The 72,089-nt window shown below is 39.6% G+C and overlaps 1 protein-coding gene across 5 annotated transcripts; it reads right to left on the bottom strand.

The window, feature by feature from the left end:
* Positions 1-28,804: 28,804 nt before the first annotated feature.
* si:ch211-168k14.2 (phospholipase D1) lies at positions 28,805-59,920 on the bottom strand. 5 transcript variants are annotated; one of them, XM_035407758.1, is made up of 29 exons: positions 59,847-59,920; positions 57,439-57,478; positions 56,607-56,654; positions 56,017-56,231; positions 55,619-55,752; positions 55,038-55,183; positions 54,472-54,589; positions 53,811-53,876; positions 53,416-53,474; positions 53,038-53,130; positions 51,849-52,001; positions 51,281-51,430; positions 50,408-50,491; positions 50,005-50,086; positions 48,518-48,628; positions 40,355-40,564; positions 38,893-39,121; positions 38,407-38,538; positions 37,752-37,877; positions 36,804-36,922; positions 33,618-33,731; positions 33,056-33,166; positions 32,832-32,917; positions 32,587-32,700; positions 32,271-32,320; positions 31,756-31,890; positions 30,812-30,965; positions 29,934-30,051; positions 28,805-29,545 (listed from the first exon to the last, which is right to left on the bottom strand). In XM_035407758.1, exons 4-29 carry the CDS (start codon positions 56,174-56,176, stop codon positions 29,321-29,323), a joined length of 3,279 nt encoding a protein of 1,092 aa, XP_035263649.1. In that variant the 5' UTR covers positions 56,177-56,231; positions 56,607-56,654; positions 57,439-57,478; positions 59,847-59,920; the 3' UTR covers positions 28,805-29,320. The 5 variants fall into 5 exon arrangements, with proteins under 5 accessions (XP_035263649.1, XP_035263647.1, XP_035263650.1 ...); XM_035407756.1 differs by lacking the exon at positions 56,607-56,654; XM_035407759.1 differs by lacking the exon at positions 57,439-57,478 and having other exon boundaries at positions 59,847-59,917.
* Between the last annotated feature and the right edge of the window lie 12,169 nt (positions 59,921-72,089).

The raw sequence follows: 72,089 nt of genomic DNA, 5'->3' as shown, positions 1-72,089 counted from the left end.
GAACTGCTCTTATATGAGCCCTTTCTACCTCAATTTTGGAGAAGGATTCCCTGCAATGACTTCCCTCTTTCAGAGTGTCTGCTTCACTAATAACCTACCTCCTCATTACTGAACATTATTAGTGTGCCACAGTCAGGATGACCACAGGGAAATTAGTTGCCCTTGTACTTAAATTACCAGCTCAGGATGCCCTACAGCCATTGATTATAAAGGTCTCATAACAAATAACAGATTTCCTGGGGGTATCGGAGGTGGGTGAGATTTATCAGTGCTCCAAATATAAACATTTGCTGTGGGATTGTACTGTATTTAATAATAACAACAATAATAATAATTTGTTGTTTATTTGGCATACATGAGTGACACAACGTGCTTTACAAAAATAAATCATCAACACAACACAATGGGGGTTAACACTCTAGATTGCATACCCCATGGTGCAAACTCAAGGTTTAAGAAAAAATGTTGCTATATGTATGTTGTGTGTGTGTGTCTGCGTGTGTGTCTGTGTTTGTTTAAATTACACATAGTATTTCCATCTTCCTAGAATCCTTTAATATGAAAATATTCCACTCAGGGATCATGAGTTTGCAGTTGCAACTGACCACATATTGGGACTTGGGTGTGGTTTAATGACTGAACTGCAGCTTTTAAAAATCACTTGGGCATAGTTACACGTCCAAATCTTACGATCGTTCTTTAGGATTCCAATAATTCAATGTATAATGTAATCAAATTCTTAAAAGGCTTTTGAGGTTTTTAGCACATTTAATGAAGAGGATAAAACTTACGTCTCAACCTCTATGATACATATTAACCTCATTTTAGATAACATGTTCAGTTCTAATGGACATTCCAAAGGGTTTGTGTGACAGTACTGGAAACAATTATTCTGCTCAATATCTCTCAACCAGTCCACCATCACCGTGTGTCACTCAGCCCTAAGGTTCTTCACTTCTTCATCCTTTTGCATTTCTGAATGCATCAAATTGGTTATTTCACAGGCACAGATGGCTGATTTGACACCCTCCCTGAAAAATTGTCAATTTTTATAGGTCGTTTAAACACAGCCTGGAGCCAGATAAAAATAGGCTCAAGTTATGATTTCTTTCCAGAAACAGATAGGTCTTCAGAGAAATCTGCCCACAAGCCAGATGACCTATACCATTACAAAATTTGTGTATGCCAGAATGACTACTTTTTAAAATTTTCATGTTCATTTCTGTAGCATGAAGCCAGGGGGTGCCATAATGCTAGTTTGGGACAGGGGAATAAAAAAAACAGCAGTAGTCAATTAACTTAGTGAACATGCACCAAGACTGAACAATCTTAATAAATGCACATTCATCTGAATTTCTAAGCAGCACGCTGTCATGCCAAGCAATGATCTTGACAGGTAGAACAAAAGCAAGCTAGCCACCCTGTCTGTACAATATAACATGATGTGAAAGCATGAACAAACACACATCCAATTTTTCTAAAATGACTTGTGACATGTTAATTTAGGCATTACATGTCTAAGCATTACTAATCAATTATTCCCCAAAAATATGACTTGATTCCCATTGATTCCCATACTACTACTTCTGCAGTGAATAATATTGTAGTTCACACAACAGGAAATCTGGCAATTTGGTTCTCTTGGCAACTATTCCCCCCTGACCGTTCCTCTCTGGTCTTTGCCGTCATAACAGCAATGATTAAGGTAGCTCAAAATATCTAGCCTTATTACCAACCCCCCCTCAGTTGTGCATGTCTGTATGAGACAGTTTGAACCACCTCCTTGTCTGTAGGAAATGGAAAACTGCGTTTGGTAAAGAAAGTACTTCTTAAGGCTATGAGTCATGATCATTTAAATTTGTATGTGGGCTATAAGAGTCTTATAATAAGCTTTTGCGAAGGCATTTTTTTTCTGTAGTGCCTATAAGCAATAGCAATGGATGAAAAAAGTCACTGAACAAGAATATCTGATAAACAACTAAATATAAATGCAATGTGCAGAAATCAATGCATATCCAAACTGACACAGATGTGTTTTCACTAAACTTTGGATGTATTCAAACATTTAAAAACACTTTACAGATGTTCAAACAGACCCTTACCTGGGACTAATAATTTTTTAAAAGGAATACTTTGGAAAGAGCTGAGAGTTGGAACACATACTGTATATGCATTAGTGGACTGCAAGCTTGAATGATGACCAGGCGCAGAAGGAAAGTTTGTCGTTTACTCGTAAGGCCTGTTCAACATATACATTACATTCGTATACATTCACAGCCTTTTATTCCTCTTATGTTTGAAACTGAAAATAGTACAATGGAAATGCATTCAATATCGGCATATAAACAAGTACAGATAAGTAACCAATGTAAATAAATGTACAGTTTGAACATAATGTAAGCGATTCCCATTAATCCTACAGATTACCGCTGTCATCATAATGACTGGGTCTGTATTAATTGCATTGTGACATTGTTGAGCTGATGATCAAAATAGCAACCAAGATACAAGGTGAAATTACTAAATTCAAACATAAATCTTTTTGAACAATATGTTTAAATCTTAATAATCAGTAATAATCATTTAAAATCAATAAAAATATGTTGCTAGACCTATAGGATTCCTTCAGCCTTGCAGAGCACCACACCTGACATAAAAAAGAACAGAAGCACTGTACTGTAGGTGGGGGAAAACAGCTAGACGTGAAAGGCACACAGCTGTTGACTTTGCTTTCCGGACTTTTACTTTGTCCTTTGTTTTATGATCCTATAGGGCAGCATCCCTGAGTAATGAGGTATAATTCTCTCATGTCAAAACTAGAGTGGTATTTGCATCTCAATCTCACTGCTTTACATCTGCTTTGGCTCAGTCATAAAGGCACTTACCCGGTTGCATTTTTAATTTATTTATTCACAACACAGTGCACCACGCTTCAACAATAATGCATCATTTGTGTGCTATTTTCAACCTTTGCAATATGTGTGCTATGCGTTGTGTTCTCAGATGATGCCAGAAGACTGTTCTCTAAGGACTTTGGCTCATTACTTTTCGAGGGCTGTAGTACCATAGTTGTTGTTGTAAATAATAAATAGTAGAATATTTTGGCTCATTTCCACCCACCATGCATGTTTGCCAATATTCTTTGCATATGGAGGATACATTCTGTGAAAAAATGAAGGCGTTTGGTTATAGATAATTTATGTAAATTCATATTGTATTTCCTATATTTTAAAAAATCAACCTCCCCAAAATTACCCTGCAGCCTATAAACTGGTATAATTCTGATTCCAAAACTATTAATTCCAGTGACTTGATAAGTATTTTTCAAATTAATTTTGGAATATAATATAAATATAACTTGTTAAAAATATTTTTCTATTAGTATTTGTATAAAATAATATGATTTTTGATGGTTATTGGAGTTCTACGGAGCCCCCCAAGTCAGCATTGGTCATAAAAATAATGTGGAAATCTGTTTTGTAATTCTTCATATGTTTGGTTTTGTAAACCGTACATACGGTTTTGTAATAGGAGCTAGCCAGAAATCAATTAAATAGCTAAGCTGCTAACATAGTTTGTACATGTATGTAGCCAGTTAAGTAATGTAAAGTCCAAACAAGAAATTATTGCTCAGTAACTTTTCAATTCAGCAGAAGGTCACAAAACACAATCTATTAAAACATTATTTTAAAACTTGTTATGTTGTCTTTTTTGGTGAATTATTATAAGATATACGTATATTAGACACCGTTTTATAAAAGCAAAATGGCACTCTAAACCTTTGGCATATCATGAATATTGACATAGGTAGGCAGTTTTCCTTGGTTCTCCTGCTTTGACTCATGCTTAACAATACCCTCTGGCCATGTCAATATTCATAATATACAGTTGAGGCCAAAGGTTTACATACACTTAGGCTAAAGAAATTCAAACTCAGTTTTTCACAACTCCACACATTTCATGTTACCATACATTTGAGGGTATCTACTTTATTTCCATAAGAGGTCATTTCAAAATAATAGCTAAGAGACAGATTTATTCCAGCTTTTATGTACTATATCAGACTTTCAGTGAGTCAAAAGTTTCCATACACTTTGTTAGTATTTGGTGGCATTGCCTTTTAATTGCTTAACTTGAATCAAATACTTGGGGTAGCCTTCCACAAGCTTCTCACAATACTTTGGCAGACATTTTGTCCATTCCTCTGACAGGACTGGTATAACTCAGTCAGGTTTGTGGGTCGGACACGCTTTTTCAGTTCAGTCCACAAATTTTCTGCGGGATTCAGGTCAGTGTTTTGTGATGGCCAGTCCAATACCTTCACTTTGTTGTCTTTAAGCCATTTTGTTTCAACTTTGGAGGTATGCCTAGGATCATTTTCCTGTTGGAAAACCCAGTTGCGAATAAGTTCTAACTTTCTAGCGGATGTCTTGAGGTGTTGCTTCAGTATTTCTAGATAATCCTCCTTCCTCATGATGCCATCTATTTTCTGAAGTGCACCGGCCCCTTTTCTAGCAAAACACCCCCACAACATGATGCTGGGTGTTGGGATGGTGTTCTTCGGATTAAAAGCCCCACTCTTTTTCCTCCATACCCTTTTTCTTCCGTTTTCCTTCATCCTGGTGATCACCTGCAAACATCATTTTGGCTTTTTTATGCTGGTCTTGGTGTAGGGGCTTCTTCCAACTCCTTCACCAGTTCCTTTGTTGTTGTCTTGGGGTTCAGTTTAACCTTTAACCTACAATTGTTTTTACAGATGCCCGCGGTACCTACAGATCTTTGTTAATTGCTCCTAAGTAGGAACCGGATTTGTGGAGGTCCACTTTTTTCTGATGTCTTGGCTGAGTTGCTTGGATTTTCCCATGGAATCAAGGGCAAAAAGGCAGTGGCTCTAAAGGTAGGCTCTTAAATAAAGCCACAGGTGTCAATTAACTGAGTGGAACCATAAAATGCCCCAGGATAGGGACGGCAGCTGAAAGCTGCATGGGACTGTCTTTTGCAATCTTCAAATGACTTATCCTCCTGGAAGAGTTGGAGGAATCAGGTGACAGGATATTACCGTCTTGGAGCTGTGGCCATACCAGGTGGAGGGTCATGAAGAACTTCAATTGGGGGCCATGAACGGCTGCTCTGAAATTCATGGACAATGGCCCAGGCTCTCCTGGGTCAGACAAAACTACTACCATGGACTGAAAGAATGCATCATATGTATTTGCATGCAGATAACTAAGGATGATATGATAAATGTGGGGGACTGTGAATAATATCATACATAGACAAGCACACTGAATGGGTATGGCATGGTATGTGGAGTTATGATCACAAGTATGTAAAGCATAGTATATTTATACATAGGTATGCCTACATAAGTGTCTGGGTCACAGATGGGTCACCACCATGGACTCCCATAGAGAATTATTTGGAGAATTGATAGGTAAAATAATAGGATCACGTGCCATCGTACAAAGTATCTTATTACTGTCACTGGATTTTGATACTTCTCCTATGTCTACAGAGTAGGGGGGAAGTGCAGTTTCTCTCTTTCTGGAGGAGTAGAAGGGTTTCTTGGTGGGGCAGATGTTACCGGCCTATTCGTGTCCAGACCTTATTTGGGCAAACCCAGGGAGCTGTGGGGTGTGGAAGGCTTTCTCAGGATTGGATTTAAGGGAAGTCCAAAGAAACATTCGGGGAGAATCTGCTTAACAGTTCTCCTGGTACCATAGTCTTTGCTGTACAGAATATTTGGGCCTTCATCAATACTCACTGTGTTCGTTTTCTTTGTCCTAATTTGTTAGTTTGTATGTCTTTTCTTTTCATAGTGGTCTTTTGTCTTGCTTTGTAAAATAAAGTGTTCACCTTTTCTATCATCGAAACTGCCTATCTTTGGTTATTGTCAACGGTCATATTGTGTCATCATGTATCATAATGAACAGTTATTTCTCTTAGGCTACCATGGATTCCTGTACCATATCACTTTAATATTTATCCCGTTACCTCAAGTGTGAATTGTAGTTATGACACTTCCATTTACAAATGGATTTAATGTTGCATACCCGAGTGATCTCAATAAAAAACCCTGCGCACAGATTGCATAACCGAGCATATGGATTGGAAAACCACGTGTACAGATTGCAAAATTTAGCATACGGATTGGAAAAAAAGAGCGCACAGTCTACAGATTACAAAACTGAGAGTACGGATTTCCAGATTGAGATTTTTATTTTGCCACCTGCTTTGGGGGACTCCGTCAGGTACAAAGCACAGAGGGGCAGATTTATCAATGTCCCTCCCCAAAGGAGCGGAAGACTGTGCCTTTATGACAAGCCAGATTAAGAGTTTAGCTTCAAGGGCTTGTGGGTAAAACTGCCACTGCCCATGGTGCTGAAGGCCTCCCAAGACAGCAGGCTAATAAAAGAAGGATTAAGATTGATTTTGGCAGCAATTTTCTGGAATTGCGTACAGCCACTATATATCGTCACTTTGTGACTTTTACACAGAATCATCCTAAGGTACGTATGTCAAATAATAGTATTACTACCCTATATTTTGAACTCTATGTTATGACAATGCAATTTGGAGTTTGAGACCACATTTTTTGTACTGAGGATTTGGAATGTGATGGAGGATAGTTTTGCTGTGCATATAGTGAATGTAAAACTAACAACCAGGCCAGCTACAATAAGGATGTCAAGCTAAATGTCTTGTTTGAACAGCAATGTCTCCATTGCTACATTAAGCTGCATTCAAGTGAGAAGTAGTGAGAATTCCAACTCAGTACTCTAAAACTGACAGTGAAGCAGAGAACTAAAAGAGGGAAAGTAAAAAGGAAAAACTAGCTATTCAAAATGAAATGTCCCTAACGGCTGCCTCTAATGTGTATGGAAATAACATGAATACAGTAACATCATATTTACACTGATATTACATCTACAGCAGACAAACACCTGGACAGGAAAAAAATTATAATTTCTGTAGATGTTCAATGATTTCCATGTTTCTTCAGTACTGTAGTGTTGCAGTCACTGGGCCTGCCGTACTGTACATTATATATATTTCAAAGTTAATATAGAGCTATAGCTCTATGCTCCAGTGGCATTAATCCAATTCCACAAAGCTCTGTAATGCACAAAGGGTGGCTCCATTCATTCAGAATAGGACATAATTTGGTAGTAAATCATGAGTATGAACTAAGAAATGCACATAGCAACATACAATTTACAAAATCAATGTGTGTTTATGACAGGATTCACAAACAACTGTACTGGTTGTTAATCATCTCTGCATGTTGCTGCTGTTTCTTATTTCCGTATTTGGTTGAAATCATCTCCTTGATTTTGAAAATCTCAGGAAACGCATCAGGCTGAATTATGCCTGTATTGTGTGTATTCAGGCTAGATAAATATATCAGCAATAGGCTTTTACATGGAATGTTTTGCTATGTGCTTTCTAAACTGGTGCAATGTGTGTAGCAGTAATGAATCGATTTTCTTTCACTGTTCAGAGAGCGAAGTGCTCTCACTTCCAGCAAATCACTGTTGCTGATATTTGCATATTTATGAATGAATGTAATTTTGTGGCCTTGTGAGAAATTGACCGACATAAGGCAATCAAAAAATCTCGATGAGCCGAACCGGAGAGGGAGGGCACTGCGAAACTTCTGGAAAATGTTTATCTTCAGCAGGCTGAAGTCAAATGGAGGAAGTTCCCTGGAGGTGGGAGGAGATTAAGGTGCCTGCTATCAGAAGCCTCTCAGGGCTAACTTGCTGTGTCATGCAAGGCAAGCTGGAGGCAGCTGCTAAGCAGGGCAAATGAAAATTAAAGAAGAAAGGATCCACACAGCAGTCAGAACTACTCTGTTTGCAGAATGTGTCACTGAACTTGGCATCTCTCTCTCTCTGTGACTAATAGGGCTCTGGTGTTGTGTTGTGTTCTGTTGTTATGTGTCATCTTCTCTTCCGGGCTTTGATTTTTTTCAGACTGCCGTTGTAAATAATGATGCGGCAGCCTGAACAGTGGGGATTAGAGGTTATTGTTAACATGGCTGGTCGAGCATAGACTCTGATAACCTGTCAGAGAAATAAAGGGCAACACAACATGCCGATCTACAAATGAATAAATAAACGAGCCACTCTTCCTCGAAATGAATGGGATTTTGCGATTTTGCACCATCGGCATTCAAGCACGCATGCACTCTTCTCCTCCTCTCTTTCATGTTTGTCATACTTTTAAAGATTGCCTATAAGGTCTTCTCTTTAATTAGTATTGTTCAGCTAATAGTGTAGCTTGGGAGTATAAAGCAGAGAATATTAGTATTTGAAAGGGGACCGAAGAACTGTTTTACCTTCAGGCAATTAAACACTGCACCATGAATACACATAAGCTTCCTGACCACTGCAGGCTTACTTAACTCCCACAAATTAATGAAGGGGTGCCTTTTTTTACTCGTAATTTAGTATCTAATGAGCCATTTTAGTGCTGTGCAGCCTATAAACACCTGTACTGCTTTGAGGCGCACCTCAGTCACCTGAAAGCCAGCCTGCCAGAACGCTGACCTTTATGTGGAAGAAGCGGAGTGCGCAGGTGCGGTGTTTTTATAGCATCTGTGGTTCAGTTGCAAGGTTTTTTGATATTTTAAAATTTTGGGGGATTTTAACACTAGCAAGTTACCTGTCTCATGCTTTTTGGATTAGCATTTTTACTTTCAAGCATTTTAGGAAGTGATGGGCGGGGCTATATCTTTGACACAGGCTGATGGCTGTTGCCAGGGGAAGTGGTTGGGGTGAGGGTGGGGCTGGGGATTGTGACGGGAGCGGGGGTGGTGTGCCAGTCACGGCTGAAGGAGACAGCTTCAGACAGGCACCCTGAAGCCACTGCCTTCAGGGCTCTGCACGCCCTGTCTGTGACCTGTCAGTCTCCTCTGGGTCTTTCAGACTAGACAGTGTGCTTTATGCATCTGAATAAACTTCAAATTTACAGTGCTAATAACGTTGCAAGTTTCAGTCTGAACAGCTCTGGCTAACAGAAAGGTACTAGCCGAATGATACTAATGGATGGCAGCTAGCACTGTAATACTAAAAATTGGGACATTAAAAGACAAAATATGGAATAACTAAGTCATTTTTTTTTAGCTCTGTACACACCTGAGCTTGTGTGCAAACGTATGCACACATAACTGCCAAAATAAAGGAAACAATGAGGGCTACAAAGTATATTGAAACTAGGTGCTTTCACAAAGTTGTGGTTCCTGAGTGAATTGCACAATTAACATCTCTAATGGCATGCTTGTGGATGTATGGAAAAATGCTAATCAGTTGGCCCAGTTGCCTATCATTTTGGCTATCATGATGGGTAGCTGTTGGGTAATGTTTGGCTGGAGCTTCAGTGACCAAATGTGAAGTCCGTGCATTGATTTGAGATGCAAGGCAAATCAGACAAGCAACTCTGAATCAGTTGGCTACAAATGTCAATCTAGGCTCTAGGGCATGAGCTAGCAGTTTCATCAAGAGCCGTCTGTTGAGAACTTTACAGAGAGGCATATGGTGTCCTCTGTTTTTGACACTTGTATGAACATGAACAGCACACCAATGGAATAATACATAAATGCTGCTCTTGTAAATTTGATAACCAAACCCTAAAACATCACCACAGGTGTACAAGCTAATTAGAGAGGAACTACTAATCAAACCACCTAGTTTCATATAGGCTATTAAGCTGGCAGCAAATTCAAAAAGTGATATTCAGTAAACAGAATTGGATTGTGCTGTTATTGCACCCCATTGGGTAAAATGCAGACATGCATTAAATTTAACAAATTTCAATTCAATACAAAAGCTACCCAACCATGGACATCTAGCTGCGTAAGGTAACTACCTAAAACTAATGTTACTTACAGGTCCAACAGAAAACGGACCAACTTTGCATCACTTTTCATCCCCTTTTGCGAACTATAGCTGACGCCACTGAAAAAAATGAATTCCAAGGTTGACTGTAGTTTTTGGACTAGCCGTGTCGGCTTGTCTTTTTGCTTTGCTGTATCTAGGCTTCTTAGCATCTGCCATTTCGGCAGCTGACTATCAGCAAACACTTTGTTGGAATCTGACCCCAAACCACAGGCTTTGTAGCCATGCCCACCCCTCCCCACACTGAAAAGAGTGCCATGCCCAGAAACATCCTTAACACATACACAGATACAGGTAAAAGGTGCACAAATGTGGCTAAAGTGTGTAAAGACTGAGCTTGCCAGTGTATCATAGACATGCTTTAGCATAGTTATTTCATAATGTTCAAATGTTCAAATAACAAATCTGCATAGTATGCCTATAATACATTGCCTTCATCAATGAAATGCTATTACTGTACATGCTAATGGCAGTCTCATATGGGTGGAGTGAAACCTGGGAAAATAATTTAGCCTTTGGTCCATGAGATTCAACTGACATTTAGCTCCAAACAAGTCACACCTGCAGCCACACGCCGTCATTTTGTCCCTCCCTCTCTGGCTTGGTGTCTTCAACTTGCTGGTCTGTGGATCAATAACCCAAACACTCTTCACACTGTGATGGAGCATGCACAATGTGCCAGTTTCTCCTATTAATAGCCCCTTCTGTGAATGGTAATATTGCATTGCTAGCCTGTTGTGAAGCCACTTTTGCTGCGGTATGATGACTAAGGTTTTCAATGCACTTCTTTTTGTTTTCACCATTAGCTTTCCATTCTGTGAGGTGCACTGTGCTATAAGTGGCCTGAGCCTGCTCAACTTTTTTTTACACATATAATGGAAAGTAATGGGGTGCTTTGGCAGTGTGTTAACTCACCTGTAGGCTCATTCTTCAGGTGACCACTGATCCATAAGATTCTACATTTGATGTAGTTCTTAAAATTTCTGAAAGCCTTTAAATCACATTCTACCAATGAGGATAAATGCTCCTGTCTAGGTCTTGATGCAGCTACGTACAACATGTTGCAAATACTTGTTTTTCACCGCCCATAGCCAGCCAAAGGGGAAACATTCTGCATTGAATAAAGTTATCGTTTTCCAGCTGTCCTCGGTTGACTACAGTTGTATATATAGTGAAATAACTGTTTGTTTTTATTATCGGGAAAACATCCAGATTTGGGATTTTTTTGTATTTATGTCAGACTTTCTTCAGTTGGTTTATCCCAGAAGACAACAGGAATATGGGAAAAAATATAGACTGAAGTTGAGGAAAAACAAAACTCTTAAGATGTCTGAACTCTCAAACAAGAGAGCTACGTCAATGGAGGCCATTAAAGCATCAACGGGGAGCTGTTGGAGGGAATAGAGCAATAGAACTATATTACAGAAGGGAGAAAGAGATTGTGCCAATCTGTATTAGTTGAAGAGGGCATTGCATGCATGAGGGAAGGACAGTGCAGAGAGGACAACATGCAGGGCAAATTAAGAACCAAAGCTGTGACAAGTATGAACAAGTTGAATGATTTCATAATAAAACAACAACCTTTGTATATTGCATAAAATGAATTGGCAAGATTGAGTGAAAGAAGACCTAAGTCAGAACAGGAACATGGAGGACTCATTTATAAGCCCACTCATTGCTGGCAGAAAGTTTTCTCTCTTTTTCTATCAGCCACACTTCACTGAAAAAAGCCAGAGAACATATAAAGAAGGAAGAACAAGACATATGGTTTAGGCAAAGATTAGAATAAGCCATGGGTAGATCATTTTAAGACTTTATTAGAAACATTATTTTATATATATCAATAGAAAAAATATCTATTGATTTTTATATAATACATTGATATTCATAAAAATATATAATAAAAAAATGACCAAATGACAAATGTCAATACTGTGATGACATAGTAGAAATAAACTGAGCCTGGCTTCCTTTGGCCATATTCAGCTATTGCTGAAATAAGTACACAGCAAAAATGTTCTTGGCAAAATATGTAATAATAGAGTAAATACAATCCTCTATTAGTTTATATGTGTGTATGTATGATTTACCACTGAGATTTTTGCCAGTAAATTTGAGATTTGTATATCAATTTTTTGAACTGCTGATTCAGGCATATGAAACTTTAAAATTACGGTAACATTTTTAACTTAGCTATACATATGTCCATTGCCCAATCAGGCCAAATGGGTCCGCTACCCCCCCCCCCCCTTCTTTATTTACCGACTCTTCTTGCCTATGCGGACAGATAGCTGTTCTTGGTTTGTTTCTAAACTGACCAGTAGTGTGTGACTTAAAGCTTCACAACCTATGAGCAAATTCACCGTCCAAGCCAGCGCGGTTGTTTTCACTGAAACCAGCCGATGTTCTGGCTGTACGAGTGTGACATTCATCTCAAACGCGAGAGCCTCGCGTCTGAAGCGTGAGTCTTCAGGTCTGTTCGTCTGCTCGCCACAAGACACCCGTCTCACCGTGTGCTTTTCCGGCACCCTCCGTAATTTGTCTGCGGCGCGGACGCGAGCGGCCTCCTAGCAACAGGGTTATCGGCGCCCACGTCACCCCGCCGCATGTCTCCGCTCCGCTCCGGTTGCTGGCGCCGCTGTCTGTCTGCTGTCGTGCTCGGCCCCTCCTCACAAAACCCACGGCCCGCAGGATTCATGACAAACAAAAGGTCAAGCGTGTGACAAAGCTGAAGCAGTCTGGCCTGTGGATTCAATTCTGTTCCATTTCCCTCCGTATTTTAAGTGACTGGACATATTTGTCACGTCTGCAATTCTACTGACTGATTTGATTTTTTTTTTTTTTTTTTTAATTCTCTTTAGTCTACCTGGTTAATCTGATGATATTATTAAAATATAAACTGATATACAAGAAGTTGGGCCAACTTTAATTTGTTCTCAGTATGAAATGATAAATTGTGAATGATAAAATGATAAACAAAATGGTGACTTCCCCAGATAAGTTTTTTTTTTTGTATCTTCTCCAAACACTGCGGCAATAAATCAATAATAAAATCCTTGCTGCAGTGTTCTCTTCATTTTGACCACCTTGACCAAGTGCAGCAGCCGTGGAAATGATCAAACATAACGACAGAGAAATCCCTGATATACAATTCGTCCAAGCCTGAAATTGGACAGAATGTGACCAAGGGGGGGGGGGGTAGATCACTCTAATGTGTCTGAAAGCAAGAACATTTTTCTTACCTGTGCTGTCACGCACGCCGTGATCTGTGATGAAGAAGATCTCGGCTTCATCACGAAGGCCCAGAGCTCGCGCAGTGGTCCGTTCTTCGTTGCGCATGCTCCACTCACCGTTTCATTCATCTTGATAGAACATGTTACTTTTGCCGGGGACAGAAAATAGTTTGCCATCATATCACTGAGCTGCATCCATTTATTATCATTCAGCAAGACGCATGTCAATATCTGAGCGTGAGAGTCTCACTGTTAAGATCAATCGTGAAAGCTCAGCAGCAATTACAGTTCCAGTTCCTGCAGAGAATTTTTAGGCGCTGTGAAGCTACTCCAATACTGATGTTGAAATCGATGGTAATGCACATATTCCTTTTATTTTCCTGAGGTAAATGAGCAACACTTTCCTCATTTATATGAATGGTCTTTCATTACAGCTGTAGAACGCTTTCATAAGCACTAGATGGATATTCATAAATGTTATTCACAAACAGGAGAATGACATGCTACAAGAAGGCCTATATACACCACATGCCTTCTTGGAGTTATTGACTTTAGCATGTACAATATGAATGATGATGTACTGCTTAAGCAGTTGCTATTTAGCACTTATGCAGAAGTTGTAAAGCTCTGATGCAAGACCATTCATCTACATTATATAAACATAGTGAAAGTATGATCATTGCATTGAGGCCACTCAGCCCAAACATCGATAGAAAGTGATATAGGACTATGCCAAGTTTTTTTTTTTTTTCAAATGAAATGCGGCACTACGTCTATTTCCATAGTGATTTAACAAATGGTCAATCGAGCGCCTATCGAATGCAGTTGAAAAGGAAGAGAGCTTTTGATTAATGTGTTTATGTGTATCGACGGGGATGTAGACATTGATTCTGTTGGTCATGAGTTTGTGTTCTCTCTTGGCACACTCTGCTCTTTTTGGAGCAGGTTCTGCTGGGATGAGGAGAGCATTCGGTCAGAGCTGTCCGGCTGAGTGGGGTGCATTGATTTGGGCCTTTGGGCCCGGAGGCTAAAGCTCCCTTTCTTAAACCCGTCTGCCATCCCAAAAATAAATGCCAATTGGCCTCACGGGGAAATCAAGCAACCAAAATTTGACAGAGGTAAAGGATGGCCTCAGTGAGTTTTTACCTTTTTAAGCAAACTGAACGAACACTGTGAAAAATTAGAATTCAGTCACTTGTTTCATCAATGTTTTGTCTTTGTGTATTAAATAGGTATTATACCACTAGATGCATGCAAATATGAACATGCATGGTTTTCTTTTAATTTGCGACGATATTGAATTTCTGTACCACCGACAAAGAAACATTAACTATGTACTGTAATACTGCAACTTATCCTTTATCTGATTGATACATTATATGCTGACTGAACATTGTATGAGCGACTTGGCATCTTTGCATCTTGTTAGAACCTAGAAACCTAAATATACATGATCATAACAACAGATCATTCAGTTAACCTCGGCTTGAAAATGATCCTGTTATTTTTCATCAGCAATTATACCTTAATGGTTGCTACATAATGCATTTTCATCATAAACTTACACAGTCATTATAACTTATTTCTAGCTACTGGGTTTCATCTGCTATGTGGTACTGTAATGTAATGTCACTGATATTCTAACGTACATATATCATGCATTGGGACATTATGTGCCCCATTAATTTATGTTTGCTTTGATAAGTTGGTCAACATTGTTGAATGCATTTAACATCTCTGTCAGTTCTCTCCCTTTGTTAAAAGACCTATATCTATGTCTCAGGCTCTAGCATTGACTTCTACTGTGATACCAGTCACTGTCTTCTCAAATGAAATGTGCAAAAAAAGACTAAGCTCCTTAACCAGAGGGAGGCAATCAAACTGTCCTATGTAATATGAGGGGTAACCAACAACTTCAAATTTTGGAAGGACTTCATATTTAAGATGAGCAAGGAAAACATTATCTTTTTATATACAGTTATAAATTCTGTTGTATTTTTAAAATAAGATTAAAAACAAATGCCAGTGTAAGGTATTGATTCCACCTAATTGTTTTCATTGGGTGTTATTGAGTAGTGGTGACCTGTGATTGGAGGAAACCATCAGTCCTGCCTTCGTAAATAAACTCAGTAAGAATGAATTATGTTTAATGTAATCCCACATCTTTAACAAGGGTTATCACTGCTATTTAGAGATGCTATATTTTATTAGTATTTGAACTGGCACTGGAAGAAAAAAAACATAAACAATAATACTGCATTTTTTTCAGGAGATCAATGACATGAATATAATTTCTGACACAGACCACGCCCCGGGTTTGTCTGTAATCTGAAGCAACCAAACATACTTTGGCCTGTCTAACAACCAATAGCATTCTTTCCCCTTTTCTCCAGGAAAATCCTGTCAACCCCTGTCCCCCATCACCCCCAAACCAGTTTTACTTCCAGAAGGGATCCAACCATCCACGCGAGGAAGGGCATTGCAGAGCAAATCGCGAGTGTTTCTGACGATAAGCCTTCCACGGGAGGCTGAATTTTGCTAGCTTTCACCCTGATCAGGAACACATCAGATTTATCTCCAAGCCTCCAGACAGAAAATTTCCAGCAGAGAATTTCAAATAAGCCTTTTTTGTATGTAATTAAATGAGCCCAGTAATTTCATTGTCCTTTCATGTGCCCAGTGTGTTCCTCCATCCCTGCATTTGTATTTTGAAATATTAAAAAATATTTTGAAAATGCATTATCGTGACCTACATATTATATAATAATAATAATAATAATACTAATAATATAATTACAATAATTATTATAATTCTAAAATAGAATATAAAATTAAAGAAAATATAGATTTACTATTTTCCAACATTTTCATATAAGTAAACATTTGACTTTTAAAATGTAAGAGTATTATTGGTTATTTTAAGGTTATTATTGGTGTGCCTGTGGGTGTGGATATGAGTGGGTTTAGGTGTGGAAGTGGGACAGCTGTCCATGTGTTACTAGTGCCATCTTCAGGCAGACATTGGTCTTCCTAGGGATGTGCTTTCTATGTAGAGACACTGATGTGTGTATAAATTGAGCTAATGCTTATTTTATACATCTTGTATATCTTCTATAATACAGTGCCCTCTAAGTTGATTCAAACCCTTGATATAGAAGAGCAAAGAATAGCTGTGCCAAATAATAATACATATAGTCTGCTGTATTTTATGGTCAACAATGGGAACATATTGCTTTATAGTAATAGAGTTGAACAGAGATTTTTTTTTTGTTTCAAGTAAAAAATAGATATGTATAAAATAGTATTTTTGTTCTTAGATTATGCATACTTTTGGAGGGCACTGTGGAATGTGCTGTATGAAAATGTGCATGTGTTTGTGTTTGTGTGTATTTGCGTGTGTGTGTGTACATGCATGCGCACATGTATGTGTCTGTGTGTGTGTGTGTGTGTGTGTGTGTGAATGTGTGTATGTGTGTTCATATTTAAAATGTGATGTGTACTTTGTATGACTGACAGGGTCTTACTTTTACCAAAAAACAATTACGATAATTTTTAAAGAAGCATAACAATCACAATACCTTTTGTTAATAAACATATTAGTGCACACACACACGGACACACACAAGTACAAACACACACTTTGAACTTTTCAACACTTCACAAAGCCACTGTTGTGAGACCATTGTAATAATGGACTAGAACTGAAGCAGATTAAGGTTTATTTTGTGTTCAATTCTCTAAATCTTTTGAGATTATATAAATACAAAACAATGCATGTGTCATGTTGGGATACTCTTTGGTCTAAGTCTAACCCATAACTACCTGATTGCCAGAACTATTTTCCCAGTTTCGCAATAGTTCTGATACATTTCTAGACACAACAGAGCAGATTTTAAAAATAGCGACACAACCAAAATGTTTTTTGATTTGCGAAACAATGAGAAAGGTATGCACAACATTTCATTGTGTTTCCTAAACTTTACATGCCATCAACTAAACCACCAAATGGTGTTTAAGAACCTAATGCAACAACAAAGGAACAAATTAATCAATTAATGTATGAATAAAAACTTTCACTAATAGCAACAGAATGAAAAATATCCCTCTTTTTCAGAACAGTACATTAAATTGTAAGGTTACAGAGTTGCAATGATTTCCTCCTGATTTAAAATACTTCTTTGAATGATTATTTTAAATTTTTAATATTTAGTGCACATAGATGTAGTATTTACTCAATGTCTTGGCTGATGTTGGTATTAGGCCAAAAATGATTTTCTCCCTAGCCTTGACACCAAGGATTTAAGGATGAGCAATTCTAACATTGGCATGCTTTAGTGGTGGTGTGATGACGATATAAGTCAATGGTCTCAATGAGAGCGTTCAGAAGAAAATTTGTATTCACAGCCTGCATTCCTATTAAATATTTAGTATTAAGTGTTTTCAGTGTGTTAATTATGTGCTGTGAGTGTTTGTGTGCACGCGCATGTGCACATAGTATATATTTGTACAGTATGTGCATGATAATCTGAAAATCTGTGTGTGTGTGTGCATGCATACATGTTGGTGTGTGTGTGTGTGTGTGTATGAGCGTGTGTTCCATTAAATACTGTATAAAGTAGGTTGTTGATCAACAGCTCTCTCTTCAGTGGGATCCTTTTCCTGCAGCTTCTGGAAGGTCTGTCACTGAAGATAACAAATACATCAGTCACTGTCTGGATGACGTACCGAACCGTCGCAAATCAATTTATTGTGTCCTCTCCTTGAAGAGGTTCCTCAATAAATGGTCCTGAGACAGACACTCTGTACTCTTTGTGCTCTTTCTTTCATAGTTAAGTAGTTAATCTTTAGCAAAGAGACTGGAGTATACTAAAGGCGATGCACATGCAAAAAAGAATTAAGTAAGAACAAGTAAAAAAAGGGCTGTAATTCCTACAAGGATCACCTTGTAAATATCATCAAGTTAAAGTGGACAGTCTTCACGAACCTCTCATATAGTATACAGTATATACACTATATGACCACCCCTCGGTTTTGGGCTGTTTTCATGGTTTGCGCTAGCCCCCTTAGTTTCACTGAAGGAAAATCTTAATGCATTGACATTCTAGACCATCCAACTATGTAGCAACAGTTTGGGGAAGGCCCTTTCCTGTTTCAGCATGACAATGCCCCCGGGCACACTGTGAGGCCCATATAGAAATGGTTTTGTCGAGAGGAAGAACCAATTGCGAGCCAGGCCTAATCGACCAATCAGTGCCCAACCTCACTAATACTTTTCTGGCTGAATGGAATCAAATTGCCAAAGAAATGCTCCAACATCTAGTTAAAGCCTTCCCAGAAGAGTGGAGATTGTTACAGCAGCAAAGGGTGGACCAACTTCAAATGAATGCCCATGATTTTGGATGAGATGTTGGATGTCAGATGTCCACATACTTTTGACAATAGTACAGGCCAAGTATTAGGCCACCTGTGTTTTTTTAAAAAAAACTTTAGGTTGATGAGAATTCAGTTAATATATGTGCATTTACTAAACAACAAACAAAAGTATGAACTTTTTTCCAGTTTCTATCTACAATAACACAAAAAGATGAGTTTTACTTAAAAAAAAAAACAAGCGCGAATCCGCAATAGCTTCGACCGCACACGCCCATGCATCCATGTTCATTCATTCTTATAGTTTATTTGGTAGGGACAATGCAAGTTAACATAGTACCACTTCAACTCATTACAAACAATTTGATGTAACTGATGTACCGCATACAGAGATTATAGCTATTGCTAGTTTCCAACTCCTGTCCCTAGTTAGGCTTTTAATAAGAGAAAAAGAAATGCAAAAACATACAATTATTGAACATTATTTAAAGAAGAAAAAAAAAAGTCAATTCATGAAGTAATTAAACATGCATGCAGCTCTGATTTTGCTTCAGCCAGCCTTTAACATTTTTATTAAAAACCTTAATATCTTGAGTTAATTTTATTTCGGTTGGCAGCGTGTTCCACAATTGAGAACCCTTTATGGAAAAAGCTGACTGCCCAAAGGAGGTCTTACGGCATGCAATTTTACAATTGCCACTTGCTGTGCCCCTGGTGATCCTACTACTATTTTGCCTGCATATAAACTTGCATAAGTTGTGTAAACATTTGAAAACCAATTTAATGTACAAATATTTTAAGAAATTATCAAAACTGAGAAAATTATACTGCTTCAGTATGTGACAGTGATGCCATCTCATGGGTTTTTTATCCATTATTTTTAAGGCTTGGTTATACAAAGATGCAATCCATGCACACACCCTCACACAAACACGTGACCTTTTCTTTGGCTCATGACCAACCTTTCCACAAAATCTTGTGCAAATCTATGAATCCATTCAGGAGTTATGTGCCTTTTTTGTGATAGGCCATCGCCACGCCCCCTCTTGGTCAATCAGCCTGAGAGTTACTCAGCTCTACCTTCGGTCATGACCAACCTCCATGCCAAATTTCATCCTCCTGGGGCGAAAACCATGGCCGCTACAGGGTGGGACACTTTTGTGGACCAACCGGCCAACCAACCGACCGACCGACCGACCGACAGACAGAGCTATAGAGCTGCAGTCGCAGCTAAAAATCTTGGACTTGTCTTTCCTAGAAATGGCCTTCTTTGACTTTAATTGCAATTAAACAAATTATTGGAAATCTATCCAACCATTTTGCAAAGTGGGAGGTGGTGGAGATGGATAGTTAAATTGATGGAAATCTTATCTACCTTACTTTTTTTAAGTCACAGGTAGCCTAATACCTTTAGCCTGTAGTGTAAGTAAAATAGGTTTCTAGAAATATGGCAGAAGGAGTTAGGCTCAGATGAATGGGGCCAAGTGAACATACTGTGGCAATGTTATTCCCAGCGAGAACTTGCAAAGAAGCTTAAGATTTCCAGGTGCAGTGTTCAGTACATACTTAGAAGGGTCCATTTACTGCTGATGGGCAGTAATGTCAACAGATACGACCAGGAAGAAGAAGGATAACATCAGAGGCAGAAGACAAATATCTTGTGGTGTCTAGCTAAGGAAACCATCAGAAAACTCCACCACAAATACAGGGAGCACTCAGTGCAACTAGAGAGAAACTAGTTCCCCTGACTACAATAAAACTGCAACAACAATCTGTTGGTCTAAAAGGATGTGTATCTGCAAAAAAGATCTTGCTATGTGCTGTGAACAAGAAGAAAAGACTTCATCAGGCCAGGCAATCTCAACACCGGACCAAGAAAAATATGAAAAAGGCCTTTTCGCCCTTCATGATGTCTTCATGATGTTACAACCAGTTGATTTTGGTTAACATTAGGTTTGGCCTGACTCTGACTGTTCTTTTCTTATTTCTCAGTGCTTGGGACGAGACCACATAATATTTTCTGGAAATGTCAGATTTCTGCTCCTAATCATATGACCATCACATTAAAAATGTCTTCAAAATTATGACCTATATTTTTACAAATATGTAATGTTGAATGAACTTTTGAATTTCTTTTTTGCTATAATACAAGTGACTTTTATGACAAAAACATGTTGCAGAGAAAATTTTTTCAAAAATATAAACAAAATATTTTATTTTATCGAACATCCCTTACAGCGTAGGTTTCATATGGTTCTTGAGATTAAGACCAGAGGCTCCCCTCCATGTCTCAAAACAGAATTGCTGGGTCTCAGGAGGTTATTATAACTTGCATAACGCAATCTCATTATGAAGGCAAGCAGCATGACTTGTGTTTGAGGAATGCTACAGAGATACTCTGAAACCTTTGCAAATGGGTTTAAAAGGGCTTTAATGCTCTTTCCTCCCTTGCTTTCTCTATGCTGAAAAATGTGAACCATTATTTCACAGTGAGAGCTCACAGACTGCATCTCCCAATACAGTGGAACAGACAAAACACTCTGCTAAACAAATGTCCGAGTGTGTGTGTGTGTGCGTGTGAGAGAGAGAGAGAGAGAGAGAGAGAGAGAGAGAGAGAAACGAGCAAGAGACAGACAGAGGGGAGAGAAAGAGGTTTTGTCCTGTGCATATATCAGTTTAATGCATCCCTAACCTTCTACTTTTTTCTGTCGAAGAATATCCCCGAAAACTGAAAGTCCTCTGATTAGACAGATTTCAGTAATACACTGTTAATTGATTTGAATTATTTAAGCATGATGTTCCATTGTGTTGCTCATGGGAACTGTGATTGTTTTTCCTGCAGCATTATGTAAATAGTAGTGTTCTTGGTCTGTTTGTGGGGTCCCAGAGAAAGGAAGTTGAAAATAGAGGCTAAACTAAATGAATGCAATCACTAGAAGATTATTCTAATGTTGAACTCATTAGAAAACCATGAAGTGGATCAAGTGAAAAAGATTTTTTAAAAACTTGAGGTTTGAATGCTCCTCATCTGTACCTGTGTACACTCGATAATGGACTTGGCACAGCTAAATTGACAGGCGCTGAGACTCTGCTTGAATGCAATAGACAGGAACAATGGCACTGCCAGACAGTTTCCCTCCTGGGATGCCAGACACCAGACATCGGTGCATCAGTATCCAAGACACGTTCCCTCCCTGCATGCTGGCTGACCAGCTCCACAGTCTGTGCACTAACACTGGCCCGAAATCAGAGAGCCACGGCTCACGCACACACACACTCACACGCACTCGCACGTGTTCATAAGCACCAGGGGTTAAGCACAGCCCTTGGAATCCGACTGCGATAGCAGTGTTCTGGTACATGACTCAGCAACACAGTGACACTGACGGAATGTTTAGATGTCATAATTAGCGTCGGCAACTCACCGCTGCCTGAAGAGGACATGATAGGGTAAAATGTGTTGCTTTGTACCCCACTGATTGCACCAAGCTAAAACCATTGTTATTGGTTAAATGTCTGCCAGTGCAGGGCACCAATTGCACTGCTACTAGTCATGCCTAGTACCTCATAATAAAGTATACTTGTTTCACTTTATATGGGCTGCGTGCCTCTTTTGTTTGGTTCATATCTCTGTAGCAGTTTGCAAAGCAACCTACTCTACCTCCATTTTGAATGTGCTTAAAAACGGATAGTGTGAAAATCTGCATGTGTATGAATTTGGATTTTCAGCGTTTTTCATTTAGTCTCGGTTAACTGACTTAGGCAATGTATCTATGTTATAGACCAGTACCGCAATGTGGTAAGACTGGTTCAGGTCTAAAATGACCTCTAGACAGTTGTCACCCCCCCCATATGTATGGCACTCTAGGCCACCATCTATGTCGCCTATGCCTAGAACCTAAACAATAATGCCTGTAATGTAGAACCAGCCCTGCCAAGAGTCCACATCTGTCAACATCTGTCAACTACTGTATGTCCTGAGTGTAAGGATGTGATGGCTCTACTCAGCAAAGTCCTAGCTCGTTCTTACAGAAACAATTTACTTTGTGTATGGTCGCAGTTTTTATTGAGTAATGAAACATTTATTCAGTAATATTCTGACATTTGTTGCTGCTGTTGTTGTTTTTCGCCAGATGATTGGAACTTGAATTATTACTGTCTCTGGGTCTCAAAATGGATGGTGCATAATACTAAACTATGAGACATACAGTGTTTTAAACAGATGGCTCTAGATAAGCTTTATTTATATTACATTCATTCTAATGTCTAGTAGAAATGTAACCACTGTTGCAACAAACTCTCAGCAGCTTGTTTTCCATATAAATGACCTAGAATGTGTATTGATTTATTAAATAATTCTGGAGGAGGGGAGAAATGGAAAGGAAACTGTGGGAGGAATTAACTCTCTCTCTCTCTCTTTCTCTGCTCAGGTTCACATGGAGAACACATTGTGATACATCAAAACTGGTTTCTCACTAACATATAATCCTCTTTGCACTGTAGTTATCTGTTAAGTCTCTACCTTGCAGGCAAAACAGGTCATTCTAATCATACACACCATTAACATTTGAAGTAAAAAGGAAGATTAACTGCCCTATATTATAAAGCCTGGACCCATCTATGTGTATATTCATAATTTAAAATATTTCCATTAAGAAGCATCGCTTACATTGTTGAATAATTTTAATGTATTCTGAAATTACGTTAATAACTACAAAGAAAATGTTAATGGTCATAATCTGAAAATGTGTACAGCATGCATATATATTATTACTTTTTGCAGCATGCACATATGGTATCACAATTTTATACAGGACTCACAGTGCTTTCTGAAATGACTTATTTATAACTAATAATAAAAATATGATGGCAAAATAATGGAAAATAATAGTTGTTCCAAAATGAAAATCCACTTTCAGAGTGTGACAGGGTGATAGCTTGGTTTCATATACTCTCAGGGATATGGCTGTTAATATAGTAACAGATTAAGAAATGGCTTGAGCAAAATCTAATTAAACCTATGATTAATCTGTGAGCAGCCAGAACTAATCAGAGAACTACATGGTCAGCTCTGTATGGACTTTGTTGCAGTGGATGTCCATCTGGCGGCTGTGATAATGTTGCTCCTCCAGCTATATCCCAATGGTAATACAAAGCACAAAACCACATTGGACCAGTCCTTTTTAGGTTAAGGATGAATCAATGGTTTGCAAATCAACTAGTTCCAGCCGTATTTAAAAAATGTGCACTTTTTGTCTCAGTTGGATTCTGATAGAAAACTGTTGAGCCCTGCCAAAAAACAAAACAAAACAAAAAAAACAAGATTTTTGGGGACTCAAAATAATATCTGCAATTCTACATGTATAAATGGTCTCCAATCAATGACTTAATTTATTCAAAATTATATCTATATCAGCTTTGTGTGAATCATGGTGACTAAAACCATCTGATTGCACTGTGAAAAGTTACTAACATGAAACATGAAAAGGAATCTCTAATACAGTACTCTAAAAGAGTGAAAAAAAACAGGTACGATAGACACGCAATCAGGGAGAAAATTAACACTTTGGGGGGGGGAGGGGGTCAGTCTAGCTTAGATTTTGATACAATTTTTATCACTTTGTGTGATGGCACCCCCTGAAAATTATTTCCCACAAATATTCCAGACGGTGCAGCCCAACGAAATAGCAAGCAGCAGCTTTATCATCATGGTTCCAGAGGGAAGGCTAGCTGGCTGATTTGGCTGAGTCATGCAACACCTCTGCACAGTTACACCTTACATCATTCTTTACGCGGTTGACAGCAGTGAAACTCCTGGAGTCGTACTTTGCAATGCAGATTTTCAAGCATCCAATACTTATCTAACTTGGAATTTGGGGAGCTGAACAGCATACTGTAAATGGACAATATACCATCCAATTATAAGGGCTCAGAGCAGAAATGCTGGATTTGATTTAAAATTATGAAATTTACTGAAGTCGTTTTGGATATCTGGGCATTAGATAATACACCAAGGGCACACAGTCCTCACAATGTCTGTCAGCTTCTTGTAGCTTCCTTTCAATTAGGTGTGTGGTCTCTAGTCAGACAGCTGACTTAATCTGTGTGCCCCTGCACTAGACATACCGCAATCATGTTTGACAGTTAGTTAAAACCCCAAAGCCATTGCCTTGGAGGACCTGAGTCAGCTGATACTGCAGCTGTTTTATTTAGTTTGAATGTGGTGAAACTTGCTGCATCACATACAGTATAATGCCAGGCCTCCACAGGCAGCCTTCAGGCTTGAAAGGAAGTGAGAGGCTGTGGCATGTTATTAAGGTGATGTATTACTTTTCTATAGCTGTTTACTTTTTTTAAGAGCCAGCATAAGGTGCATATAAAATTCTTGCTTTCTTTGGGCGGTTAATGTGGGTTCTTGGAGAGCTGCGAAGACTATTGCATAGTGAACATAAGCCTTTGATCAATTATCCCACAGAAAGCAATGCCCCAATTACAATTATACTGCAAGAGAGAGAGAGAGTCCAAAGGAGTGTGTGTGTGTGTGTGTGTGTGTGTGTGTACGTGTGTGTGCTTCTGTGTGTGAGAGAGTGGGTGCGCAGTATGTGCGTCTGTGTGGATAAATTTAAATCTGATATGTTCCTATAAAATATAGCTTATCTTAGTTCCGCTTTCAGTCCTAAACTCATTATGTCTGAGAGTTATGATTCACACTTCACTAAATCAGACTGCTGGTGGGCGATGTTTAACTGAGAACTGGGGGCTTACCTTTCACTGCAGTAACGTCACTTCGGCTAGCACAAGCCATGCCAATCTCGAATGGCGTCCAGCCCTTGTTGTTCACAGGTTTTCAGGGGGAAAAATCACTACTCGGGTTAAATAAATGATAATCAAAAATGTTGAGTTTTTGCGGCCACCGTCAGAGGAACTGTCTCACCAAAAACTGTCTCTCCCTAAACTGATTGTCACCCCCACTAACAGTTGTTTCCTACCCATTAGGGTCATGGGAAGAGAGAAAAAGAAAACAGCAGCCATACGCGTGTCCAATTCATGCACACCTCATCTCCTTACCAATTCCTAGTATCAGTATCAGTACCAATTCCTTAAAGGTGATATCCTATCCAAATAAAGAAACTAAAGGAAAATAACAAATAAAACAAAACTAAGAGGGAAGTACAACTTTCCAAATTCAGTTCGGCAGCTGTCAACAGACACCGTTGTAACACTAGTATACGTGTACAGCCGCAATAGCTGAGTTGTGTCATTCTGGGCCACATGCCAAACCAAAGATTTATTGCATGCTTCTATTTAGAAATGTTTCCTACATTTTAAACCAGTATTCATGTTAATTTGTGTTTGGTGCATTATGTGGTTACATAAGACAGACATTGATTTGTACCATTTAAAAAATTCTACTAGTGTTTCAGGATGTGTTGATGCAAAATCATCATACATTTCAAACCTGTAATTTCCCTTTTACAGAGTTTCTCTCAGTCACTGTCCCTCAGCCAATACATGGACTTTCAACAGTATCAGGCTTAAAATGGGTTCAGCCAAGGTTTGATTCAATCCGTCACTCTAGAAAGACAATCACTGTAGAAATATCTCTTTTCAAGGCATGACATCCCTTTAGTGCTGCATGAATGGCACAGAAGGTGGTAAGTGTGTGTTTCATTTTGTTTTTGTATTATTTATTTATCTATCTGTTGTTTTGTGTGTGTGTGTGTGTGTGTGTGTTATATATATATATATATATATATATATATATATATATATATATATATATATATATATATATATATATATATATATATATATATCATTATTTGTATAGCCTTGGAATGACAAATCTAAATGTCTATGCTTTATAAATGCATTGGGCCTCATTTACAAAACAAACGTGCACAATCACATTTGATCGTAAACTGTGTGCAAGAACGTTTCCATGAACATTTCGGCACCCATCATTTTTTTCTTATCTGTATTTATTCATGACTGTTACCTTATGCTAATCCCATGAACAGTAGTGTGTATAAGATTTACAAACAGTCAGAATTCATCATCTCATACACCTGGGATATGCAGAAAAACAAATGTCTGCACGTGTCATAAATCCCATATTGGTTTTTCGTAGGAACATTTTTAAGAACAAAAGTAAGAATAATTTAAGATTCATTTTTTATGAATGAGGCCCATTGTTTAACAGTTTAATAGTTTAAGACTATTCTCCATTGTTGTTTTTGTAGAATCATAAAACCAAGACTCATTTTACTGCCATATTACCAGCTGGCAGTGTAGGAGGAACTGTTATGGCCTGCCAATCACAACACTGTGAGCTATTTTCCTAATGCTACGGCACAATAGAAGCAAGAATGGATGTTGATGCGTGCATTTCTGTTTTGCACGGCCAGATTTGCATCTCTACCTCTGTCAAGTAGTCTGCCTACCTAATTGAGTGAAAAAAGACAGATTGATTTCCCAGAATGCCTCAACCTACATTATGTGAATACTTATGAACACAACCTGAGTGAGCTTGTTCTTTGCTATTCACAGAAGGCTATTGTCATGCCGATACAGAAAAAAAAACAAAAAAAAACACATGACTAAACGGATAATGAGATAACGAGACATTTGGATACACGTAACGCTTTACAGTCACAAAAACAACAAAAATATTTGAAAAGGTTCTGAAGCTGCTACATCAATGGTGTGCCATCTTCATAATTAAAAAAATAATAAAATGGTGCACATATCCATGCACACCGCACTGCAGCTGACATGTATACTCTTCTCTCATTTATCCTCTTTGAGTTATAGGCCATTTCACACCCTCTATTCCGGGCTTCTGAAACTTAAATCCCGGATGGCCAGTGTCTGCTGGTTTCTGGTATGTTCCAGCACTAATGAATTGTACTTAATTAACTGCTTAATTAAATCATTGATTGACTAAGGTGCATGATAGGTGCATCTATGCACCTTTTTTCCAAGACCTAAACAGGCTTCTGACAGCAAGGAATTCACAGGAACCTGCAGACCTTGTGGCTCCCGGATTTGATTTGAAGCAGTAAAATAGTCAATGGTCAACTGCTGAGTAAATGAGAGCAGTGATTTGAGACTCCTGTAATGGGGGGGGGGGGGGGGGGGGGGGGGCTACTGCTACAGAGGTGAGCTTGGACAAGTTTGATAGAAATAAGGTGTTAGTCATACCAAGACTCTTTGCAGAATTAAACCCAGGTAATGGCATAGCTGAGGTTTGAACTTCTGAGTTCAAGGGCTCATCTTGTATCTTGTCTTTTACCTACTGAGCCATCTGGCAGTCAAGCCTTCCCTATTGTTAAATACAGAGAGAATTTAAAAGGCTGGCTCCTGACAATTTCAAGCCTTCTGACAAGTGTGGCACTGAAGTATCACTTTGCATAACCTGACACTTCTGGTGCCATCACAATTTCAAAACAGTGGTGAGTCAGTTAGACTTCACAATAAAAATGCACATTGTGCACATTATTTCAGGCTTTTGAGAAAACAGATTTTTAAGAGTATTTCAACGCATTCAGTTATATAATATCATTCCATCTGTTACACAAGAGTATCTCTATTCACTGATCAGCACTCAGATTCTTCCTTTGCAGGTCAGTCAACAAAACACCTCTTCTCCTATGTCACAGTGAGAGACTGGAATGAAAGACTGTGTACAGTATGTGGCTCATATCCATGACAATCAAAATCACAATGCCTGCCTACACAAAGAGCCAGGTCTATAGCACAGGGGAACCAATCATGTTCTTGTTCTGAATCTTGGAGTTGATGTCGCCTTCCACATTGGACTCACTTGTGCAGTACACTGAGCTCTGAAACATGTGACTGCAAAACACAAGGAAGGTCAGGCACTGACTCTCCGATTACGTTTCCTGTCTCCATATAGAATGGATCACACAACCTGACCCGGATGGAATCTCACCCCGTAACTTAGACTAGACCACTACAAACAGCATTTAGGCAACTTAGATAATTGTTCATTTCCACTCATTTCAAAAGAAACATTTCAATACTTCTAAATGAATTGCTTGAAATTTCTGGCCAGTATCCAAACACCACAAAAACAGACCTTTATGACATCCATAAAAGTACTGGCAATAAAACTTTCATCAAGTTGTGCCATATGTGTGTAAAATATCACCCACAATATGTTTTATTCTGAAGGTTAAATTAAGTCTTTGGAACCATCTGGTGACTTTTAAGCAACAAACAATTCAGCAACATTAAAAGAAAACAAGAAATATTTGTTTGTTTTTTTTAGCTGTCCCAATATTTTATTTCAACATCCATCCATGTTCCATTAAATGTATCAAATAAAGCATATTATGAATAAATAATAATAATAATAATAATAATAACAATAAATTTATTTTATATAGCGCTTTTCATGGTCTCAAAGACGCTTGATGAATGAACAAATGAAGTAACTTATTACATGTAACACAAAAAAAGAATAATAGTAATAATAAAGGAAAAATGACAAAGTGTACCAAAAGTTTTCAATGTCCTCCTACATTCTAATACCTTTGTCTTTGACATATCTATTATATAGTATAAGACAACCCTTGTCTTTCATAATGTATATGTCTTTCCCCGGTGGTTCAAGAGGTAGATATTATTATTTCATTGTTAGGAGAATATCCAAAATCTGATCTCTTTTATATCACAGCACAAATGTTCTATAAAAATATACAAGGTAGAAAGAATTGTGTACAGCTTCATTAGAATTGGTATCATCTTGGGAAGAATGGTTTTCTTCCCAGTCAGTCTTTTGTTCACGTGAGACTATGTCCACAGCTCAATAGGCATCATTCCCTCCTTGGAGTTCAAGGATGGGAAAAGGTTCTCCTCTGACAGGAAGTAGAAGGGGAACTGGACCAGGAAGCCGCGCACCTTCCTCAGCTCCTCACAGGCCTGAGCAGGGTCCTCTGTGGCCATGCAGGGGTGTGACACGTACTCCCGTAGAATTTTGTAGTTCAGGACGGCATCGGTTGGCAGGCACCGGAAGACCTAACAGAGAGAGAGGATTACATTTTATTATCACGCATTTCTATGTATGGCTGGGATCTCCAGACTTCTGTCCTGGATAGGTGCAGGGTCTGATGGTTTTTGTCGTGTTCCAAAACTGATTTGCTACTGAGTCTATACAGTTTGAATCCAAGACCTGGCTGCTGATTGAAAAGAAACTACAAGACCCACAGAAACTCCAAGACTGGAATTTGACAATCCTATAGCATGAGTCTATTGTAATTTTATTACTGATATGTACTGCAGACACAACATCACATGGTAAATGTATAGTAGCGAATGGCATTAAATGCCAAATTAAACAATGCCGCATCTCTTCAAGAAGAGCGGCACAATGGAAACAGTGTTTAGCCAACAGGCTGCTTCTTGCCTTGTCATACACATTAGCATTCTTTGCAGCTGTCACCATCCAGATATCCTTGTAGAACCTGTCACTGATTGGGTCACTGACATCTACAGTGGGGTCATCCAGGAGACCAAGGACTAGCCTGGGAGAGAGAATAGACCAGATTATTTGGATCTGTGCATGCGCTTGCTCCTTATTCCACTCATACCTGAGGAATTACACGCTAGATTTTAATGGCAAGATTTTCTTACTGAAAGGGCAAGTCTTGATGTTTAAAAGAGTTGAGAGCACTCAGACAAGCAGATGCTACCAAAATGTCCAGCTAGTGCTTCTTTTCATACACAAGTCCAGCTTGCACAGACATAAATCAGAGGATGATTTTTCATGTGCAGATGGACGGCACCTGACTGTGAGACACTTTCACCAATTGAAACCCTACTTCCCTTGGTGATATGATGGCCAATTATGCATCACCCTGCAGGTCTGCAGCCTGCTGGCCACAGTCAACACAGACACAGTCTGCATTTGATACAAGACCTTGGAGTCCATACCTCCCTGCAGAACAAAGAGCTCAAAATGTATAACCAAATGATCTGAAAGTAAGAAAAGTCTTCAAATTAAATGATTGCTAAAATATTTGCCTTCTGGCAAGTGGATGCCAATTTACATTCAAGTTTTTTTTTTTTGTTTTTTTTTACAGACATGGAATATACTACAACATATTTGTAAATATGTGGATTTTTATGTAAATTATAAGAGCGGTGTTTAAATTTATTATAATAATTTGTGCATTTGTCCAAGTATTGTGAAGTGGTGTAATATGTTCAACATATATTTCAATGTATTGCAATATTTTCAATTTCCATAAGGCTAATAATAGCAGTGTCACACATTCAGGCAACCTGAAGCACTTTTCCCTTAGAGAGCGTGCAAATCTCCCAGCCTGGTACGTCTCTCCATCCATCACTGACGCCTGGAGCTCAGAGTCTTCCACCACCACTGCCATCTCACTGTCCCGCCTTCCCAGCATGCTCCTGTCATTGATGTTAGCAGAGCCTGTCACAGCAAGGAGGAGCAGAGAGATGTCAGAGTGACATGGAAAAGATCGGCAGGACATATATATGAAGCAGAACTAAGTTAGTCAGCTAACATTTGGAAATATTTTGAGTTATGTCATAACATTTAAGGCTAACTTTGAGAAATGCCTCCCTGGTCTTTTTACTTCTGCAGTAAATATATATTTTAATACATCTTTAATGTTATTTATGAAGTGCTTTTCATACAATGTATTAAAAGCAGCAGACATGGTTGTATGACATTTGAGTACCCAAATAATGACATGACATATAGTTAAATGTAACAAAGGTGAAACATGCTATGTTGTACGACAACATAAATCATAATAATAAATATTTGGAAGACAATCAAATGTGACAGGGCTTAAGCAAACAACACGTAATAAATTAATGAAGTGCTTTGCCAGCGACAAAACAAACATTTTGTACAATGGTGCAGACATCAGAGTTAGTGCCCTGCTCTATCCTTGAGGACAGTGCCATCTACTGGATAGAGACAATGCATCAATCCAGATTGCAAAAGGAAGACTTCTGGAGCACACAGATGCAACATGGTGCAAAATAAAAGCCTTTTAGCTGGTTAATGCACAGTGACCTCCTTCTAGGATACATATATCCAGCTAATGCAACGGATGGAATACACCTTTCCTTATTCAGTTTAACAAAGAAACAGACTTACAATGAGTGAAGAGTAATCCTCCCATCTGGTATTATGTATGAAAGACTTGGTGCACAGTGCATGTATAGGCAGGGCATGCTGCCCCTCTCACCGATGATGACCGTGCGGTCATCCACAATCATCAGCTTGCTGTGGACGTAGATGAGTTCAGTGACCAGTCTTCCGTCCAGACCAGCATGAGTTCGCAGCCCGCAGAAAGAGATGTAGTTTATCCAGCTGCCAGCCACTGTGTGGACATGTAAGCACGCATGCACACAACCGGCATACACACAAACGTGCATGTAGACAGACAGACAAACACATGAAGGCAGGCACACGCATGCACACACGCACACACACACATACAGACACATATTAAACTAGCATTTCCCCTGAGGGCTTCAACTCAAATGTTTTATTAATTGTGTGTTTGACCATGACTACTCCTTACTCATTCATAATTCCTTGTCCTTTAACAATGGCCTTAAATTATTAATACACTCTGTGCAGTAGATATATGTAACCAGTAATGAGTCTCCATTTGTCTTTAAGACAAATCATATAGCTAATGTCTTAAAATGAGAACAAAGGTTGAAGTAAATTAGTGGCGGTAGTATGTCTACTTACTCACACATTTGAGTCTCTCAATGATGGAGTGCTCTCCCCGGCACATCGTCCTAAGGAAGAAGCACATGATCACTTCTCTACAAGTGCCAGACCAACTGCTTGTCTTTTTTTTTAATTTTTTTTTACTTTACTACTACTACTACTACTACTACTGCCAATAATAATAGTAGTAGTAATAATAATAATATTAATCATTAACCATCATAATAATAATCATCATAATAATAATATTTGCATGTTATGTATCATTAGCCTTTATGAAGAGAGAAATTGTGGCACATTCTGTAATCATAGAATAATATAAAATTGTGAGTACCTGTAATTAAAGTACATGATTGCTTTGATGGCCTGGCCCCCTCCAGAGGAGATGTCTCCTTCAAATCCGGGCAAAAGAGGCATCACCACGTACACTCTGAATTTCTTCTTTTCCCTGCAGTGACAGAACATCCATCTCTCTCGTTACATATATTTAGACTCATTTAAAAAAAAGACTGATGAAAAAACATCAGTCACTGGTACACCCAGGCGAATGCAAAGATGCTTTAGTTTTTAAAGCCGTACCTGTGGGCTCTTAGTATTCTCTCTGTGAGGGTGTCACCTATGCTGTTGTGGATGTTTTTGTCAGAACAACTGATGAAGAACTGATTCTGTAAGAGAAAGTTAGCACCAGAGGTATTAAAAGGCTGATGGGTAGATGCCATTTATCAGGCAAAATAAATACCACCATTACATGTTAAATGCGTGCTATATGTGTAGTCGTACAGTCAGATTTGAGCTGTGTTCACCTCAATGTAGATAAAATGCTCGCTGTTCTGGATTGCAGAGATATACGCAAGGTGAATTGACTCCTCATGGATCTTTGAACCTACGGACCACTGGCAAACAGATCTCAGGACCTGGGATTGAATGAGGCAGAGAGTACAGTTAACCCACAGATAACCTCTCAGTACATCGCGTTACACTACATGAAACTCATTTAGCAGATGCACTTTTCCAGAAGGGCTTTCAATGCAAGACAGCATAAGCGTACCCACACGATTTAGCACGAGTAACAGACAGAGCTTGTGCAATGTCATTAAAGCACTAATGTTGGTAACCATGCCAACCAGGAACCATAACACAGTCGTTGGAAATTAGAAACAATATCATGCAGCATTACCACCGCTATAACAATTGAATTAATAAAGTAGCGATGGCTTTAGAGGATGTGAACGGCTGAGATGCAGACTAATGAGATGGGTCTTGAGTCTGGGTCAGAAGGCAGCCAGTGATTCTGCTGTCCTGATCACCATAGGAAGGTACCTAGACATCTGGCTGATACAGATTTGGCCACAGATCTCTTACTACCTGTACACAGGCCAGCGTCTGTTTTCCCACATCCGAGGGAACTTCTGTGGGCGCGCTAAGTGATTTCGGCAGCAAGCAGGGATAACACGTCGCCCTCGACCGTTTCTTCACCAGCTGCAGAAAAAAAGTCACGTGATTGTGATTTTAGTAATCAAGGAAATTGTTGTTTAAAAATTTTGAATTTGACCAGATTAAAAAAAAGATTTATAATTGCAGCCAAGCGTGCTAAAATGCTGTCTTATCTCATTATTGTGACACTATATTTTTAATTAAAGAAAAAAAAAAACTTTAAAATGAAGAAGGTACATTAGCCTTGTCTGTTGACTTAAGTAGCGGGGCTGATTGTGATAAATGGAGAACAGTTAGTGGGGAGCTAAAGCGCTCCCAAATCTTATTTTGTTCTCTCTATCATCTTTAACAGGCAGTCTGTTCTTCCTCGATAAGCATAACCAGGTCACAAAACAGTCACAGAAAGCCACTGCTGCCTGCACCATATTACTAGTCCCAACAGGAAACTAAATCAGTATTTATCCCAGGGAAGTAGTTGTACATAAACACTGGTGAAATGATTACTATTAAGTATTAATATTAAGCATATACAGTGAACTCCATATTTGAGAGAAATACATTTTTCTTGATTTGGCTCAGTATTCCATAATGTTAGATTTGTAACCAACAATGTGGTTTAAGTGCAGATTCTCAGCTTTTATTAAAGGGTATTTTAAAAATTTTTAGTTTCACCATGTAGAAATTACAGCACACTTTTTTATACATAGTCATCCCATTTCAGCGCACCATAATGAGACAAATGGCTTTACAGGTGTTTCTGATTAGTCAGGTGTGTTCAGTTGCTTCCTTAATGCAGGTATAAGAGAGCTTTCAGTATCTCTTTTCATTGATTTTGATTGATTGAGTCTGTTATTGGGGTTTTTCAAAATGAGCGCCAGAGTCATTCCATTGAAAGTCAAGGAAACCATTACGAGTCAGAGACATAGGCCAAACATTAGGCTTACAAAAATTAACAGCTTGAAACATCATTAAGAAGAACAAGAGCACTGGTGAGCTCAGTAATCGTAAAGGGCCTAATATGCCAATGAAGACCTCTACAGTTGATAACTGCAGAATTATCACCATAATGAAGAAAAACCCTCAAACACCTGTCTGACAGATCAGAAACACGCTTCAGGAGGCAGGTATGGATGTGTCAGTGACTACTGTCCACAGAAGACTTCACAAACAGAACTACAGACGCTACACCAGACCTGGGTCAAATACATATTGGTTTTGAATTCATACTTTTCTGTGCTCTATTGATCTTCCCTGGTGTAATTGAGTTCGCCGATATGACCAGAAGGCAGGGTTTGCACTTTTTCAGAGTATTTCATTAGTTCCAATACACCAGACAAGATCAGTAAAGCGTAGAAGAGTATTTGAATCCAAAACGAATATGTATTTGACCCAGGTCTGGGCTACACTGCAGGATTAAAACCACCAGTTAGCCTCAAACAGATATACAACAAATTACTAAACATAATTCATTTACAGAACATCCATACATCCCAAACATTACGGTGCCCTGAAGACTTTGTATAAAAAGTCCTGTAATCTCTACATAGTGAAACCATTTGTATAAAAATGTCCTTAAATAAAAGCTGAGAATGTGTACTTTAAACACAACTGTTTAATTGCAAATTCAAAAATGAGTACAGAGCCAAATCAAGAAAAAACAAAAAAAAAAACATTATGGAGCTCACTGTATATTTTTTGCAAGAGCTGCCACTGCCACAACTCAGATTTAATGTTAATATTTTAATCAAAGTTATGAAGCCTTTTGTTGTGCATTAAAGCATTGGCTATAAAAAAGGGTATGCAATGCCAGGTACATTCCTAGTATAGTTGATCAGCTACGACTGGTTTCTGTATTGAATGGTTATACACATACGCAACTAGCTATGAATATAACACTGTACGAGGCATCTGATACTAACAAGGTGTTTTTAATGAAACTTTGACTGAAAATTGTCACAGCTCAGCATCAGTTACTTAGATACCCTGGTGAACAAGAAGACAGGTAAAATATTTGTTTTAAAGGAACTTGTTAGCAGCTGAACAAGAATGTCTTATCATGAGTTAAAATATGCATTTAAATATTATTATAATTCCCTCCTGGAGCACAATTAAATGCCTGATTTTAAATGTTTATAGTGTCTACAATCCTGACAGGCAGCTAGGGTATTACAACAATTATTTTTTAAACAAATATTTATGTTGAACGTTGTGTTGTTGTTTCATGTCGTAGTACGCTCACTGATTCATTTTATTCCCTCCATCAAACCTTACAAAACACTTTTAGAAAGAATGAATTTAGAAAATTGGCGCAGCAAAACATATTTTGTTACCTATGGTGGACAGATTTCCATCCCAGAATTAAGTGAGATTGTTCTTTATCTTTGAGCCAGAGAATCTAATTTTCATAAAGCACCTAATTAAGTCTTCTGTGTGTGTGTCTGTGTGTGTGTGTTTGTATGTGAGTGTGTGTGTGTGTTTGTGTGTTCTGTCTTCCATACACTGATTTGTTTATTTACAGCTTAACCTGAAACTTGATGTCCAAGTTCTGATCGAAATCACAGAGCTAAAAAGCTCCTAGTCCCTAAAACTGAGAGAAACAGAGCCACTGTTTGATGGAAGATACATTCTTTGATGGAAGATAGACAAGTGCACACTGCTTAACAGCAGAGGGTGCTCATCTCAAGCTAATGCAGCCTGTTCTAAAGAGCTTCAGAAACCATACATGGGATTTATTTTAGCGATCAAATTTAAATCACATACACCAGGTGATTATATAAATGCATTTTCTTTTTTCTCTTACAAAATATTTATACTACAGTAAGTGAGAAAGAGAAACCGGGGCTCAAAGCATGTATTTCAGATGAAAAATAACTATTGAGTGATTATGTATTATATACTATTCCAATTGTATAAATTATGTAGACTAAACTGGCAACATATGTCTTGCCTGTTAATTGTATTTTTAAAACATACTGTATAATAATGTTTGATTCTGAAAATAATTAGACAACAGGAATGAATATACAAATAGTTCATGATTCCAACCTTATGTACATAAAATATTTTTGAAGGTTGTTAAGATTCATCCATTAAAACAGAAGCCATCGTTTTACCCACTTTTGTGAAATTCCACCGCTGAATAAAATGTCTGGCAATGTCTCGAGCTGCTTTGCCCTGCACGGCCACCCCGATGTCGTGCCAAGGCATTCTTGGTGTTTTGTACCGGTCAATAAAGTCTTCAACAAACAAACAAACATAATTAAAAAGGGACACCCATGCATGAGATCACTGAATTCTACACATGCCTAAAAGCACACTGGGATACATAAAATAGTTAGCCAGCATAATGCTCTGTACAATTATGCTACACCTTAGGAATAATTACCTGGCCCGGACGTGGGGTTAGTTCTGAGAATTGGCTACTGGTATGGTCTGGTTTGGTTGGGTAAGGTTCTGGTTAAGGCTATTACATGTAAACCATACATCTCAAATTAAACGTTTTTGTTTCATGCTATGAATGGAAATATATAGCATTTCCTCCTTTACACAATAGTTCATATTTATTTTCTTACATAAGGTAACAGCTTGCTTGGTCATGATAGTACTGGACATGAAATTCCTTTTCTTTCTTTTAGACAACTGATGGTCTCCTCACTTGAAAAGGCAAGAGGTTTAAAAGTAATGGATCGGTCAGACATTTGCTTTTTCTGCAGTGTTGCACCTAGTAATTACTGTTCATAAGCTTGATGATGGAAACAGGAAAATAAATAAATAAATAAATAAATGTTGCTCTCCAAATTTTGTGATAATGAGAGCTGATCGATCCTGCCTCAACCACGAATAAGCCATACATGCTTGGTAATGCAATGATTTGGTGTTCCTTTTTAATCTAACAAATGACCATTTATGAATGGATGGAGAGCGCATCATTGATTTAGACAAGCAGAGTGTTCTTTGTTGGAAAAAATTGGGGCTGTATTAGATCATGTAAATGACGAGGATGGGGCTTGCTTACGAAACAAACAAAAATGTGCTTAATGCATAGAGACTGTTAAAGTACTCTACCATCAAAGGGCTTGTTCAGTTTGACCCATTCTTTCAGGATAAAGTTGCAGTAGTCCTTTCCATGCCAGAACCGTGCTTCTCCAGAGAGTTCGTTGGTGCGTATGTGGCTCCTCAGAGAGCTGATCTCTAGGGGTGCATCGAGAGAGAAGGTAGAACAGACCAGTAATATTTAACAAAAGGTCAACAAGTATCAGTCAATTCAATTTCTATCCAGTCTATTCAGGAAATTACCAGAAATACAATTCATCAACTGCAACTCATCAACGGAAATATGTCTATGATGTTTTTTTTTCCAAACCATTCAGTGAATTTCAATTTGTGTTCACTCAAACCCAGATATGCACGACTGTATGAAATAAAACTGCATTTGTTATCATCAGAATTTAACAAGCAGAACAAATTCATACACACATCCTTCATTAACCTTTAACAGACATTTCTCACATGACTTACTTACAGAAAATACAATTTATTTATACAGAAGGATCTTTCAATGCTGAAGGGTATAAAGGCAGTGACTGCTCCTGGGAATCAAACCTGCAACCTGCAACTGAGTCAAAAGACCAGCTACCTAACATTATACTGCATTGCTACAGGTGCTGCCCTCTTATCCTGCATTAACAGATACGTTTGGGCTCCTGCTGGAGGTACCTACCCTGAGGCAGACGGAGAGAATTATGGGTACGGAAGGATTCAGACTGGTTGGAATGAAGAGCAGGGCTCTTGTTCTGCCGCTCCATATGTGGGACGGTCCTGGAACTGAGGCTGTTCCTGCTGCTGCACTGTTCTGGTGGTGGGGCATGGGGCAAGAAGACAACAGGGGCAAGGGGGGCAAATGTGAGAACAAGACACCATTTAATGACATTGCCTGATGTATGTATGAAATAACATTCCAAGATGAACAGAACCCCTGTCCTGATTGGGAGATCGGCAACTGTGTGTGTACAGTGTGTGTACAGTGTGTGTACAGTGTGTGTACAGTGTGTGTGCGTGTGTGCGTGTGTGCGTGTGTGCGTGTGTGCGTGTGTGCGCGTGTGCGCGTGTGCGCGTGTGCGCGTGTGCGCGTGTGCGCGTGTGCGCGTGTGCGCGTGTGCGCGTGTGCGCGTGCGCGTGCGCGTGCGCGTGCGCGCATTATTCTTACCGGACTCTGCGCAGTAGTTGAAGTCCTCCTCTGTGTGTGTGCTCAGAAGCCTGCTGCTGGGAAGGACTCCACTACTGTTCTCCCCCTGCTGTCCCACACCGCCTCTTTCACATGCCCCACACCTGCCCCACCCCTCTCCATTCTCCAGGTCTCTCAGGATGTCTCTGGCCCTTCGTCCCAGCTTTTCTTCCTCTGTCCCAGCCTTCTCTTCCTCCGGTATCACTGCAGACTGATGTGGAACATACACGCCATCTGTACATCCTTCTGTCACAATTGTATTGCATTTGCCCCAGCATAACCCCTCTATCTGTTGGGGAAGTTTATTGCATACTGAATATATCTAGTGGCTTTTGTACTGATCTTCCCATCACTGATTCAGTGAATCATTTATTTAGAGGTAATGGGAGTGTGCTCCAGAGGCAATGTTCGCAGCCTATTTGACAAATAATGAATGTCACAGCAATATTCTGTATACATGAAAATACAACCCCGTTCCTTCATTCATTCAGTTGTAAAATAAATGGAGGCATTTCATTAAAGGGTTTTACAAATGAGGAGCCCAAAATTGACAGATCCTGCCTCTCAATCATAGTCCAAAATGGCCTGAGTGGATGCAATAACTGGCCCCATGGAAAGAGTAAAATAACATCTGTTTAATAGCCATGGACATATTTAATAGGACAATCAGACAGGCTAAGGTGGCCTATAATGGGTACATAATTTCCCATTTAGAGGGGGCAGTAATTTGATGATTCACTCATCCATGCAAGACCTTTATGTTTAATTTGGGTCTCAAGGAGAATAAGAAAGCGGTAGTAGGGCCTAGAAATGCTTCTCAGCTGGAGGAAAGGACAGCTATCATCTGTTAGCATTGATGGTAGACCCAGACACAGTAATTAGGATTTCGTTTTCTATAATTTTACCTGGCTACAGTACATTCACCAGCCACGTCATTGTTCCTCAGAATAGCATAACTGTCTGCTGAATTGAGATCAAACATACTGTGCTAATTGGTACTCTATTAGATGACAACATTTAACAATAAAAATTGCACATGAACTTAATTGATGCGTCACACAATAGTATGGTATCATGCTTTTATTCAAGTATCCTTCTGGTAAAGCTGTTCACACTAAATTATAGCTTTTTTGGGTTGTTTTGTTTTTAAACACACATGCACATTTGAACAGAAATGGATGATGACAGCTATATAGCTTGCTATCACATACTGTATTACACTTTCACCATTTTGAAATAATTACTCCATCACATTAATCTTTAAGCCCAGGTTCCAGAGAACTAGAAAATTCAGTTTGTTCTGCTGTTTTGCTGTCAATAATGTTCACAGAAGTTGAGTCAATACTTAGCAGTCCTTGAATCAATGATGGTTTAGTTGTTATAGAGTCCATGCAACATTGACACCCTCTACCACTATCATAACAATGGAATGAACAATACTTGCCCTGGTAAAATTTGAAGAGAGGGCAGGGCTCGGCTGGGGACTCCTCCTGACGCTCCCCACATCGGTCAGCCTGTGTTGGCAGTCGTCCCATCTCCCATAGGCCAGGTCAATGCCGCCGAGGAAGGCCACTGATTGGTCGATCACTACTGTCTTCTCATGGTGTGCCCACAGCAAAGCAGTGGATGGGACATGGTCAGGGTGACGAATGACCTGTAAACAGCCAGAACCACATCCAATGTTAAGCAGTTAGCCCTGTTGCTAAACATTGGTTTTTTGAGTTTAGAGACAAGTTAACTGACAAGTTCTGTTATACGTCTTATACGTCTTAACTACTGCTTGTATTTTTTCCATAGACTGTGTTGTTGCCGTTCTCGTTGTTAGTGTTAATCAGTTTAACCTTCAGGGTCCAAGTTGAACTATGCGGTTGTTCCCTGCACTTGGACCGGTACTTCTCTCTAGGGGTTTCGTCATACTTGTTCCTGGTTATGGTTATACACTTTGTTGTACGTCGCTCTGGATAAGAGTGTCTGCCAAATGCCTGTAATGTAATGTAATGTAATGTAGGTTAAATGTTGGACCACTACATTAGGAAGTTAGCTCAGGCAGTATATGTACCATGTGACATAAGTGTCCAGTAGGGTAACACCCTGGCCACTGTTTTATTCTGGTCTGCTCTGACCTAGTTTAATGTGTTCCAGAGTGAGGTTAATCTGAGAAACCGTTCCTCTTGAAAAAACTAATGTAAACTTTTGGCCTCAACTGTGAGCTAATTCTGCCCTCTGACTCCATCTCAGCTGAGAAATTTCCAGAAAAGCAAAGCAGAAGCCACAGGCTGGTCTCAGGTCAGTTCTTGGTGATCAGCTGGTTTTGGTTGTCTGAGCAGCCATCGGTCTCCTTACAAGCCAATTGAGCAGGGGGATGAATTAGAGAGGACGGTAACACTTTACAATAAGGTCACATGAATTGGCATTAACTAATGTAGTTTGTAGTAACTACAACCTACTGAAAAGTTAATCTGTACCACTTTGTTAATGTATTGTACATCATTAATTCATGTTAACAACTGCATTAGTTAATGCAGGTATTAGAAAAACAATTAATTTATTTGTTCATGGTTAACTAATTATGAGTTTATGCTATGTGTTGCCAATGTATAAATAATCAGGTTATATTAGTTAATGTATCTGTTGTAGTCTGTATTTCCCGGTCACTTGTCTCCCCAGTACTGTCTCTGTGTCTGTGTTCTCTGAGCTGCTTCACTCCCCTGTACTTGTGTGATTTCACTATTCGGGTGGTTCCGGGTTTTCGTGGTTTCCCCCCTTCTTTCCAGTCTCGCTTTACTTTCTTCCTGCTGATTTCTAGTTTTACTAATTTCTACTAATCCCTACTAATTTATAGATTGTAAAGTACTAACCTCGCTAATATACTAACATGTGAATATTACTAATGGACTAACACACACTAGTTTTGGGTTTTTGATAGTTTAGATCACTATACTAATACATTAACCAGTCTCCCCTTTTCCATGCTGCGCTGTAACTCCGCCCCTTTTCTTTCTAGCCTGCTCTAACGCTGAGTTCTGCAATTGCCTGCACCTGTCTTTTGCTCTAACTGCACCTCTCTCTCTCTGCACGTGTTTTACCTGCTAAACCCAGGCCGTCTGTTATCATTGTTGTCTATGTGATTCCAGTCCGCGTTTTGTCAGTCCCCTGTCATTTAATTAGTTATCCTAATGTTCTTCACCTGGATGTTGTTTGTTACTCCGCCCTCACTCACGTAACCCCTCCTTGATTGTTACCTTCCCCAGTGTATAAATGTCAGTCTTTTCCACCATGTCCCTGTCAGAACGTTGATCATATTCATTGTGCCGATTATTTGTAAGCCTTTGTTTATTGAGATTCTTGCGACACCCCTTTGCCCGACTTCGAGTTTGCCTGCCCCTTTTGGTTTTGTTTGATCTGGTTCGACCTTCGCTTTTCTTTGACTTCTCTTTTGCCTGCCCCTTTGTACCTTCGCTCTTTCTGATCTCCTGGTTTTTGACTTTTTGCCTGTCTTTTTACTTTTCTTTTGGAAACTCGATTCTGTACCGCACTCTCTCTGATCACCTGGCTACGAACTTCGCACTGATTAAAGACGACGTTTTCTTGGATTTCCCTGGTCTGCGTGTGGGTCCTTACACAGAACATCACAGTACGTTCTGACCAGGATGGACCCAGCGGACCCTGCCCAGGTACAATTTGTACTTGGGCAGCAGGGAGCCATGTTGGGACGCCACCAGTCCCACTTGGAGTCGGTCTCTCACCAGCTGCAGACCCTAACCTCCTGCGTGGCGGAGCTGATATCTGCACTCCGGGCTTCCTCGCCTGGCTTCGCTCCCCAGCAACCTGCGGCTCCCGCTACGCCTGACATCCCACCTGTACGTGCTCGTGAGCCCGACCTTCCTCCTCCGGAGAAGTACGACGGAGAACCTGGTGGCTGCCGCCCATTCCTTACCCAGTGCCGGCTGATCTTCCAGCTACAGCCAGCTACCTTCCCCACTGAGCAGGCCCGAGTTGCCTACATCATCACGCAGCTCACCGGGCGAGCTAGGAAGTGGGGAACGGCTGCCTGGGAGGAGGGGCTTCCCTGCGTGCAGACCTCCACGCTGCTCGCAGAAGAGATGAAACGGGTCTTCGACCGCTCCAAGCACGGCCATGATGCGGCGCAAGAACTCCTGCGCATGCGCCAAGGGGGAATGACGGTGTCGGACTTCGCCATCGACTTTCGTACTCTGGCTACCGCCAGTGGCTGGGAGGAGAAGTCTCAGTACGACACCTTCCTCAATGGCCTGTCTGAGAGCGTGAAGGACGAGCTGCTGACCCGGGACCTGCCCGAGGACCTAAACGATCTCATTGCCCTGGCTATCCGCGTGGATTCACGCATCCGAGAGCGCCAACGGGCTCGCAGTCAAGGGGTCTACAACCGAGCAGTCACTGAGAGGTCCAGAACCACTGCTGCACCTTCTACCAATCTCAAACCTCCTCCAGTCATGATGTCGGACCCGGAGCCGATGCAAGTCAACCGTGCTCGCCTGACCAAGGAGGAGAGGGATAGAAGAATGCACACCAGGTCATGCCTCTACTGTGGGAAACCAGGCCACTATGTCGCAGCCTGCCCGCTAAGAAGACAACGCCCGCTAGTGTGTCGAGAAGCACTAGTGGGTATGGTTCCAACCGAATCCTCCTCCAAACACCGGACTTGCCTGCCTGTCAACATTGAGTGGGATGGACGAACCAAGGGGACCACCGCCCTCATCGACTCCGGGGCCGAGGAGAACTTCCTGGACGCTGGGGCCGCCGAGAGATGGGGGATCCCCTTGGAGAAGATGTCATGCCCCCTAGTGGCCAACTCGCTCAATGGTCAAAGGTTGGCGAATATTACTCACACCAGCGTTCCTCTCAAGGTTCGGCTCTCCGGCAACCATCAAGAGGAGCTTCGGCTCCACATCATTGAATCTCCCCACTCACCCATCATTCTCGGGCATCCCTGGCTTGAGAAGCACAACCCCACCTTGGAGTGGAACTCGCACAAGATTTTGGGCTGGAGCCCATTCTGTTTAGCATCTTGTCTGCGAGAGGCCCATTCTTCTGTTCCTGAGTCACCTCCTCCCGAGAAGCCGACGGACCTGTCGGCGGTTCCTCCCGAGTACCTGGACCTTGAAGAGGTCTTCAGCAAGTCCCGAGCCACCTCTCTGCCTCCTCACCGCCCTTACGACTGCACCATTGACCTGAAGCCCGGCACCACTCCCACCAGAGGTCGATTGTTCTCTCTGTCTCGGCCGGAGACGGAAGCTATGAATAAATACCTCCAGGAGTCCTTGACTGCCGGCATCATCCGTCCTTCATCCTCACCAGCAGGGGCCGGATTCTTCTTTGTGGGGAAGAAGGATGGCTCACTCCGGCCTTGCGTCGACTACCGAGCCCTCAATGACATTACGATCAAGAACCGTTACCCACTCCCCCTCATGGCTTCCGCCTTTGAACTCCTGCAAGGAGCCACCATATTCACCAAGCTGGACCTGCGCAACGCCTATCACCTGGTGCGCATTCGAGAGGGCGATGAATGGAAGACAGCCTTCAACACTCCTACCGGACACTGGGAGTATTTGGTGATGCCCTTCGGGCTCACAAACGCACCAGCTATTTTCCAGACACTGGTGAATGATGTTCTGAGGGACTGGATAAATAAGTTTGTTTTTGTATACCTGGATGACATCCTGATCTTTTCCAAAACTAAGGAGGAACATATCATCCAGGTCCGCAAGGTGCTCCAGAGACTGTTGGAGAACCGCTTATTTGTCAAGGCGGAGAAATGTGAGTTTAGTTGCAACACCACTTCTTTCCTGGGATACATCATCTCCGCCGGCAGCATTCAGATGGACCCCCAGAAGATCCGGGCGGTTGTGGAATAGCCTCAGCCAGACTGTCGTCGGGAACTGCAACGTTTCCTGGGCTTCGCCAACTTTTACCGCCGTTTCATCCGTAATTACAGTTCTCTGGCAGCCCCACTCACCGCCCTCACATCCATTAAGACCCGATTCCAGTGGAACGCCCAGGCTGAAACAGCCTTCCGAGCCCTCAAAAACCACTTCACCTCTGCACCCATCCTTGTTCATCCTGACTCTGCGGCTCAGTTCATCGTAGAGGTTGATGCCTCCAACATTGGGGTGGGAGCCGTTCTCTCTCAGCGTTCCTCCAGGGACAATAAGATCCATCCCTGTGCCTACTTCTCTCACCGCCTGACACCCACAGAACAGAACTATGACATTGGGAACCGTGAGCTGTTGGCGGTGAGGATGGCTTTGGGAGAATGGCGCCATTGGCTTGAGGGCTCTCAAACACCTTTCCTGGTGTGGACTGATCATAAGAACCTGGAGTACCTTCACACAGCCAAACGCCTCAACTCTCGCCAGGCCCGATGGGCACTATTCTTCTCCAGATTTGACTTTACCCTTGCTTACCGCCCCGGGTCAAAGAATACCAAGCCTGACGCCCTCTCCCGCCGGTTTGAACCACCCACCAAAGATCCTTCACCTGACACCATCCTCCCGCGGAGCTGTTTCATCAATGCCATTCACTTGGACATCGAGGAGATGGTTCGTAAGGCCCAGGAGGATGAGGCTGGTCCAAGTAATTGCCCAGCGGATCGTCTCTACGTTCCTGCCCAAGTCCGCTCTCAAGTTCTCCTTTGGGGCCACGCTTCGCAACTCTCATGCCACCAGAACCAGGACATTTATTCAGAGACGTTTTTGGTGGCCCTCCATGAAACAAGAGATCTTGGACTTTGTGGCTGCCTGCTTGGTCTGTGCCCAGAACAAACCCTCTCACCACCCACCCTCAGGTCTGTTACAGCCCCTCCCCATCCCACACCGCCCCTGGTCTCACATAGCATTAGATTTCATCACAGGCTTACCCCCATCCAACACTTTCACCACTATCCTCACCATAGTTGATAGGTTCTCTAAAGCTGTTCACTTCGTTCCCCTCACCAAGCTTCCCTCTGCCAAAGAAACTGCTAACTTACTCATTCATCACGTTATTAGATTACACGGCATCCCCACTAATATAGTTTCCGATAGAGGCCCCCAGTTCACTGCACGTTTCTGGAAAGCTTTCTGCTCACTGTTGGGTTCCTCCATTAGCCTATCCTCAGGATTTCACCCCCAGACCAATGGCCAGACCGAGCGGGCCAATCAAGTGATCGAAACTGTCCTTAGATGCCTCTGCTCCAAGAACCCCACCTCATGGTCTTATCAACTACCCTGGGCAGAGTATGCCATTAACTCACACACCTCCGCTTCCAAACTTTCTCCGTTCGAGTGCTGCCTAGGGTACCAGCCGCCTCTATTCCCTAGTCAGGAGGAGGAGGTGGGGGTCCCCTCAGCTGAAGCCTTCATCCGGCGCTGCAGGAGAACATGGAAGACCGCTCGCCTCAACTTGCTTCGCGCCAGCGCCAGGATGAAGGTGACGGCCGATCGCCGCCGCTCTAAAGCCCCCTCCTACAGAGTTGGACAGCGTGTTTGGCTCACCACCAGAGACATTCCCCTACGTGTTGAGTCCCAGAAGTTAGCTCCTCGTTTTATTGGCCCCTTCCCTATTGTTAAAATCCTCAGCCCCACTGCTGTTATATTAAAGTTACCCTCCACCATGCGCAGAATTCACCCCACTTTTCATGTTTCCCGCTTAAAACCCGTTGTTACCCATCCCCTCTGCCCTGCCCCTGAGCCCCCCCCCTCCCCCCCGACTCATTGATGGTGGTGATGCCTACACCGTGAACAAACTGTTGGATGTTCGTCGTCGGGGTCGCGGCCTTCAGTACCTGGTGGACTGGGAAGGCTACGGCCCCGAGGAAAGAAGCTGGATCCCCTCTCGCTTCATTTTGGATAAGCAGATGGTTAAGGACTTTCATGTCAAACACCCTGTACCACCGGTGAAAACGCCAAGAGGCGTTTCCTAGGGGGGGGGGGTACTGTTGTAGTCTGTATTTCCCGGTCACTTGTCTCCCCAGTACTGTCTCTGTGTCTGTGTTCTCTGAGCTGCTTCACTCCCCTGTACTTGTGTGATTTCACTATTCGGGTGGTTCCGGGTTTTCGTGGTTTCCCCCCTTCTTTCCAGTCTCGCTTTACTTTCTTCCTGCTGATTTCTAGTTTTACTAATTTCTACTAATCCCTACTAACTTATAGATTGTAAAGTACTAACCTCGCTAATATACTAACATGTGAATATTACTAATGGACTAACACACACTAGTTTTGGGTTTTTGATAGTTTAGATCACTATACTAATACATTAACCAGTCTCCCCTTTTCCATGCTGCGCTGTAACTCCGCCCCTTTTCTTTCTAGCCTGCTCTAACGCTGAGTTCTGCAATTGCCTGCACCTGTCTCTTGCTCTAACTGCACCTCTCTCTCTCTGCACGTGTTTTACCTGCTAAACCCAGGCCGTCTGTTATCATTGTTGTCTATGTGATTCCAGTCCGCGTTTTGTCAGTCCCCTGTCATTTAATTAGTTATCCTAATGTTCTTCACCTGGATGTTTGTTACTCCGCCCTCACTCACGTAACCCCTCCTTGATTGTTACCTTCCCCAGTGTATAAATGTCAGTCTTTTCCACCATGTCCCTGTCAGAACGTTGATCATATTCATTGTGCCGATTATTTGTAAGCCTTTGTTTATTGAGATTCTTGCGACACCCCTTTGCCCGACTTCGAGTTTGCCTGCCCCTTTTGGTTTTGTTTGATCTGGTTCGACCTTCGCTTTTCTTTGACTTCTCTTTTGCCTGCCCCTTTGTACCTTCGCTCTTTCTGATCTCCTGGTTTTTGACTTTTTGCCTGTCTTTTTACTTTTCTTTTGGAAACTCGATTCTGTACCGCACTCTCTCTGATCACCTGGCTACGAACTTCGCACTGATTAAAGACGACGTTTTCTTGGATTTCCCTGGTCTGCGTGTGGGTCCTTACACAGAACATCACAGTATCTGAACATCGATAATTCATGTTAACAACTACATTCGTTAATGCCAATTCATGTGATCTTATTGTTAAGTGTTACCCTGCCAGTTGTAAGTGTTGTCTTATAGCTTTTAAAACAAGACCACATTGAAATTTCTGTGTTAAGGGTTGTTTATCTAACCACCCAGCTCAACACTAACATCTGGCTGGCTCACTGCTGAGGCCATTTAATCTACTTTGTTAAAGAGGCAGTGCACATTTTTGATAACGGTCTGCAATTACTTGAAAACTATCATATATAACCTAATAATGGTGCACATTTTAATGAAATAATTTTTCATTTTTCAGGCTTTATTTAATAGCAGCGCAAACCAGGCACATTTTTCTTTTTATTTAAATTGAGGAGCAAATCAGGAATCTCAGAAATCCTGGGGTTCAGGTGGTTCTTTCAGTCATTTACTTTCATTAAGAACCCTAGTGCTGAAGCAGCCCAGTCCTGGAGTTAGATCCCAGCTATAATGTATTTTGAAGTCAGAGAATACCTTTGAGGGACAGCCATGTTGGAGTTCTGCACTCACAGCGATGATGATTGGTTGAGATTTCTCTAACAATGGCACTAGAGAACCACGCCCTCCCCTCTGACCCATATTTCCATCCATTTGGAATGGGCCTTACCTTGATGTTTGAGTGCAGCCCCATGAGGGTTTTCTTAGTGTACTCGCTGTTGATGCCAAGGACGACTTCTACCTCCTTGTAAAGCAGAACACATATTTTCACCCCTTGTTCCTGTGGAGGCAGACAAAGAAACAAGGTGGGAAAAAATGTACCAATCTTCAGGCTCTGAAACTAGCACCCGGCCACCCACCAAATGCAGATATATTATGTCAGTGTTGGGTAAAACGGACCAGATACTGTGTCATGTAGAAATCAACCATCTGAAAAAATTCCCAGAAGCATAGGCTACCTGGAAGGTTACAGCAATCACAAGCATAGCTTCAGAATACGAGACTCCCACAAATCCTCACGTTCGTTAGGATATTTTACTTGGATGTGTCAGTGGTTAGCACCTGCTAGAACGGTATTGAGCGGTAACCTAACGTTAGCCAACATGTTTCTGTGAGAATCATAGCCAATTAACTAACATTAATCATATGTCGAAAAAGATTGGGCAACACATTGCTGGGGTAAACCTGTCAAAAAGGGGAATACAAATGATAATCTTAAAGAACAAAGCAAAAAAGAAATGGTGTTTTAATGAGAAGTGGAAGCTTGATGATAACGGTAAGTGTCGTGAATAGTTGGTATTTGAGGTTGAATAGCAAGTTACATTCTGTGCCGACTGCAGCCTATATGCCCCCGTTAAGTCAAAAATACACTACTGAATGACACGCTTTCTAAATTTTATTAGCTCTAACTTTGGAAGCCCAGCTAAAAAAAAATATTATAATTACTATGGTTTGTTCATTCAAATAACACTCTGAAACCAATTTTCTCTTAAAACAAAGATTTAAAAAAATGTTTTACAAAGTATGCTTTTCTGTGCAGTTCTGTGATTTTAATTTTCATATTGTGCAAAAGAAAATGGTGTCTGAAAAAATGTACAAGTGTCTGACTAATATTTTCATCCACAATATACAGTGTAAGGTGAAAAAAATAGTTTCAGACCCTGCATTTACACTTCATCTTTCCAAGGTGTGGGTTGATGGTTGACACTAGTAAAATCAGTTGTATTTGCTTCTCAAACTCAGGGTGGACATTTGATTTAGTCACCATCTAATACTCTTTGGAGAGATAAGTTTATGTTAACCCTCTGTCGTTAACTGGATACGGGATGTGTTGATGTATTACATCTTGAAATTACTTCGCTTCAACATGCCCTTTATTATAAAGAGTTCTTCATGAAAGCCATGATAAATTTGCATTATTATGCTGTCATAATACCAGTATTACACTTTCATAATCTGACAGTAACATTGCATTACATTTATTTAGCAGAAACTTTTATCCAAAGCGAAATACAAAAGTGCATATCAAGGTCATTGAAACAAAAGTAAGCTAAAACACAACCCTTATAGTCAATACAGCAATGTATATAAGTGTGTACATTATGTGTGTGTTTGTGGTGCATGTGTGTGTGTGTGTTGGTTTAGAGGATTATTTACAGCTTTCCGCTTTAGGATGTAGTCTAATCTCCAAGTGTTTCCATCCACTACTGGTCTTTTGAGGAAGATCTCTGGGCTTAACCTAATAAGCATAAGAGACCATGAGCAGCATTTACAAGTAACAACAAAGTTGTCTTATAGTTCAAATAAGAGAAATCTGTTTAAGTCCATCAAAAATAAGAATAATAATGCCAAACAGACTAATTATAGTTTATGTTAACAAAGGACAACATTCTACCATTCCAAGGGACGCAATATAAACTTTAAAATCATAGGAAAATTGTAAATACTCTTCCTCGGCTGGCAGTATAAGTGCAAAACATGTGCATTTGATAAATGCTAAGCTGTGTGGGAGGAACAATGGCTGCCTGTTGAAATAGCCATGTGTAAGGTGGCCACATACCACCAGCCGGTGATAAATATTTCCTCTTTTGCTCCTTCCAGGGCATCAGCAATAGCGCCAAAGTAGTCAGCAGCATTAACAAACCTACAAGAGGACAAAAAAAGGAAAACACTGATCGTACATGGGAATAATTCATATGTGGGGTAACAACAAACATACCGTGCCAATTTATTTCCATTGTATGGTCGGCCTGTAAGGCTACACAATGTCTGTTATTGCTCATTGTTTATTCTGCTTTTAAATGTTTTAACACTTCTATCTACTACCATAATTACTGCCTCTTTTTCACCCTGTCCTATACATACAGTATAATTTTTCATGTTGTGGCATCTGTATGATTTTGATCTGATACATTATTAGTAAAGTTGCTACTAAAACAGCTGTAAATTGTGAATGATTTGTCTGGTCATCACAAAATTTGGCATACATATGCAATGCTTGCCTCTTATCAGCAAGGTAATTTAGTTGGCCTTTTGCCAAGAGTTGACGCTGTAAGAAGAAAATGCATTGAAATGCCTCTAACTCCTCAATTGCTTGACCACTCAAGTTGTGTCAGTATCCCTTTGGATGTACAATCATAGATTTCACATCTGGAAGAAAATATGGCTGCCATCACCCAGTAAGTTTTCAGTGGGCATGTGAAATGCTTAGATACTGAAAATATTTGTACCATTCATCCAGCATGGGTCCTTACAGCTTACAAATTCATAATTACTAAATTCTGCTTACACCCCATTAATTACCGCTTGCGGTTATTATGATTATTATTATTATTATTGTTATTAATAATAATAATAATAATAATAATAATAATAATAATAATAATAACTTGAACGGATGTGCATAATGTTAGCTTAGCTCCATTGACCTCACCATTTAGTGGGTATGTTTTCTCTGACAGGTGCAAAGGAGCCATGTCGGTTTTCTTTTAAGTAGTCTTTACCGTACTTCAGCGCAAACTCCAAAATGGACTGACCCCACCAAGAAGCCTGTCTGTATGTGGAGCATTTGATGGTAAGCGCCCTAAAAATATATTGTGAACAAAAAATCACAAGTCATTCCTCTTTTTTTTGCAGAAAAAAATAACAAAATTTACAGATTTCCTCCTGAACTGATTATACATTTTTTCTTTATCTTTTGTCAGAGTTAATCTGTAATGATTAAAAAACAAAATTCAAGTATAGATAAGTTTAATTTAGGATAATTTTAGAGCTTCCCCGTTAATGCTCCTCATATTTTTTATCTTTTTTGTTCTCCACCAGATGGGATGAGATTGGTTGGAGTAGGTGGACAGGGTGAGGGATTAGGGACCACTAGTCCGGAATGATTTGGGGAACTAATGTTTGGGGAGTGAGGTGGTGGGGTGGCCTTGGAACTGGTTGCTGAAAATACAAAATGTGAAACAAAATGCAGATACGTGACTTTATAAAGTTAATCCTGCCTGCAGAGGTTCTCAACGGTTAGTCCATGTCTAACTCCAGTCTCTTCAGTTCCAGTTTTGATATGAAATCCTTTATCGTAGAGGATGACTGTGCCAACCTGCCCATCCTCTGGTCGCATGTACAGAACAAAAGAGTCTTTCACCACCAGCCATCTGAAATATAAAATATCCACCTCATTAAATAAATAAATAAATAAATAAATAAAAAGTAAAAAGTCTGGTGGGCACTGTGCTTTATTCAAGTTGAATTAAATATGCTTTAAATATTTAATAAAGTTGTTGAAAATGTTTTTTTTTTTTTTTTACACTTTGCCAGAACTTAATTTTTCACCAATGTCTCACATTCAGATCTTCATTTTTTTAACAAACTTATTTTGCTTTTGATTGCCACTTGTTTTTCATCAACTATTTTTAGTAATGTTATTTTACAACACTTTTCAAAAGTTTCTTCAGCAACTATTGCAAGTACTGCACCACCAAACAAAACAGATGAAACAAGACATGCCATATCAATAAACAACTTAGCCAGGGGATCAAAAGTCTTCAATTTACTATTAAGCAGAGTAAATTGAACATTAGCCCAGTTACGTGGAATGATTGAATCTGGTTAGCTATGGCAGTTAACTAGACTCGTGTTCATTTGTGGCCAGAGGGTTTGAGATGCAAATTGAGCTTTGGCCATTGCTATCCAGGTATTACTCGTGCTTTACATCTGCAAACAGTCAGATTTATAAATAGAGAATAGGTAAGAATGTGAAGGCCTGATCAGATCAAAAATTCATTAGCTGACAAAACAGTTTTCAGAATTGTGGTTCTTGTGCACCACTGAGTTTTATAAAGTCTAATGATGCTATTGGCTGCTGTAGTCTCTGAGATTCAACACATCAACTCAAGTCCAGCGTTTAAAGTCAAGATTGATCCTTCCAACAAACTCATAACATAATTTTCCAGGCCATCAATATGGTCTGGGTAAAACATCTATATATCACTATTTTTTGATTACTTATTTAACTTACTTATTTTTTCCCAGTCTTCCTGCTGTCACAATTTGGCCTGAATAGATTTTATGCAAGTATGTATGTAAACTGGTCAGGATTAAGGCATGTTAAATACAGTATGTCAGTAATGCATCCATTTATGACATAGGCCCTGAAGAGGAGGCATGTGAAGCAGTATAATACAGTCCTACCTCTTTGACCAGCAGTAACAGACACTGTTGGAGCCGCACCAGTAGCACACTGGGAAGGTGTTCCCTCCAGACTTCTTCAGGATAAGCCCTTCACTTTAGAGCAGCCAAAAATGAAACACACAAAACACACATCACTGTCAAGTGGAAGTTACACCAGACAAAATGACAGCTAAACAAAAAAGACAAAGATCAAAATGCTGATCATATCCATGCATGAGTACAAAGCACAAACACAGCAATGAACAAGTTACATTTCTCTTTTTGAAATGGAACTTCTATTGTTCCACTGAGCAGATGGACTGCGATACATTCTAATACACTGGCTAGGTTTTAGTTAAACCTGCCATATTTTAGTAACCATTCAGAAAATATTCTTACATTCCCTTTGGTCCAAGGTCCTGAATAAATGATATTTGGCTCACCTCCAGGAAGTCAAGCTGAAATGCAAGGCGAAAGCTAAGCCTTAACAGAATCTCATTGCAAATTCCACTGCAGGGCTAGCAGAGTCCACAATAGATAACTAGTCTCTTGTGAATGGTGTACATTAGTTTCCCTTACAAACTGTACTACGATGCAATGTAAAATTGAATCAATTAAATTTGTCTCAAAACTTTCAAATTAATTTATTTTATTTTCACAGGTCACTGTACAGGAGAGTGCTCCCGATTTATAACGAAGTTACACCTTTTTTACTTCCAATTTGGACAATGCTTATTTATTGCATTTGTTCACACTAATCTCATTCCTGAAGAGTGGAAAACATTGACCCTTACTGTTGCAGGGTGACTTCTGTACATGGGTCTCTTCAGCACATTATTTAAATAATCCTCAAGATGCATCTGAATGAACCACAAGAATAAAAAAGGAAATTACATTACTACTCCCAAAATATTATAAGGAAAATGTTTATCTCCAATTAGATACCTGAACTGCTTGTTCTATGTAACCCATGCGTACAATGGCATGGATTCAATGAGCACTTCTACTTAACTTTGGCTTATAAATGAAAGCAAAGCATGATTTCTCAAAAAATCTGGGTTTATATGCTGGATTTCTCAAAGTTCCTCCACCAGTAAATATTCCTCCAGATATGACTATAGTTCACTTTTCGCTTACAGGACAACTACCCAGCAAGCAATCACAGTGTCAGGTACTGGCCTGCCAGTCTTTAGAAAAATGATATTAAAAACAGCCCAAGAGCAGCAGCATTGTTCAAAAGCCATTTTGCCTGATCTTTATCTCAACAGCCTCACCTCAGCTGTCCTTTAGGGGACCGCTGTCGTGGCGATTCAAAATCGACAGCTGTGCCGATGTCACTCAACTACATGTTTTCTGGTTGGGAAATTATCCACAGATGAAAATACACAAAAAGTGGCATTAACCATAGTATCTTTCAGGACAAACATGAAAACGGTAATGAAAATGCACTTGTACTTTTCTGCTGGTCAGTTGGTCTTCTTTAACCAAGGCGTCGGGTCTCTGTGGTAATGTGGGGATGTGTCCTCCCTGAGAACACTTATGACCTTTGAATGACTTCCTCTGAACTGCATGGCTTTTAAGAGAATTGCAGGGCTATTGTTAGAAAACTCTGTACACATCTCTAAACTTATGTCTGGCACAGTCTCTATAAAATAGTTTACCTCATTAGGACAAAATATATGTGGCATTCAAGTAAGGTTAGTTATAGTGCTTTCCACATTCGACCATGGATCCATACCATATTAGCATGCAAGATATTTATTTATTTATGTATTTATTCCTTATGATATAAGTAGTCATTCGCAGGAATGTCAGTATTGGAAACAAGGTTTGTGGCAATTTAATCTATTTAATTACCTTAAATAAGCAGGTACATAGATCAATGCGAACACACCTTATCAACAGCAATATTTAAACATCATCATCAGTGCTTAAGGATACGATGTTAGGAAGACTACTGTTTCTGCCTGCAAGCTGGAGTAATACTTGCATGTGCTAAGAGGTAAGTTAGCCGTGTTTACGTGCGTGTTGGCAGAGGGATCTTCAGAAGGGCCTTGAACTTCAGTAGCTCCTGATGAAGGGCCTGGAAGTGTTTGCATCGTCTTTTGACTTTCCATGTGAAGTCCCCATGTCTCAGTTCAATTGTATACAGGTTGGGATTGAAAACCTTTAAAGTTAATTAGTTTCAAAGAGGGGGAGAGATGGCTTAATCTTAATTAAAGCAATGCCTATAAACACATTTTGTCAGATCAAGTCAACAAGGAATAATACTCTGTACTTGTATGAGTAGATGGACAGTCCTCTGCTCATTGTACTTGATAATTTAAAAAGCTGCATATGATGTAGCCATGCTATATCAGGGTAAAACCTGATCTATAATGGAGTAATCCTAGGCAGTTTTGTGTGAAAATTTCCCACGTTTTCAATGAATTATTCACGCAAACACAATCGTGTCACTTTTTGACATTCATCATTTCATTGTTGCATATTTCCTATCAGAAATATCACAAATCTTTTTTTATACCATGTGATGTCTCTGTTGCACTTAATTATACATCTAATCACGTTATATATAATTGTGACAGGGGAATTTCAGACTCACCCGTGTTGTGGAAGAGAACCGTTCCACCTCGGTTACCCGAACAATGATGGGAACTTGATCCAGAAAAACTCTGCAGTCCAGCGACTTGAAGGAAAGAAAGTTGTAAATGGCGTGGAACGGGATCTTACTCGATTCTGAAACAAACGCACAGACAGCATTCAAATTCCCGTCCGAGTTATTGGACTAATACGGCATTTGCTTTAGTTAGTTAAGTTAAGATGACATTCAAAGCCAAGTGGTCATCAGAGTGGATATTAGTCTACAGTGACAATGCAATGCCTGTTTACCATCAAGCAGCAATTAAGCCATTTAGCAGCAAACAAGGGCTCTGAGGACAATGACAGAGTCCTGTATGTAATCTGATTAATTTGCAGTGACTTGACCACACAGACGCTGACCCTCCGGCTTCCCGTCGTACTGGTCAGTAGGCCAGCTCAGGTCCGGGTCATCGGTGTCGTCCTGCAGGTCGTACTGGTCCAGGCTCCCGGAGAACTGGCTCATTACCGACTCCAGACGCTCCAGCGTGGCGGCTCTCGGTCTGCTTCCAAGGGTTATCATTCCGGCACACCCCGCCCAAGCTGCCTCCAAGCAGCAGCGCAGGGGGCAGGCGGAGCTGCTTCAGGCAGAGAGATCATTTACATCACACACTCGGCTGACATCTCTCACAAAGTAAAATCACATGTGAAATTTGCCTTTGCACATGTGAAAGTCATAATTTCACCTGTTAATTTAACATTTTCACAGGTGAATTAAAATATCCACATGTGAAAACAAAATGTCACATGTTAACTGGACATTTTCACGTAATAGGCTTTTTTCACACGTGAATGAAAACTTTGTATAAAGGAGAACTAAGGTCTATCAAGATTCAATCTAAAGTCAATGTGCTTTTTCATTTTTTTCATGGACACATCATTATGAGATTGTAAAGATTGAAATGAATAAAATGTGCTTTGTTAGGAAAAAATAAATGCTCTCATTTTTGTACCTCAAGCTGTGATAAGATTCAACTGTATCTGGGCCTCTGAGTCATCCCCTGCATATTAGTTTACAAAAGATTGTGTTCATACAAAAAGTAAAATGAGAACATAGAAAGGAGTAGCAAAGAATAATCAGCAGTATGTGTTGTATGTAGACATATCACTCCCAGAAATGTACCTGGTAAAACCATTTGCCAAAAAAGAAAAAAAAACTATTTAACAGCTGAGAGGAAGTATCAGCTGTTCTGAAAATGTAATTGTACATTTAAAACGCAAAAGCTTGAAAAAATGGCAGATTTTATCTTTAAGTTCCTACTGGACTTTCTATTGCAGGGTCATTGTGAGTTGATCTTACTGAAGTAATTATCAACTTATTTTTTAGCATGACATTGTTAAATGAAAATAAAACACCACTGATCCAAAAGTCAGTTTCAACTTTGTAAATGGAATCTAGATATAGGTATCTGGGCATATGAATGAACATCGTATTTTAGCCATTCCACCCATTATCCAGTTACCAAATGGGAAATGTGAACACATTAGACTTGTGAATGGAGTGCCCATGAAAGAAATGAATACATATCAACCTAAACAGCCACAGATTTGTTCAGTCAGTCTTGGAGAATTTACAGACTCCAGAATAAACCCATTGCTACATGAGATATATTATTATGGGATTTATAATTGAACAAAACACAGACTGTGGACAATGTAACAGTAAACACGTCCAGGCGACAATAATTCTGCATTCAGTGTGAACTGGACCACATATCTAAGAATGGACTTTTTATGGATTACATCACCATTCAGCATTCACTCAGCAAAGCCTCTCTAACATACCTTGATCCGTCACTGCACTGTATCCAGATGGAACTCCAGCCTGTTAAGTTCACAGCTTTTCAGATACAGTAATCAGGTTGTTACTCAGGTTATGCTAACCCAGTTTATCCATAATGACATGGCACAATTGCATATATACTTAATGCAATTATGTTCAGATGTGCATTAAAGCACTTCATAACATGACACGTAAGTACTTAACTTAATCTCGCTGAAAAATATAATATTTGTTTCCTACTTCCTACCGGTGTAATTAAATAATAAGATGCAGATAGAAAATTGGCAAATGTATAAAAATCACCATCTTGCAGACAACTTCATACCAAGGCTAATAGCTTTGTAATTGATTGTAAATTCTCCTGCTGTTAAAAATAATGAAGCATGATTGTTGTTCTTGGCCACAACTGATAGGACTAACTGCCACAGTATGAGCAGAACAATTGCAAATGAGACTCATATGAGACATACATATTTTAACCAGTGAGCAACCATCCCTTCTTTTACAAATCCTGAATTTTCTGTCTGTTTTAGGACTACTAGGATGCAGTAAATCAGGGGTGTCCAGTCTTTTCCAAAAAGACACATGATTTTCTAATCATGGTCTTCAATCAAGACCTTGACTGAAGATGAGTATAATCAGGTGTCTTAGTGCTGGGCTAAAACAAAAACATGCACCTATATCGGTCCTTTTATGATAAGTTTGGATACATCTGCATTAAATGCACATCGCAGGAGAAAGTAGAGGACCACAAGCATTACATACACAACACAGAACAAAACATTTGCATACATTCACAATTTTTCACCGCACAGTCCCAGGCTTATTAACAGTACATTTTGATATACATGTCATAGGGCCGCTCTATGCTTGTATGTGTACGTTCACCACAGTCCACCTGGTTTTCTACCTCCCAAACGTTTCCTATGTCATCCCCCCTCCTGCATTTCCTCCACTGGCTCCACATATCAAATTCAAAACTCTGGTGTAGGCGTACAAAGCTGGTAAAAGAGCTGGACCCCCACACCTTCAGGCCATGGTCCCTACACATCAAACCATGCTGTATGCTCTGCTGCCACTGGTGCCTAGCTCTCCCCTCCCTGCGAGGACCTGGTCATCGCCCCTTCTGGTCTTGATTCTTCTCCCTATTGGCTCCCCAATGGCAGAACAACCGGATCACCTCAGTCAGGTCAACAGATTCCCTCCCTCCCCCAGTGTAACCTGAAGACCCATCTGTTCAGGAAATACCTCTCCTCCCCTTTTCCACCTTGATCCCGTAGCCCTCGTCTTGCACATGCCTATTTATCCTATATTTCTCTACAGTCTTTCCTTCCACATGTTAATGCTTGTGACAAAGGATTACCTACAGTATCACCAGTGTGTTATGGCTCAACCATTATTACACTCTTGTAAATTGCTACTTGGAATGTTGGTGATTTACTAATCTAGGCTTTTCTTATTTCTCTCCCTCCATTTATTTTTACCCTGTAAGACTCCCCATTAAAACTATACACGTGAAATCCTGAATGAATTAGATACTAACAAAAATGTTCTTATATGACATGCCCAAAACATTCTAAGGTACAAACTTATACATGTAAAAAAGGCTTTGCTATATATTGCTTGTTATTAAACCTAAACCAGTACATACAGGTTGAAGCTTCCTTATGCAATTTCCAAAAGATGAAAACAGATTATTTCCACCAAGCGCAACGATTTATGTGATTAAAAACTAGTTAATGCCCTGTCAATGTTCAAATTGGAAAGCATAAAAAGGTAACCACATGGACTGGCGAGAGCTAGACTTGGTAATAATCAACCACACAAGAACATTTCCATTAAAAATCCTGCAAATGCTCTCTGCTTATTATGATCGCTGACATTCAGTGAGGTATTCTAATCTTTCGACAAGTGAGCAATCAGTTCAGTCCCATTTGTAACTCCATTATCCTTTAAATTCAATTCTATGGCACAACTTGAGCTCAGACATTCACAGATAATTTTAAAATAGTTTACCAGCAAGAGTGTGTTAATCTTTACCGCTAGTAAGGGAACACCAAACAGAACTATGCACCAGCATTCCAGTTGCAGGAATAATGGAGAGTCAGGGGCACCAAGACTGTTACCTTGTCTGTGTCACTTGTCTCATGTATACAGTAAGGGCTCATACTGCCTGCTTCACCATAAATGCTCAATTAAGCTATTTGTATTACAGTTTTGTCTGATGTCAAGTATATACAAAAATATTTACAAATTCTATATTAATTATAAAACCGGTACCTATATTGCACACGTCATACTACTGAATACAGACATACAAATACATACTTTATTTTACATCACTGTAATACATTAATAGAAAAATTCAAGCATTATGACAAAGTATGGCTGAAAAACTGGATTTTATTACCTTCTCTGTGGATGACCGTAGATCTAGAGCAGTCACTAAGCAGCACAATACCACTACTGGTCACTCTTCAAAGGCAGGATTACAGCACGATCCTTCTCACTTTTTTTCTTCACTTCCTGTTTCTCATCTACTGGCTAACAGCTCAGTTTATTAGTTTCTATGGCAACAAAGGTTCACTGCTCAAGCCCTATCCCATAAGCACATCTGCACAAAGGGACACACTGAAAAGCAATATGTGTTTGTATTCACACGATTTCCACACACACACAGGTTATTTTGAATAAATGCTCTATGTACCTTTCACTGGCTCAAGCCCAAGCACGGAATGACGTGTTAGTTAGTAATTTGTATTAGAAAACTGGGCGGCTGTAATAGCTATCCTCTGCAAAGTCAGGTCTGATTAGATCCCAGGCTGTGAGCCGCTAATGTGAACATTTGGGACTAGGAGGGGAATGGACTAGTGTTTGTGCTGCTAAGAGGAGCTCAGACTGCCCTGCGGTTTGTGATGTCAGCAGTCCAAATGGCAGCAGAGGCAAGTGAGGGATGACCATAGACCATATAAAGATATGGACAAAGTGCTTCATGATGTCACCCACTGATTTGCAATAGTCAGTGCTCATTGGCGCATGAAGCCCAAACTAGGGCGTAGCCATTGCCCGTTGCAACCAACGCAAGCGCAGTGGAGTGAAAGAGTGGAGTCCACGACTACGGGAAACTCCACCCCGGCTACCTTACATGGTAATTAGACACGCCCACATCTGGAATACAAGCGTGTCAGTGCAACCACAGACTAGCGATAATTTCAGGTGAAAAATTTTACACAAACACTCGTAAACATTTGAATGTTATGTCGGTAGCCTAGCTATTTCTATAGGGTCTATGGTGCTACCACAGAACCGTTAGTCAAAAGCTCATAGCGAGAGGACCCTGTATGTACTACCGTGCTGAAACACTGTTATTTAGCCAGATCTCACTCACTTGTGGGTATCCACAGCGCTGGATGTTTTTGGGACAAAGACTTATGTACTGGATAACTAAAAATATATGATCATATTGAACTACAAAAAGTCCACATACTACAACAATGAACATAATGTGCAACATCAACAATGAATTACTAACTGTCATAACATTTGAAAAAGTTAATTGTGCAAGATACGTTCAGTGTTTAGATATTTACATACATAGATACAATAGATCACCAGCTAGCTAGTTATATAGACAGATAACTTAGATCTCTAGATAGCTAAACAGATGAGATATATCATGAGATAACTAGCTAGCTAGATAGACAGATAGATCGATAGCAAGATAGTAAGCTTTAAAATGCCCCTAGCTTGTCTTCTTAAAGAAGCTTCAAAATGGCTTACAAATCTGATTTCACCAACAACATATACAAATTATAAAAGATGAGACTTTATGAGAATAAGCTGAAACCCCAAAATGGTCAAAAATCGCATTTTGACATAGAACCTTGTTTATCTGAAAATGTCTCAAATGCATTGACCGAAAGAACTGGAGAGAAGAATCCTTAGAATAGCGGTTAGTACAGTTGAATGCAGCACACAACATTTTTGGACCTTGGACTTAAAATGATGAGATCGTATGTTGCTAGCTAATCGTAATAAAACGACACAGCATCACACCTGCCGCTGAGGCACTCTGCCTGGGTGCAAGGATGGAGAAATCCTTATATGGTCATACGGTAGTAGGACAAGCTGCATTGCATGCGCTGAAATTAACCCTGATTTGGCAGAATTGTTTTAAAAAATCAGACCCAGGGGAGACATTACAAGGGATGGGATTAACTAGTTAAATCATAATTTCTTGTGTAAAAAAAATATTGACTTTATATTTCCTCAGAGAAAATTGGCCTCTTTTCAGGATTTCTAAATTGGACCCAAGTGCAGAGATTCACAGAGACGCCCTTTGGAAAAACCCCAAATACTTTACTGGAAGTTTCAAGCGAAAATACAGATAAATACACGAAGTGCAAAAACATTGATGAAACACCAGACAGAGAACTTGAGAAAACACTAGGGAAATGCTCAGGAGGCTAATAACACAAAGGGCTGGGGAAGTTCATACAAAGACACAGCAGAGACACTTGGGAAGAGGGGAACATACTGTTTATACACAAGACCACACAAGCAAACGATCATCTACAGTAAACAAACTGACGTGAATCTGAGAACTAGTTATCCAATAATGACAAGAAATGAACACAGATAAAATACTGGCACACAAGGAAGGAGAACAGGTGGCCTCTGCTGGTTAACAGGGAGAACTCTGATAAATATGTATACCACATTTTTCAAATGCATATACAGGAAAATAATAAAGTACCATTCCCACAATACAAGACACTGAGGGTCCATTCTTTATGGATATTCACTTCAAGTCCACTGATTGACAGCCCCCGAAAGGGCGAGACCACTGATTAGTTAAAATCTAAATCCTGTGTTCATTTGGCAATACCAATGCCAATACCAAATACCATTCCATTTGCCAGCAGGCCACCTCAACCAGTAGAGTAACTATGGAAGCAATTACTGTGCAGTTCTAGTTGCTAGCTTGTCAGCAGAATAAATCAAATGTAATAAAATATGTAATGCAATCTGAGTTTAATTGTGCTTAAATGACAGGAGACAAATGTAGTTTTACTGCCTAGAGGGCTCTCCGAGCTCTGAAACTTATGGTGTTATTATACTGGGTATTTACGTTAACAGGCAAGCAAATTTAATACCAAAATTGGTAGCACACATGACTTACTTTAACATAAAAAGAAATGCCAGTGAGACACAGACAATATGGATGCTTTTCGGTCCTTTGTATTTGCTGTATCCAGAGCACACATGGTTAGCACCCACCATAACAGACTATGGCCACATCCCCCTTTTCCCTTTTGACTGTCCCCAAATCAATTCCCCAAATGTACCTTCACTTTCAAGGCATGACCAGTTAATCACAGAATAACAGCTCTCAACAGAAATTCACAATGAACAACAATGATTTTTTAACCCTGTTTTCAACTTTTAACTCTTACAACTTTTAACTCTTAGATTCTGTGTTCTTAAATTTACTTCTATTTCTCTATTTCCAAAAGAGTAAAGTTCCGTTCATGCAGCTTGCATTGTGCTGTGATGTACAGACTGTGTTATAACTTGAAAAACTGCAGATATGTACAAAGCAGATGATGTGATTGGCAGGATAAAAAAGATAAATTAATAAATGTAAAGTGAAAGTTTACGAAACTGTTGTGTCAGAACGCTGTGTATTTATATGAGGTCAGGAATGTTATACAGATACAGTAGGTATGAGGTATGCTCCAACAAGCTGTTACACTACAGATTACATACCTGCCATCCCAGTGTTATATTGTACGCAGTTTGGGAGTCTCCAGTTACTCGTTTTTGTGTTTAATAGAATACAGGGTAATACATGGCGTGATTCTGAAATAGTGTGTATGCGTGAAAAGTGAAAGAACACCAGAAGATTTCTGTTCTGACGTTTGTGTTCCTTGCTCTGCATTCAGTGCCCATGTACAATGAGTAAAATAGATATAATGTGAACATCAGCCAGCAGGATGTATTTCCTTGTTTTGTTTTGTTTTTCTTTTGAAAATGCAATAATGAAGTCAATTCACTGATCCTGGCTGTGGGGTTGAGCATTCATTAAAGGTGTAAAAAAAGAGTAGTTGCCAAAGAGAATCATAAAGTGATACGAATAAATATGACAATTACAACCATCTTACATAAATTTTATTTTGACCTATGACTATGATATGTATTAAACTTTCATGTGCAATGGTATCCTCCTCGTTCTCATCCACTTTTAATCAGGCACAGAGAGAGTTGCACTGCACCTGTGGGAGGCAGTTCAGAAAGACCCCTAACTGGAATACCATATGTATCAAAGACTGCTACCCAAGGGCTGCCCCAGCCATGCAGAGCTACAGCCTATGTAATAAGTGACCCTTACACCAGCTGCTAATTGGATGCCTAGGCTATCTGAACACAGATTATACATTCTGTAGCTATTGCCAACCAGATATGAAGCAACATGACGTAGACATGAGTGCTATATTAAACACAGAAATGTGTTCATATTTAGTAAGCATAAATGAAAAAATGTAACTCTTTTGGTAACACAGTCTGTTTACTTTGTTTAGCTTTAATATGTAAAAATGTATTATTATTATTATTATTATTATTATTGTTGTTGTTGTTGTATTTATATTTCAAAATATAGCTTTTCTGAACAGCATCTTGGGTGTGAGAGACATATGCATAACTGGGCTAAATCACCTGATTGACAATAATTTATTCCCCCCAATCTTCATGATGTTAAAGCTTCTTATAGTATAAGACACGCCATATCCTATGGGTGCTGGTCAGTTACAACAAATTATATGGAAGTGTCAGCAATGTAACAAAAGAGTGCCCTTATATTACATTAGACAAGATGGTGACACCTTTGTGAATGAGGAGCACACATTTTACACAATAATTTTTTTCATAAGAATATATGGTTTGGATTCCATTTTTCAGGATGGGAAGGCTAATTTCTATCTTCTTAACCCATATCTTACCTGAAACGTAAGCCAAAGAGTTCTATTTAATGAAAATTTGGCTTGAGTTAGGTTATCCTCAAAAATAAAATGATGGGCTTGATGTAAATTTACACATTTGTAAACACATTCCTAAAGAAAAAATAGGGTTTGATCAGTCTGCATTACAAAAAAAAAAAAAAAAAAAAGATATATGAATGTAAATTTACCTATCTTGTTATCTCAGCTCCCTGTAGCTTTTATTGTACAACTCTGTTTTTCAAAGAGAACTCCACATGCTCTGCTATAATTAAGTAAATATATCCAGCTAAATGTTAGCGATAGTAGGGCAAAGGCAAGTTGTCTTTATGTGCACCCTTTATTATTATTGTTATTATTATTATATAACATGCACCTTAAGCATAGCGTCCGCTCTACCATCATAGCACTGAACAGCCAGATCATAAAAAGCCTCAGGTTATTATGTGAAATCAGTTTTCTGCCTTTCCCTTTTTTCTTTTGCAACATTATGGTCGAAACCTCCAGTTTCTTTTGATTGGCAAACTGTGAACTATAATTACTACCACCTCTCAAATGCTTGACTGATGTTGAGTCCCCGTTGGCTGTGTGTTGTTTGGTCAATGGGCTGTCTTATTAAATCAGCCAGTGACCACAGAATAATTCTGCTGCTGCTGTTGTGGAACTGCTGCACTGGCTTCTAAAGAAAAGCTTTGTACTGACAATGAGTTTATGGAAAAGATAAAGTGCATACTTTTTTTTTTTAAAGCAGAACATAAACCTCTGTGAACTATTCCGATGCCTTATAACATGGTCGTTCAATGGATTTTCCATGGGGGCCACATTTATTTATTAAATGGGCCACACATTTTACACTTATTTATAGGACAATACATGCATGAGTAGTGTGTGATGACCATGAACACCTTGGACACATTCTTTAAAAGATGCATAGCTCTTCTTTATCAAATTCATAACAAACCATTCCGGTCCTGATCTGAATATTAGGAGTGTGCAGACACATCATTATCAATAATTATTTATTTAATGCATATTAATAACATTTTTTTTCATAGTAGTCAAAAGGCCAGCAGTCACATTGTGGTAGGTTGCATTTGGCCCCCAGGCCAGTACATCATTCCTATCGCACAGTGTCAGATTAGACCGGTCTTTACAGAATGTGGGTTCGCCACAGTGATCTGGCTAAATTCACATAAGTCAAAGTTCTGAATCTATCGTTAGGCTTTCAAGTTAATGGCATATCAAATACTGCAAGGAAGCTCTAAAGCACATTTAGCGAAATACGCCTACACCTGCCCAACAATTAAAATCAATACATTCAGACAGGAGTCAAGCGTTTTGCTAATGTGGCCTGAAAGACCTTTCTCTAAAGCATGTCATGCTTTAACACGGTTAACATATTCATGGCTAATGAAGGCAGATGGGTCTCTGGTGGTGAGAGTTCAATTTAACCCCTTTAGACCAAACACAAATTGTATGCAGTGGTAAGTGGTACTTGTCTCCTATGTCTCTGTGGATTTAAATAGCTACTTCAAAACCTATAATGGCTGTTCATTTTCCTTGCAATGTGGAAGATTAAGTATTTGAGTGATGTTGCTCTGGGCATAGACCTGTTTAATTAAAATAGGTGTTTCTGCAAGCAGACCTGACCCACAGTGTTGAAAGAAATACTATCACAAAGCAGGCAACTAGTGTAAAGGGAACTACTTTGTATAGTCGTTTATATCCTATACATGGAAAACATCCCATACATTTAATAATATCCCTAAGCCTTTGGACTGGTATTCCCATTTTCATGCAATGCACATAGCAACATTTTCAGCATTAAGTCCAGTGTTGGACTCGTATCAACTCAACACTGTTTATATAAGTTCACCAGGAATTATATGTAATCTATTACAATTAAAAGAGATGTATACCATCATAATTAAACACCTTTTATAATTACTGTAAAAAAAGATATTTGAAAATGTGTACCATCATAATTAAACACCTTTTTATAATTACTGTAAAAAAGATATTTGAAGAAACCCCCCACCCCCCCACACACATATTCCAAGATATTCACAATGTTTTATCTATTGAGTAAATAAATACAACATAATAGAATAATAATAGGGAAAAAATGAGCTTTTGGATTCCAAAATTGATTTTTGGGAACTGATGTAAGCAAACCATGTGATTGTTCTGGCAGGACAAAAACCAGCAATGCTTGAAATTTATGCATTGAAAGCACCGTATGGGTTTTAAAGGCTGTCTTCCCCCTTGTGTGGAGAATTCTTTGATCCGTATACTGCTTATTTATTTATTTATTTTACATCTCATGGGCAGGCTAGTTGTTCTTGTGTATCTTGGCATGGTCCAAACACCATGATCAAACCATTTTTCTGAAAGGGAACTTTCCACATGAAAGTTTCCATCTGTAGAATACTATAGCTTTGTTCTGGGGACTACATAACATAATTATCAGTCATTTAAGGAGGGAAAATATAGATAAAATAAGTCAAACACAATAAGACAAACACCCATGCGCACAGTTTGAGAAAATGAACCGTAAATTAGACAAAGTGAATATTTATAAGGCCTTGTCCTCAAACCTCAAGCCTTACTTTGAGACTGAGATCAATAAGTCAGTAGCCCTTGTGTTGAGCTCTAATTAGGAAACTAAACCACTGACCCATGAGCTTGGAAGAAAAACTCCCTTTTAGACACTGCTGACAAGTCATGCAGGCACACACTGCACCCCAAGCATCAATTTCACATTCTGGTGGGGCATACAGCTACACCATTCTGCTTCTCATTTAATTTTACAGTTTCGGTGTGAGTTTATTTTCTGGTTTTACACAGTTCATACTCTTTACTATGCCACTTGTATAGTACAATGTGTTTATTATAAGTTTGTTTAATTCAAAGACACTGGATTTGTTTCTTTGCAGTTTTTTTTTTCTGTTCGTCTAGCCTTTGATGTGAGAACCTGTTATTCTGCTGAATTAATAAATGTTTGTAATACTGTAAGTGTGTGCTTAAATGTCATTTAAAAACATGCATGCTGATCTCCACACAGTGCTTTCTTAAGTCTAAGTTTGGCTGTTTTCTGTTCAGAAAAGCTGTTGATGCTAGTTCCCAGATATCTATAAAGGCTTGGCTGATTGGCCTCTGTAGATATTATTCAAATGGCATAATTCACTTTGATGTCTATGAATGGAGCCTTGTTTTTTTTTTTTTTTTCATTTTCACTGCTTAAATCTGTGTATATTTGTTGATCAAAAAATAATGAAGATGAAGGTCCAATTTAGTGGAATGCCTGCTTTTAACAAAGCCAGTTTAACTACACAAAAGCTTAGATATCTAAGCTTCCTGAACATTGACATGAATGTGATTATTTTAAATGCATACGTGTGGCAGCCGTTATCAGTAACATTCATGTTGCATTCCAATGGCTTTGCTTAGATCACCAGCAAACATGTGGAATGCATTCACTGCCACAGAATTCAGAGGAAATTCTCATCTTTCTCCTTCGGTCTGGTGTTATTTCATTCGTGATGCTGTTGAATCTGTTGGTACTGGGCTGATATTTAATGTTCTGGGTATTCATGTAGAATTTAACTTTCTGTTTATTGAAGAATTAGGACAAATACTGCATTTGAAAAACATTTATATAATTTGTATCATATCTCTTATGTTTACATTAAGCATAAGTAAATCATTGTAACATCCTACTGATTTACAAATAATGTTAGTAAGGTTAGTTTGATCACTTCTGAAGGATAGCTGGAGCGGAACTCGCTCACTACACCCAGGCTCCATCCATCAATATTACAGTAGTTATTAGTTAAAATTATGGATATTATTGATCAGTTATATGAATAAAACAGACATTCTAACCCCAATAACTGCACTTCCATACAGCCGAGAGAGTTTGGAACTTTTCAGGGTTCCCCACAGAAATGACTACAATGAACAATCTATTACTCCTTGCAAACATAAGCACACAGAATTCAGACAGAACATAACACGGCCACACAATATAGCTCCAAACCTGATTTATTATGTGTGGTCTTTGAGAAAATGTCGGAAAACATGAGTAACATTGCTTTGAAATAATTTCTGTGAAATAGTAAAATTTAGCCATCATTCTATCATCATTTTAATATCAAAAATTTGGTACACTAGAATGTATTTTAAAAATGTGGTTCTGCAGATGGATAGAGAGTATATGCTTTGTGTATATGATTAACTTGCTTTTTTACATTGAGATTGAAGATACAGTATTTGATTTGAGGGGTGGGGTGTCATGTGAGCAGTTGTAATTTCATTTTTTTTTCTTAAATATCTCCGTCCCAGCTGAGATCATGCCCTCTCTAACCATGGAAGCGTCTGTAGATAATGCAAGAAATGTGTTAGCAGAATAAGTTCTCAGAAGTGTTTGGAGAAGGGGGGGATGGGGGGAAGGGGGGGGGGGTCACTGGAGACAGGAAGCCCTCATCTGTGGCCCTGGCAAAGAGAACGGTGAGCCGCAGAGCGGGGGCATCAAAGCACCATGGGACGCTAAGTCCCCCCAGGGGTCGCCTCTCTCTTACGCGCGTCGGCTCCTCTTGAATGTTACCGCCAAGCCGACCCCCTGAGACAAACTTCAGTGAGCAGAACCCGCTCGCTGGTTTAAAGTTCACCGCATTTTATTTATTTATTTGTTTTATGTTGTTGTTTTTTTCTCCATCTACTTCCTTCACCTCTCTGAAGAAACTTCTGAAGAGTCGACCCCAAGCTGTATCTGCAGGCGAGGGCAGGAAATTGATTATATTGGTGCGGCGGTGTAGGTTTGAAACAGGGCAGGGACAGTGGCTCGCACCCTTAGTGCTGACTAACGTCACAGATTCTTTACAATCACCAGATTCACGGTTCTTAAGCCAGTTCTGTCTCTCTACAGTTTAAACATTCCTTTTTTATGTGCCTCATGAATGTTTGTGAAGGGGCGCACAAGGCTGTTGCAATGGACATTCTGTACTGTGATACAGCCCTGAAAACTTATCAACTGGAACATCCCACATTTAGAAAACAGAGGATGGGAAAGGCAGCAGAATGTAGTCTTATTCAGTAACAGCTGTGCTTTTTCAATAGGCAAAACAAATACACCAGCGACCAGCATTCCAGTGGCATAAAAGTACTTGTACTCAATCAACCTTTGTCCTTAGCTTCTATTTTAGTACTTAGTTTTGTATAAATCTAGCTTTGATAACACTCCTTATAACTTGCAGATTGTGATAACTCACACTTAATAATAAGTTTTTAATGTTTTATATATGAATTTTTATTGCACCAGTCACATGGTCCAAGTGATACATAAATAGCAAAATCCAGTCTGAGAGGGCAATTTACACTAAACGTATCCATTCAGAGCTCATATAAACTCTGTTATTGCTGAATTAACACTGAAGGTTTTACTGTTTATACCTGGTAATAAATAAGCCATTTAAAGCTGTCAGCAAGGACCTCTAGGTTAGGCCCTGGCTCAGGCTAATTAACACACAGCATCTGCTGCTGGAAGGTGGCAGGCTAAGAACTTCCTAATGATCTGGCCAATTAGAGGGCGGAATCGCTTCCTGTCCATTTTGGCCGTTCTGTCGCGGGCATAAGGGCCAAATCGGTCTGCAGATTAGAACAAATGAACCCATTCTTTGCAGGTCCTTATTTTTTTTTAGCAGATGCCTCCTTTTGCTCTTCTCTGGGACCAGTGTTTTTTTTTTTTTTCTTGCCAAATTTAACAGAAGGCTCAGAGGGTAACAAGGATTCACCTTGGTATCATCTTCTACCATAGAGAGGCTACCAAAGAAAGGCAATCACATCACTTTATACCCAGCTATCTGTTCCAGGCAAAGGGGGTGGGGGGTGGGGGGGTGCAGTTCTTGGCATTACAACACAAAATAGCTACATTTTCAAAATCATACTGGACACAAATCAAGCTTTAATGTACACAAATCAACGTTAAATAATAATTTAATATTATTTTATAGAATACCATACAGATACTTAGAACTGACAGCATAAAAAAGATCCATTTAGATTCCAAGGCAAGTTCAAATCCTGTGTGGGCCCAGTTTTTGCATTTTGAAAAATAGTAGATACACAAACAAAACTGATAATACTTTGAATACTATTGTGAATTTCACTTTTACTATTGCTTTCAATTAGCACTGAAGTATTTCTTAATAAAATAATTATTTATGTAGCATACAAGGTATTTAGATTTTAAAATTGATTACAGCTTGTTTTTAATGGGTTATGGTACATTACATTACATTACAATTATTTGGCAGACACTTTTATCCAAAGCGACGTACAATAATTGCATACCAAAGGTCATTGGAACAAAACAAAACACAGGTCCAATGAGGTACAATATCCATTTTGTATTGTATACATGATAGACCTACTGTACTGAGTGTTTGTATGTTGGTAAATGATCTGTAGGCCTGGCTAATTTGCAGGGTAGCTACACTAGATAGGCCACAGCGGTCAATTTGACTATTGTCACTTTAAGAAAATTGATAAACATGCCGTTATGAAATCCAAATCACTCCCCTTTTGTGACTTTTCCCAAACATATGTATTGAACATTAGGATACAGTTTGAATATCAATATTGCATAGCAAATTAATGTATTAAACACTTACTGGCTCGTAGAAGAAGCCCATGGCTGGTGAAACCTGCAATAGTAGTCCAAGGTTTTAGGGCCAGCCTTGTTATCTAGTAGCTGTCTGAAACATTAGTAGGATTGGGTACTGAAACCTGGTAGAAGCATTGCACCGATTCCCATACAACAGGTACCTACCGGACCGAATCACAGATTTTGGTGCTTTGTTTCAGTGCAGTCTTCGCTACACTTGCTCGGTCGACTAAGTCAGTGACAGCAGGTACTGTTAGCAAGATAGCTAATGTTAAAACTCTGCAGTGTGGCAGAGAGAGAGAGAGAGAGAGAGAGAGAGAGAGAATTATAAATTGTCATCCCAACTAAATCTTTCTTTATTCCTTGATTTTATTAAATTATCATTGATGTAATACATAGAAGTGTCTATGACAGCAGCTCATACATTTCCATCAACGATAAAAGCTAAATTTAGCTAAGTTAAAGAGAGAAGATAACACTGCCTTTTAACGAATGAACTGCTCCTTCATGGCAACTCAGCCATGAAATTATAATGGATCTTTTTGAACCAGCTTCATTATAAGCACTAAAAAGCATTGTCCAGAAATCCACTTTCACACAATATACTGCCATCTAAGCACCTTAAGAGGTTTGCCAGATTTAACTGAACATACTTAAGAGAAGGGGGAAAAAAACGGAAAAACAGAATATCTTGCGACCAATAATGAAAAATTCAGATGGTACATGTAATATAACTTCCTATTTAATGTCTAACAATATATGGATGAATAGCAATAATACCAACCATGGTTTACAGGTTAAATGGGTCCAATATTGATTGATTACATATAATAATAATAATAATAATAATAATAATAATAAATGAACTATTCATAAAAATGTAGCTTAGTTACCCTTAGCTCACTGTGATGCATTTTAACTATGTCAGAAAAAGCATGCCTTGAAATAAATGTGAAACATCAGATGCTCAAAAACAATTTTTTCTTTGCCT

Source organism: Anguilla anguilla, chromosome 3, assembly GCF_013347855.1.
Source record: "Anguilla anguilla isolate fAngAng1 chromosome 3, fAngAng1.pri, whole genome shotgun sequence".
Classification (NCBI taxonomy): Eukaryota; Metazoa; Chordata; class Actinopteri; order Anguilliformes; family Anguillidae; genus Anguilla; species Anguilla anguilla.
Note: the sequence above shows the minus strand (reverse complement) of the source record. Positions and strands in the feature narration are given on the sequence as shown.

Bases quoted from the DNA above. Each gene is read 5' to 3' on its own strand.
- si:ch211-168k14.2 (XM_035407758.1), bottom strand. From the start codon at position 56,176: ATGATAACCCTTGGAAGCAGACCGAGAGCCGCCACGCTGGAGCGTCTG. The intron at 54,590-55,037 runs GTAAACACGGCT...TTCTCTTAAAAG, and splicing joins ATCCCTCTGCCAACACGCAC to CCATGCAGTTCAGAGGAAGT. The intron at 50,087-50,407 runs GTATGTGGCCAC...TATGCTTATTAG, and splicing joins ATATTTATCACCGGCTGGTG to GTTAAGCCCAGAGATCTTCC.